This window comes from Rhea pennata, chromosome 10 (genome assembly GCF_028389875.1).
Source record: "Rhea pennata isolate bPtePen1 chromosome 10, bPtePen1.pri, whole genome shotgun sequence".
Classification (NCBI taxonomy): domain Eukaryota; kingdom Metazoa; phylum Chordata; class Aves; order Rheiformes; family Rheidae; genus Rhea; species Rhea pennata.
The window spans coordinates 4064332-4121405 of NC_084672.1; the positions used below are offsets into that span (position 1 = coordinate 4064332).

The window sequence follows — 57074 nt, forward strand, 5'->3', positions numbered from 1 at the left end:
CATAATAAAAAGGTAACAGCACCGATGGGACATTCCTTGGAAGCTCTCCAGCCTGCCCCCGCTGCTGAAGAACGGGAGGGATTACCCACAGCTCTCACAGCTTACACCAGACACTGCAGGCGCGAGGGAAAGGGAAGAGGGATCGAAATCACCTCGTTCTCAGTTGCAAGGGATAACTTTAGTTTGAGCCCCGCAGATTCATATACTCGGTACGAGGAAACGGAGCTTTGACACGCTGGTCAACATGCTTCCTGTCCTCTTTTTTTGCCAGAAGCCACAAACATTGTTAATCTCTTCCAGTTCTGGCTAGAGTGGCTGGTTCTTCCATGCAGGCAGTAAAGGCTCAACGTTTGCAGCTACTGAGGTCACTAAATCAAGACAGTGGCTGACACAGAAAACAACTCAATAGTTTCTAAAACTGGTCTATTCTTTGGCTGTTGTGACTTAGTTTTATTTGCAACAGAGAAAAAAAAAAGTCTTCATAATACAGAGAAGATCCTTGTGAAATCTGCGCAGCTGATAGCATCTCAGATCTCTCCCGTCTCAGACTCGAGAGCAGACAGGATCCCATCCAAAGCTCCTGGTGCCAACGGGAGACTTACCAGGCTCCGGCATAAAGCCCCAGCACGGGAGCATGAAGGGGGCTGAAATCTGGAAAGCTTGGAGAGAGGCACCAGGTTCCAGAACACCGCACATCTTGTCCAGGGTTTTTCTATTTGCATACAAACACGATTTGTTTGCTCGTTTCTTCATTTGTCGCTCCTCAGTCTTTTTAACGCACCCTTTAAATCTGCTATTACAAAAAGAGGGGGCACGAATAACTGCCCAGAGCAGACCTAGGCAGGCAACAACTCATTAACTGCTACGCCTCTATTCCAAAGCTGCTAGAAAGCGTCAATAAAAAATTGAGGAGGTCGTTTGAGGGGAAAACCCTGAGAATTCAAGTGACCGCTGTAAATACACGGCCCTAAGTTACAGGAGCTGGACGGCAGCGTTGAACATGCAAGCGACCAAATTAAACCAGGCTGCTCACTAAGAGCCTGCTTTATTTCGGGGATTATGCAGCTTTAAATGCTCCTACCAGGCATGGACGTTTTTATCCTCCTTGCAGACGAAGCAGCAAATTTCAGTGAGTCGGGCACAGCCTGAGCCCACTCATCCCTCGTCCTCCCTGCCCCTCTCAGCCGCTAAATTCATCCTCCCCCGCTCTCCGGCTTTTTAACGAAACGGAGTGTTTTCGGGAGTAGGGGGGTCGCGTCTGGGGCCGCGTAAGCAAGCTACTGCGAGTGTTCGGATTTGAGAAGTCCGACTGGCATAAAGTTAGGAGCAAGTACAAAAGTTCCTTATCAGTTTTTAGCTGTAGAGAAAAAAAAAATCAACACTGACGTAAAAAAGTAAGCATTCATGAAGCTGTAGCCTCATTTTATTTTCATTATCTGCCTTCCTATCTCCACTTGTTATTCTGAGAACCATTAAAATTCAAAAAATACACAACCAAGTACTATGCGATACGAAGTAGACCTATTCAGCATGACTATCTCTCGAATATTAAGAACATATTTTTAAAAAGTCTACAGTTCAATAGATGCACAGCTACCATGAAAACTTGATTTACCAAAGTGACTCAACAGCCTGACCTCTGAGGGGTTTTCGAAACTTCAGAGAATTAACTTGCTGTTGAAAATTGGGTCTCAGGCCCCTATAACTCATGTCCAAAATAAAGCAGACCTCTTTTACGGCCACATTAGGTTGTTCTTTAAAACTTCTCTTTCAAGACAGCAAGGCAATCAATCAAGACAGACAAAATAAAGACCCGCCAGGTCTGTCGTGAGTTGTGTTACCTGAACAGGAGGCGTTGCTACCAGCTAGAGTTCAGCAGAGTGACTTAGGGGGAACCAAGTTGGAGTAACTAGTGCAAGAGCGCGCAGTCAGGCAGCCCGCCCGGCGCGGCGCGGCGCGGCGCCCGAAAGCGGCCGAACCAGGGGCAGGAAGCAGAAGCAGCTTTTCATCTCCAGCCCTTCCGACGAAGGGTTTGTCGGGGGGACGGGAAGGGTGAGGAAAGCGGGGCTCCTCCACGCGAGGTCTGCGGCGTGCAGGGCCTTTGCGCTCGCACCGGTACACGCGCGAGCGGCGAGCGGCGCTGCTCAGCTTGCAGCCACCCGATTCGAGTTAAAGCCTCATGTTAAGGACAACAAAGATTTTTCAGCTCAAGGAAGCACTACCTTCCCTGTACATCCTTTCTTTACCTCCACCGCCTCGAAGAAGAACAGCAGTATTTCTGAACACACATGATTACTACCTAACACGCTGCCAAAAATGAAGGCTGAGTACAGAAATTTTTACTTACAACATCAGAAATTTTGTAAAAGGAGAGGGAAATAAGTGAGCACATTCAGCCTCTTCTCCTCCTACCTCCAAATACAGCAAAGGAAACTTCTGCTGGCATTTTTTTTTTAATTAACTAACAGTAATTGTATGGTACATATTCTTAGCATTAAGACTATCAAGGACTCGGATCACACAGCACACCCCCAAGACCGAGTAATGGTCTCATTTCAAGAGCCAAGGGTAAGTCACTGATATTCAGGAATATTTCAACTGGACTTTTAGTTTTGTCTTCTGTTCTTGTTAAAGGCCAGTGTTGAAAGCCTCCAAAAAGAAAAAAAAACAAACAAAAAAACCCATGGGTTTTCAAAGTTCAATAGAAATTCAAACGAACTTGCTTCCTTTGTGATGGATTTCTGAGTCAAATTTTCCAAAGGATGGGAAGGAAAATATAATCAGGAAAGAGAGTTATTCCTTCCAAAAGGGGGAGCAGATTCACACTAGTCATCCTTTATCTTGGCATCTTCCTGACCTCAGTGCTGCGAAAAGCCCACAAGCAGAAATAGCATAGAACCCCCGGGAAGTAACGTGTTCTTCATACCATAGAATCATAGAATCAGTAAGGTTGGAAGGGACCTCTGGAGACCATCTAGTCCAACCTCCCTGCTCAGCAGGGTCACCTAGAGCGTGTTAGACAGGGTTGCGTCCAGGCAGGCCTTGACTATCTCCAGAGAAGGAGACTCACAAGCTCTCTGGGCAACCTGGTCCAGTGCTCCATCACCCTCACAGGGAAGAAATTCCCCCTCACGGTCTGGCGGAACTTCCTGTGCTTCAATTTCTGCCCATTGCCTCTTGCCCTGTCCCATGGGACAACTGAAAAGAGTTTGTCCCCATCCCCGTGACACCCTCCCTTCAGGTACTTGTACACATTGATCAGATCCCCCCTCAGTCTTCTCTTCCCCAGGCTGAAGAGGCCCAGCTCTTGCAGCCGTTCCTCACAGGGCAGGTGCTCCAGCCCTCTGATCATCTTTGTAGCCATACGCTGGACTCTCTCCAGTAGCTCCATGTCTCTGTTGTCCTGGGGAGCCCAGAACTGGACACAGTACTCGAGATGAGGCCTCCCCAGGGCTGAGGAGAGGGGCAGGATCACCTCCCTTGACTTGCTAGCAACACTCTTCCTAATGCACCCCATGTATCGGTAAAACCTGTCAGGAGGAGGAAGGGAAACTGCAGTGTCTTTCACCCCTGCCTTCATTAGTCACACCACACCTTCTGGAAGAGGCAGTACACAAAACTTACACAAAAGCAAGTAATTCCCCGTAGGTTGGGCAAAAGTATTTATGCTAAGGCAGAAAACGTTCCTCTTGGTGTCTTCTTGTTGACTGACCTGACAAAACCAGAATGTCTCACAAGACCGTGGCTGTCCTATAATGGGAGAAACGTATGGTGCAGTCCTGCTCCCCTCTCCCTTAAGCGTTTTCGTTGGGGTACAGCACAGCAGATCCCAAGACCAAAACGTCGGATGCACAGGAAGAGTCCTGGGTCCTACCATCTTGTCATTGGCACACAGCTTGGGTGAAGTCATGACGCGTTTTGGGCGACACATCAAAGAGGGCATTTACTCTACAGTCTAGGAGCAGCAGGAGTGAGGTGGGCTAGGGTTTCGGAAAAGGTTGGTGGAAAGAGCTTTTCGGGGGGAGGGGAGAGTTATAAACTTTGGAAGTTACCAACGGCATATATGTTGAGCCTGATGATAGAAAATAAAGACCATATGTATCTTAGGGACTTCCTAAAATATTAAATTGTTAATAGTTCAAGCAAAGAGGAAAAGTTATTGCAAGAAAACTTTGATGCATAGACAAATGGCACAGAAGCAAACATCTATTTAGATACATTTGCCTATTCCAGTTCTTTTTTGTACAGAGAGGACAAAACACCCCCTTCAAGCCTTTTCTGGAGCTCCAAAACTCTTTGGTGCCACTCTATAGCAGGTAATGATGATGTTCTGCACTGAAACCTTATAGATAGGTATTGCTCTGAAGGCTTTTTAAGTCTTTCCTTTAAGAAACCTTTTGGAAATCTAGTAGGATCTGGCTATCATGGTACTAAATATTGGAAAAATATAGTGCTTTCTAATAAAAGTTAAATAATAAAAATGAAAAAGTCTGTCAGTTAATTACTGAAAGGAAGATTAATTTGAATTTCTAGTCTAGACTTATTTCAGCCACAAAGTAAATGAAACAGTATTTAGATGCAAGAGTGTCAAGCAATATGAATCATCTTTAAAGCACTGTGTTTAATTAGGCCAGGACAAAGAGGTTTAAACAATGTCACTGAAATCTAATTCTCTGTATTAACCTCTGTCATAAAGCAGAAGAGTGAAATCAGTAAAAGTGAAAAAGTGATGGTTTAGCTAAGCTTATTTGTTACAGCCACTGCTCTTGAACAAAGTGATTTTTATGACTATGAACCTCCATAAGAGCAGAAGTCAAGGTCACGATAGCAATACATCATTCTGGGGAAGAACCGTACTGTAACCTCACATCTGTGCACTGCAAGAATAAAAGGCAGCTGCAACTAGCTACTTTGAGAATAAATGCTACTTAAAATAATAAGTATCTATGCTGCATTATGTTCTGGTAAGACAGATGAGTCAACAAGAGGCCACACTAAACAGAGAACCATAACAGGCTGTGCAGTCGTATCTGGACTTCATTTACACTCTGTAATAAAAATCTAAGTTTCTTAAGAGTATACAGAACAAATATACATAAGATGTCAATTCGAAGTAGCTTTTTTGCGGTAGAATAGTTGATTGTGTGTAAAAAAAAATTCGAGCTGAACTAAAAATTAAAACAATTTGTGTGCGTCTCTTGGTCTTCAAGTACTCTGCAGCAAGTAGCAAACATAACTGTTAGCTGTAACATATTTTGGAAACAGAGGTAGAGGAGGAAAGAGATAAGGACAGGAAACAAGATTAGGCTCCGAAAATGAGCTGTGCCTTTTCGTCTGTGTGGATTAAGACGGTACTTACATGTGAGGTAAATTTTGGTCCACCTACGTACTTTGGTGACACCGTTTCTTCCAACACCAACTCTAAGTGTGGCTCTTATACAAGGAAAAACAATTTTAGGAATGAGTAATTAGGGCAACTTCCATGCCTCCAGTCCACAGGAGCGCTCTGCTAGCTCAACAGAACCTCAAGGGCTCCAAGTAAGATAAGCTGGAGAAAACAACCAAGCAAACAAACCCCAAACCCCACCAAACCGCCACTCTCTTCTCTGGGCAGCCAATTGACATCGCTGCTTCATTGCTTCACAAGCAGGAGAATCCTGCAAGGAAGGCTCGCTTTTACTGAAGCCCTGTTCAGAATCAGACAGCTTCAGTAAAGATTTGGTAGGTCTGCGCAACGCAAGTGTTTGCTGAAGAGCATGTGGGAAAACTTGACAGCATCAAAAACAACACAGGGAGTGGAAGAGAATCTCTTTAAGCCTCATTCTACTTATAAAGTGGAAGTCTGAATAGTAATTATTTACTACCCCAGTGATTATACATGAAAGCGATATCATGAATGAGATGAAAAGGCTTCAGAAATGCAGCAACATTTGTTACTTCCCAGCTGAAATGAGAAAGATTCAGATGGAAACAAAGACTTCGACGTCTCAGCAGTAGGGCGATTAAACAGAAGTAGCTGAACAGTAGAGAGTTTTGATTTGCCATCATAAGGACCTTTAAGGTACATTCAAGCTTCTTCCTGAAGATACGGTTTCATCCAGTTGTTGAGATAAATTATTTGGCTTAGGTAGATGGGAGCTGAAGTCTGAATTTACCTTCTGATCTCCCATGACCCACTGCAATAATAAAGATCTGTCCCACTGAGCTCAACTCTTCTAAGACACTTTTGGCTCTCTCTTAAGAGTCAAGACCATGTTAGCTTCTGTTCTGAAGAATATCCTTCTCTATTCAAGCCGCTAGCCTGTCTTACCTGCCATGCTCACCTCTGCAATTCCCACCTAAGAGGCCAGCCTGCTGTTGTGCCAGCAGAGCAAGGAATAGCAGGATGTGGAATAAACAATCGATATCCTAAGCCAGACAGCCCTGGAGCAGGACCGACTGTAAAAGGAACAGAGAAAACAAACGAACAAAAAAGACTATCCACCCATGTAAGAGCCAGTAACGCCGTCAAGATACGAATTCCAAGGCAAGCACCACTTAAGACACAGGAGCGAGGCACAGGCTAGAGGGTTGCTTGTGTCTTCAACAACGTCTGTCCCTCGGCCAGGCAGTTTAGCTGCATCTTTGGAGTTTTAGAACAGGGTTCCTGCCTACGCAACAGTTCTGTCCATAGCAGAAAGGCTTGAGAATTTTAAACACGGCACTCTTGCCGGAGGAAGTAACTACTCCAACTTGCAGGTGAGGTATGCTTTCTGACGCCAAGCCACACGCAGGCAAAGAGTGTTTATAATGCGGAGTACAAATGCAGTACAACGTGGTATACAGTCCACGTGTGGCTCAGCAGTGACAACCAAATTCTCACTGAGGAATATAGTTTTGCATAGCATAATTCACTACAATGGAAAACTATGCAAGTCAAAAGAAAAAAAAAAGTATAATCTAATTTTTTTGGCTTCCCAGGACGGAGGAAGAGAGAAATTAAAAGCAAACAATGCTGTGTTCCTCGATAAGGAATCCTACAATATAAGAACTGCAATTTAAAGCACTGCAAAAAATGAATGGCAATTTTCGGTAGATACAGCACTAATATATATTAGTGTTTCTGACAAGCCAAGAATGTCAGCTTCTAAGCACAGTATGAATCACATTAGAATTAAGAACAGCTGAGCCTGCATAACAGATTATATAAGCGTTTATAAAGCACAGGAAATACATTCTTATATACAGCTGAACTTGCTGGCCTTGAGTAACTAATAACTGTTTTGCTGTATGCATCTGATAAAAAAAGTCACTTTATTGACAAGATAACTACAATTTAATGAAGTACTAGAGATAAGACACTGAACAGCTGGGCAGAGTGTAGTGGCTATTAAAAATGCCCTATAAAACAAGGGGTCCGCTCTCATTAGAAGTTGTCCTTCTAACAGGACAGAAGGAAGACCAATGAGCTGTGAAAGCAATTCAAATTCAGCAAAATGTTTCTTTGTTCAAAAATGGTAGACTTTTCCCTCAAACAACTTTAGGAAATTCTGGCAAAATAATCAGTGTTGGTCCTCATGCTTGAGAAGGAAAAATAACAAGGAAACCCAAAGACTCTATTACCAGCAGAGGTTATCTGAATCCATTTATCAGATGCAACTGATAGTGCCCATATCTAGATCATCTTTCCAAGAAATCTTACTTGGGATTGTTCAATGCAAAGTGTTTTCTAAAATTAATTGATAACAACTGATGAGACTCGTAAAATAGTGAATTTCATTGCTGTGGATAAGAACAAATTAAAAGCAGAAGATATAGTACTAATACTGCAGATACGTCACTGCAAGATTTCGTTGTGCTCTTAGTCAGTCTGATCCATTAAAACAGTAACTGGCTGTGACAAGAAGCAAGTTGTTAAATGTGTTCATAGCAGAAGATAATTCAGCGATCTGGCATTCCACTGGGCTGGAACATTGGCACCAAAGTCAACAAAAATGCAGAGTAAGATATTTTGGGTTTATATATTAAGAAGTATGAATTCTTCAGCCAGGCAATCAGATTAAAATAAAAATCAAAGCATGTAAAAGCCATTAGCAGTATCATGAAAACTAGAACCATGTAAGACTTTTCACTTACGCTAACATTAGATCAATAGCAAACCTCGTTGTGCATTGACAAAGCTGTGACTTTTCCACCAACCACCAGTTTAGGTGCAAATTACAATTAATCACTGCCACCTTAATTATCATCCTTACGGTCTTCTCTTCCTCACCACCTTTTCTTTTCAAGCTACTCTCACTTCAGGTTGTGAGGAAATGGCTCAGAACAGGCCGACAGAGTAGGAAGCTAATGTCCTGGAGGTGAGCGAAGGATGGAGGGGACAGCACTAAGACTGACACAGTGCATCCACAGCATCCCCGAGTTGTGGCAACGACACATTCCTTTGATGCAGAAAAGGTGGGTGCAGTTGCCAGACAACAATTTCTAACGTTTTTAAGAGACTACACTACTTCCCCTTCACAGTCCTGCTCTACAAATCACAAATAGCATTTGTTTTGTACTTGCTTTCACTGCATCCTTTTCTTCTGATCATATAGTCTTCATCCATGAACTTCACTCTTCCAGCTGCCTGCACGGATTATTCCTTCCAAAAAGGGAACCAATTGTGGAGCCGCAAGGAACAGAGGGAATCATTCCCAGCAGCTTCCCCAGAAGTGATGGCTGACAACAGAGCACCAGCATGTCCTTCGTGGATCTGAGCACTACCAAGCTCTAGGCGTGGTACCTTCTGAGTGTCACCATATGATCCCGAAAATTCAATCCACTTGCTAGGCTGGTCTCCTTCTGACAGAGGGAGGCCTTGTTCCCTGTCCTCTTCAGTGAACTAGCGTGGAGGTGAGGTTGTGAAGAGGAAGAGGTGGTCAGCAATGATATCAAAGGCTACAGCTGGAGGCAGGTGGGTGCTCATGAATACAAATACCACCAGAGCTTGAGGTAAAATGCTCATGGCACCAGAAAAGGCTTGAATGATCATCTTCTCCAGGTAGAAGAGAGGTAAGCAGGGACAAAGCCAGTCCTTTGTTCACATAGGCAAAAGACATGAGGGCGAGCTCCACCCAGTAGGGTAGACTCTGAAGCAGACTCTGAAAAGTCATTCAGAGTAGCTGTATGAGGGCTGGAGGTTCCCCCCCCCCCCCCCTTCCTTTCTTTCTCACACATACACACCTTTAAACCCCTGTAATCACAGCACTGAAAGGTGGGAACATTAGTTCAAATCCCTAGCCTTAATTACTTTGCTTGATAGAGAGCAGGAACCTGAAACTAAAGCCCCCACTCATCAGGAGGGTGCTTGAACCATCAGAAAATAGAATGATTTTTTTCTGTCTCACTGACCATTAAATAGCTCACAAATTAGCGAAGGATCACTCAAGCACTCACACAGATCATTCTATATTAAGGACATTCAGACTTCTTAGCCCAACAAACCACATACCAAATAGTTCTCTAAAAGCAACAGATCCTCTCTTTCATCTTAACTTCTTTCTCCTACTAAACATCTGCATCATTCTATTTTCATACCGATCGCTATCTGAAAACTATTTGTTTTTACTTCCTGAGAACAGTTTGCCGTTATAGGATGAGCAATATCCAGATAGCCAGAGGATGGATCTGTAGTTGAATTGCTCAGGGCAGGTATGGCTCGCCAGGCGCATTTCAGTACCCCTTGCCTAGCAGCTGGGCTCTCTCCAAGTTTAAAGGCAAGCACAGGAGGGAACTGAACCTAAACCTCCACAAGCCATGGAAACACTATAGTCAGATAATAACAGACAAGGGAACCTAAAACACACAAAGCTAAGCATGTATTCAGCAACAGGCAGAAGACCCTGATGTTACACTGAAGAATTTAGCAGTTGAATGGACAAAAACCCCTCAAAACAAAAATTCCACATATCATAATCTGTAATGGTTTAAAATTAATGAGGTTTTAAAAATAAAATTAGTTTACATTTTGCTTCAGACCTACTTTAACTAATCTGCTGTATTGTAAAATAAGCAAATCTATTAAGTTTATCAAAATACAGAACAAACAAAATTGAAAGTTTGTTATCAACTCAAAGGATTTAAGCAGCAACTCTATCACATTACAAAAACAGGCCACGGTTATAGAAAAAAAAATTTACCTATTTCTAGCTTACAAATATGACCTAACTACAGAACATCTCATAGGGCTCCTTCACAAAGGGTTTTGTGAATACTTTTACAAAATACTTTCCTTATTAGGCCATAAAGCAAGAAGCCAGACTGAAAGCTCCTTATATTAATAATTTGCTCTTTCATACTAGATTAAATGGTGAATAACAACCAGTTTCAGTGAAGTTACAATGGTATAAGTCAAGAACGAGCACATAATTTAGTGCTATACAGATAACTAGGAGTTAATGAAAGTAATGGAACTGGAGGTGATCTTTTGATATACCTGGTGAACACTAAGACTGCAAATGAATACTATTTTTTTCAAGCCAGAACAGAGGAGTTATGGTCAGTTCTGTGGCCTGTAAATAAAGAAGAAAACTGCTTAAAAAAATAACAAAGAGATGCTCTTTGCTGTTTATCGGTAGTTTTCAGGCTTTTTCTCTTAAAAGCACATATTCTTGTATAACCTACTGGATATAAACTTGTTTTTCATTTACCTTTCCCAGACCTTCTAGAAATATTTCATGGACCCAGTGGGATCTCCAGAACACTGCAACAGATCAAGTCAAAAAAACTGGGAAATACTCTCTGTAGCACTTGTAGCTCTCAAGGACACTTGCTGTAAGACTACACAGACTCCATTACAAGGAAAAAGTGGGCAAATTAAGAGAAGGCACAGCAATACTTCCTCCCGTACACTTGTAAAAGTACCTACAGAAGCAGATGTTTCAAATGTCCCTCTTGCAAACATGAGGACAAGCCCTGACTGTAACAGTGTTCAAAACTTACCTGAGACCTCACAAACAGCACTCAGCAGCACTGGGGATCCCAGATGCAGAGGAAACAGCTGGAGTTCAGATTTCTTCATGAGACAGCTGGAGATTTCCCAATAAAAGTCAATGCAGCTTTCGATCTCAACTTTTCTGCTGTTCCAGCTGCACGTTGTGGATCCCTGGGGAACGTACTGCCTGAGCAACTCGTGGTAGCATGGTTTCCATGCAGTAGTGTATATGGCTGGTTTGTTTCTTATTTTCATGACATTAAATTACATGTTGAATTTTACTTTGGTTAACATGATAGGTCAACAAGTAGAATTATGAAGAAAAGATTCAAATATGCTAATAATACGGAAAAAGAATAAACTTCAGCCTTTCAATACTTTAGTTTCAAAGAAAAGTATAAAAGCCTTTGAGATTGCGGCAGTTGCAAAAAAAAAAAAGAAAAAAACAAGGAAAGAGAGAGACAGACAGGTACACACACTACAGCAAAAAAGTTAAATGCTTCAGCCCAGGCTGTTTGGGAAAACATGCGACATAGGTAGAGCAGAACTCAGCTCCACGGTCATAGCGCATTCTCATTGGCTCCACTGCTTTTGCCTTCGAAGTTTAAAAAATGGTTTAAAAAAAGTAATGTATTATATAGAGTAAGTACACTTTCTTACACTTATATTAATATACGGAAATACCGTATATTCTATATATAATCTCATTTGTCAACAGTTTGTAAATCAGTTTTTTTAAGTAAGAACATCAGCCATTAATTGTTTTAAACTTAACAAGTGAACACGCAAGCAGGAAATATGATACATAAACAGGAACAACGTCTTTCACACAGCATTTAGTAAATACACTAGTCAAAGCCTGGTCAGTCTGTTAGTAACTATGATCAACAGTTCTAAACACAACTGTTGTCTCGTACAACTTACGTATACCCAACGATGCTTGAATTCTTTGCTCCTGGGCAACAGAAAACATCTTTTTCACTACCTTTTAGCAGCAAGTCAAGTCTTTATTCCAGTTTCCTTCCTCTCCAACTTTTGGAGGTGCAAAAACTTATTGCAATTTTTGCTTGTACATTGCTCTCAAGACTGAAAACGCTTGCTTCCAGATCCCACTTGTGTGCCAGGAATATTCAGATATATCCCCTCCTTATTCCACTTTAGCATTAGTAAATGGACACAAAGCAGACTTATCTACAATATCTGACCTCTATTTGGTCCACTTTTGCTATTTCATTCAGCATAGGAACTTGAGAAGGAAGAGTATACCTTTCAGACCTTACAGGGGCTGTACTGGAACCCAAACAGGGAAAAAAAAACTATTCACAGCAAAAGACTAGTTTGTTCCCTCCCTTCTGCAGGCCAGCTCTAAGATGGAGTTTTATTCCCTGATGCACTGGTACAAATCCCGTTCCAATTCACGAGACAAAATCCTATGCAGGGTGGAAAATTTGTGTACCGACTGTGTTACCAGAGTCAAAGCACTGGAGAAGGGAGAAGGAGTAGAAGAGACAGACAAACGTTGAGAGAAAGTGTGTAAAGTGGTATTATGTTATTAAAACATCACATCAGAAATAAACAGAATGTAAACCAAAAAAAAGGTTTTAACCAGATTTAACTTTTTTTTTCTTTAAGTTTCAAATTGACCCAAAGCAAAAACTTACATTACAAAGGAAGAACAAAATACAGTATGATATTGATAACAGAGTTGCGTGGAAGCGAGATTTGTGGGCAGGTTGTAAATTGTTCTTGTTGCAATTGCATTCTAGGCTCTGGACAGATTTTACTGAGAGAGTTGGGATCCAAAATTATTCATCTAGTCCGGGTCCACCCTGGTGACATGCTACATATTCTCTTTGCTTCAGGGCACACGTCCGACAAGCCTGTCCAGATGTGGTCTCCTACTATTGCCAACTAGAGCCAGAAAACTAAATTTTCCACATGATCCCAAGGAAGTCAGAGTTATTCCAAGCATGGGTGATAATGAATTTAAAAAAAATCCCAAAAAACAAAAAACACTCAAGAGCTTTTCAAACTAACAAGTATTATCTATAATGTAAATAGTTTAGAAATATGGTAATTAAATAATCTAAAAAACACTCTTACTCTGCTGTACATTTATAAACATAAATATTTACAAAAACTTTCTGCTTTGTTTTAAAGGATGAGGTTTGCAGTTTGTTAATGATCAGAGTCTTTTACTCATATTGTTTCTTTGGTGTATTTGCCAATTTTTAAGGTTTATTACAAGTATCCAACTGTGAATTTTAAGGTAATGGAACTAGGCTACATAACAAATTTATATTATGCACTTATCATTCTACATTCTCGTCCAAACAAAAAAAAGTTCAGTTTGTTTTCCAAAGTATTTGTGCACGATTTTTAAAACAAAGAAAACGACCAAATTCCCCATTACTGAAGTTCGGGTAGGATTAATGATGAATACGCTCTTGCACTTCACTCCCTCGAGCACGCGGGTAACTCAGAACAGCCAACAGTTCAGAGCTACACGCGTGCTGTAGTGCTTTGCTGAATCAAGGTTGGAGAAACCAACTACAAGAGATGGTTTAGCTTCGTAAGAAAGGATGAGGGCTTCCCCCCGCCTTAGGGAAGGGAAAAGAGAACGGGATAAAAATGAATTTAAAAGAACAGCGTTTTACTGGCCTGAAATCTGTGTGTGCTCCCTTTAGATGTCAGTCACTCAAAAGAAATATCCAAAAAACAAACCTCAAACAATAAATAATGGAATTACACTTTTCTTCGTTAAATAGTATTTTTGTTACCAACAAGGTCTTCCATAATTTTCTTCAGTCACAGCAACAGACAGAACAAATAATTTTCCTTAATATAGGTTGCAACTAAAATATACTCTAGATTACCTTAGAAAATATTACTGTAAAAATTCAGTGGGGATGGACATTGGTTTAGACCAACTTACAAATGTAGTGAACAATAAGCAAAAAAAAAAAAAAAAAAAAAAAAAAACCCACAACGTTAAGGTTCTGATTTCATTTCACCAAACTGAAGACTCAGGCTTAAAACTTGCCAGTCAATTCTTCACTTTTGTCATCATGCCTCAGTACTGTCGAGGTTCAAAGATCTTAAAGGTTGATCCTTCCTGCTTCTACAAAAGCTGACAGATACCATCAAGCACGCATGCTCTCACACACCCTACCCACGCTCTGTTTGCTGCCTCTACGGTGCCACCACCGCACGTACAGTCTGGAGGAAGCACTGTAGAGACGGGCGCTCTGCTGCCCAGGGGTGGCCAACGCACGGGCTGTACAGCTTTAGGAGCGGACGTATTGGCTTCCTGCGTGCTGCTGTGACATTAACTTCTGGTCACTGCTGAAGCAGGCTGGACTTGAACCAATATGGGTTGGAAATAAAAAGGTTCAACATCCCATTACCAATCCTCTGAGCCATAAATCTCCAAAATCACTATTGTTTGGAAACCTGATGCAACGTCAGGCACTATAGTAAGAGCGAATCCTCCTTGCTTGCCACAGCTCCAGTGCATCCATTATTCGTGGTAAGATTTGTGTTTGAGGAACTGCAATATAGGGTTGTAGAAAATTAAAAGGAACTAGGAAAGTTAAATAATACAAGTATTCTTGCTTCCCCTTTTCATATTCTAATATTAAATATTTTGAAAGTGACAGTGTTAAAACTAAAAGCCACTACTATTCCTTTCATCTCCCCACTGCCATTGATACAATTGGTACAAAAGCACTCTTGATACTAGAGAGGCTCTTTACGAGCCAGCAGGATGGCAAAACAAATGTAGAAGACACTGGCAAGAACCTTATGATCAATCAACAATTCCTTAAGAATTAGGAGAATGAAACAATTGCAGATTTTGGCCCACTTTTTTTTTTTATGGCAAGAGTAGTGTTTTTTTCATTGCAAACAAAACTCTTTAACAGGTCTTTTTAATACCTATTACGAAAAACACATTTAGTAGCCAAATTCCGGTACTGCTTGCAGTTGCTGCTTTCAGATTAATAGAAAGCCACTTAATGTTTACAAAACTTAAAATTTTAATAGGAATGGGACTTTTCTTGTTAGTGCACATAAAAGATGCAAATTAGTAAGTTACATGCACTTCCCACCCTTTGAGCTGAAGCAAATTGAACTTTTGCAGGAAAAAAATCATCACTGCCTTTAAAGTAAAAGGGGTTAGACCAATTTTTTTTTTCTTTCTTTTTTTTTCTATTTTCTTTTTTTTTTCTTTAAATGGACACAATTTATCCGAGAACCCGTAGATAAATTTCAACTGAAAGTGAAATAAAGCAGGTTATACATTCATGAAATTTGGGATTAATAATGAACAGCAATTGCTGCATCATTATAGCAATATCATATCAACACTACAGTGAGGCAGCAGTTCCTATTCTTACAAATAATGTACTCAGACTAAATGAGGAATAGTGTGTGTGGGGAAAATCACACATAAAGGGAAAATACATCAGAAAGATTATTGCACAGGAGGCACTGCATGAGAAACAAAATACATTGGCTTCAAAAATCCAGATCTGTGTACTCTGAAGTTAATGTGAAAAATACAAAGGCTATGCCTCTGTGTAGTGTACTGTCACTGTTAAAAACAGACTTACAAACAGCCACCCATTTTACAGGGAATGTCAGGAAAGCAGAGGGCCCGAATTTTATCAGCATCCAAACTACAGTAATTTGGAAGAGAATAATACAGAAGGAGTCAATGCTTACACCTATGAATTGAATAGGTTACCTGAATCTTTTTTAGATTTCCAAATGATATTTCAGTGGTACTTCAGGACATGCTGATTACCAACTCTACCCTCTATCCTGCAAAAACATACAGCCAGGCAGAGACTTACAGCTACAAGTCTCAACACGCAACATGGCCCTGAAGATCTTCCTATAGGTATCCTTTTGTAGGACTGGTGCCTTGGTTTCCAAACTTTCAGTTTAATAATTGCTCAGCATGTCAATTCGAACCAATCACTTCCCTTGAAAGGCTATTTTCCACCTCCACTGCAAGTCTGCACACTTAATTTGAAAACAAACAGAAAAACCAACAGCAATTTTTAAAATGTAATATTGTATAGAAAGCTTGGACCTTGTAAACTTGGACCAAGAAACCAAAAATTAAGACCTTCTAGCATGTGGTATAAAAAACCCAAGGAAGTGTATACCTGCCTTCTGACTTCACAGAAAAATCAGAACTTGCATAGGATATACTTTGTGCAAGGCAACAAGCCTCTTAATCTTGCTCAGAGTTCTTCTCTTCATGGATATCAGATATCATCAAATTTGTGTTTTAAGTAGTCTTTCATGACCTTGGCAATGGGTAGTTCATCAAGTAGTTTTAGGTTTTGAAGGCCTATACACTGACGAATTTTAATTCGGCATAGATCTTGCAAGTTTCTGGGCTGTCCTGAAAAGACAAAAGGAACACACAAAAGTAAAATGATCACATTTAAAACATAATTCAAGAGAGCATCTACTTATTCAAATCACAGATGTTTTTTGCTTTCTTGGAGGAAGAGGGCAAGGGCACAGGCAGAGGAAAGGGAAAAACTAAAAAAATCAGGTACAACTTAGTAACTTAATAACCAACAATAATTCAAAAAAATCAAGTGATGAATCCTAAAAATGTTGACACTTATATGCAAAGAATTTTACTAACATCAATGTAAAGTGACATTATGCATGTAAGGAGTTACGTTCATTACATTCACAGGAGGAAGCAACACGTATTTTCCTATCCCTTTATCACCTTGTGAGAAAAAACAAACTCAGTCTTGCCTTTTAAAGCATTAAGGCAAAAATTTCTACAATCAATTGTAAGAGGAATAGGCGGTGTCCCTTGAGAGCAAGGCTCACCAGAGTCATCTGAGGATCACGTGGCAGAGTTAAAGATTACGTTAATTTTCTCTTTCCCTGTCCCCTCTTTCTAATGAAAAAACCAGGACTCTGGATGCAGCCACAACCTTGTCGAACTCGAGAAATTCTGGCAAGCGTTTCTCAAAATAACCAGGCCCCTTTCAAGCTCTTGAAGAGGAAACTGTTAAGAAGCCAAACACTTTCAAAAATGGTCCCCCATGCAACATAGCATAATAAAGGCTAATCTAGCCTCGTCTCAAAAAGCAGCCAGTAATGGATCCCAAGGAAGGAAGAGGGGAAAAAGAAAGAAAAAAAGAGAAGGAAAAACAAAACCCTCACGAACAACAGATATTGAGAAATCCTGTCTCAATACACCCTCCTTGCTTTCAGCACCAGCGGCTTTGGGCCTCCCTCGGCCAGCGATTGCATGCAGATCAATGTCTTTAATGGCATGTCCTCCGTAAATCTGCCCGATGGTCTTTGCACCCATTCATACTTTCAGTATCCAAAACATCCTGTGGCAACAAATTTCACAATATAATGAGGCGTTGGCTGGAAAACTACCAAGTATCAGTATTTATTTTAGATCTCCTTCCTGATGGCTTCACCAAGTGCCTCGCATTCTTCTGAGTTACGAGGCCTAATTAATAACCGTTCTCATGCCAGTCACGGCTTTACAGACCTTTACAGTGTTCTCCTTCTGCCACGCATGCCTGGTACCTCTTTTCAAAGCTGAAGACTTCAGTCTATCTAATCTCATCCTATGGAAGCCACTCCAAAAGTGGGACCAAGCTAGCTGCCTGCCTTCAAGCATGAGGTACCGCAGGATACCTCATCCTACGGTATCTTTATGAAGGCGACACTGATAACACACGGCGCATATGCTACTCAGTATTTTGATCACTGACTTACATGTGTCAAGGTCTAAACCTGAAAAATGGGCCTGAACAATCACGTCACCAGGTGACTGCGCGAGCGGATGAACGATGCAGGTGCTTTGGCTGGTATCAATAAAACCCGTGTCCGACGGACCACGTTGCTGCAATCGATTATCCGTGCAATTAAAGGCAAAAGACAGCGCTTGCTTTTGCAAAGGAAGGCACAGAGATTTTACTGAGCTGACTGTTCAAATCCAGCACTTTCTTGAAAAAGGTGGGCGAAACACACGTAAATTTAAGTAACTCAGGTGGCCGCTTCCAGCGCGATTTCCCGAGCTGCAACAGGGAACGGCTTCGCCGCCGCGCACAGGGTTCACGGCGAGGAGCCCGGCGCTCTCGGCTCGGCGGGCGGCAGAGCGACGAGGGGAGGGCTGCCCGCGGCGCCCGCCCGCCCGGCCCCGGCGAGCCGCCCCGCCGGCTCCGAGCTGCCCGCGGGAAGCCGCTGCCCTTCTACCACCGAAGGCGACGGCGACACGACGAGCTGATTAGGCGATCCTGGTTAGGGCGAAGAGATTACGAAATTGCTTCCCGTTTTCTACTTTGGGCGCTCGGTCGTGGTTTCAGATGCCCTCTATGCTGAGTTCCCTTTTTCTCTTGTGTGGGTTTTCCTACAGAAATGGATGGACAGACCTGTATATACTTGCATTTATCCTGAACACTATAATTATCTGCAGTAAGTTGGCAAAGGTAACGCATGAGATTAGATTTGAAATTAAACAGCACAAAAAATTGAGTTTCCTTCATATCAGCTTATAATACTTTGATAATATTTAATCACTAGGGTATCTAAATGTCAAATTCTTTTAAAATATATTCTTCCACCATGATATTGTGACTTTGAATACTGATGATAAATTACTTAGTCCACTGCTGTTTTTTTCTCACCAAAATTGTTTCACGGGAAGGAATGAACCTTTACAGTTCAGAAGTTTCAGTTCAAGTCTCAGCTGCAGAACAGAGCAGCTACAGCTACCATTTCTTTTGGTAAGAAATCAAACAGAGGAATCTTACGATGACAAAGAAATAGTTCTGACACTTCCAAATGTGAATGGAAACAAGGTTCATAGGGAAACACCTTTTCAAAGGTAATTGCAAATGACAGCGTTAGAGGTTACAGAGGACTATAAATCTGCATGTATATTTTATGTACTAGAATACACCGTAACACAGCTATGAGGCAATGATTTCTGGTTTCACAAATGAATGCCTTTCAATTAACAGCCTATGTTTTGTGTGGGAGTAAAACAGAACACACAACTTAAAATACCCAGAAGAAATTGGTCATCGGTTAATTCAAAAAGACCCGATCATCAAATGTATGACATTTTCCCCTGATAAGCCTAAAAATATTTCCTGGGAATGTGCTAACAATGGACATTTCCAATGTTAAGCACCAGTTGCTACATCTAGTGGCTGTTAGTGTCTTAGGTCATGCCTTGCAAATTCCAGGGTTATTAATGCATTTGTGATTTATTAGAAACGGTGTCTAGAGCACTTACTCATTCTTGGTTGCATCTGAATGAAAAAGAAAAAAAAATGAAGGATTACAGACCAATGTCAGTGAACCTTAGTTTGGCAAATGAAAAATGTTATTAGTAACTTGGCAAAGTAAGCCAAGTTAAGTGATGAATAAAGTTCTGTCTAAAAACGATTAGGAAATAACAACTTTGGGTTATATCCTGCATCACAAGTTTGGAAAGGTGTTTAAGCAAATAAGCTACAGAAGAAAGAAATTAAAAAAAAAAAAAGCACAAAAGGCAAGATTGAGCAAATTACCACCATTGTGCAACACAGCAACATAAAAATAGTTCTAGTACTGAACACCTTTAAAAAAAATCTCTTATCTAATATCAAAGGGACACCCAAATTACTGCAAAGCTCTTATTCTGGAGCAGTTAGTTTACTGTCAGATTTTTATATAACTCTAGTTACTAATACAACAGCAAATACTTGCAGTTGCTGTAAAGCTGCAGGCTAGCTAACGTGTTCACATGAACAAGTTAGATGTTTTAGTATATTTATTTTGCAAGCTTTATAGCAATAATCAAAAAAATTAGAAGTACTAATTACAGGAACAGAAAAGGAGATCTCTATATTTCATTTTTGTCTTCCACAGCTTTGGCATGTGCCATAATGGCACACTTTTTGCATAGTTTCCCAAATGTGACAGAAAAGTTTCTTCCTTACAGAAGAAATTATTGGAGGAAAAAAAATTATAAAATAAAGAGGACTATTGCTTTTCAATTTTATTCTCCCTACAAGCAGCAGACTTAAATATTTATGAAAACTAACATTTTCCTAACAGTTCTTCAATTGATCACAAAACAATTTCCCAGACTTCTTTCCTTAAATAATCTTAAATAATTTAAAGCAATTATTTCGTTAAAAAACAAAGTAAACTTTTCACCTATTATTTTTAACAGATTGGCCTTCTCTTCTAAAACAAGGAGAAATATGTGTTTTAACCGCAAGAAATTGCTACAGTTAACCTTGCATTTCCATTCACTACTTTATCCCTTCCCCTTTTTCAATTTTAAGAGTTTCTGCGATCTTATTTGGCAGTTTGTTGTTCTACCCCAAAGACAGACAGGCTGTTTCAAGCAGAGCTAGTCTCTGTTTAAGCCCCAGGTTCAGTTTCAGAAGTTAGAAGCCACGGTACTGTTCATTACATCCTACAATAATTTACTAGGCTCAATTTTAATATAGTTAAAAAAAAAAGCCTCAGTTTAAATACAGCACAAAATTTCACTAACATCTGTACGCATTAGTTACACGAGTTGGGAAGGGACAAGGTAAACAGTAAGCTTTAAAGCTCTTAAGAAAAAAAAAAGAAAGAAAGAAAGAAAAAGAAATCACAGAGTAAAATATTCCTGATTTTTGCTGTAGAACATTGCAGTAATTTATTTCCAGTCATCCTACACAATAAACCAGCCAAGTTTTTCTTTTAAAATGTGCACGTAAGAGCTGTAAAGGCAGGAACACTGACAGCTTTGTAGAGGGGACGCTTACAAAACAAGGCAAGTCCAGTTTGCACAGAACGCGATCACTGCGAGTTTTTATTTTTGTGAATGCCGTACCATTACGTTTCATCTCCGCTGAACACTAATTAGATGGATGCAATTGGAATCTCCCTCTGGCATATTATTTATTCATCAGGAGCGCAGTCTTTAGGAGATTTTTTTTTCCTAGTGATCAAGATCTGAGGAAATCACGTCTCAGGCTTCAGGCCAAACAGACTGATGAGAACCGAGGGGAATACTCGGTGCAAAAGGATATGCCGTTCAGAGCATTTTCGATTAAAACTTGAAAAACACTAGGCTTCTTTAACAAACGCTAATAATTCTTGCCACGCATTTGTGTCGTTTGCACTTACCAGAGACCTTTTGGATGGAACACGCCGTTTTTCTACACAGGGCACACTACTGAACAGGGACACGCGCACGTGGGAATACTCGCACAACTCCTCCACGGGCACGACCCCCAAGAGCACCACACTCGAGCTCACCCAACAAGTTTATCTTTAAGGATCATTAAGGCCTAATATTAGAGCTAGTCCCTCTGCAAACGAAGATGCTTAAGGATGGCCTCAGCCTGCCTAAGGAAAAGGGACCCAAATCAGCGGGGGAAACCCCCAACCGCTGTCTTCCACCAGGAGACACGAGGACATCTGCACAAGTAAAGAAATCATGAGCTAACCTGTTCTGCTACCCAAGAGAAAGCGTAAGAGCAACTAGAATTAATGCATTTGTAGGCTGTTAGATAATCCTCTCCCCAGTGTTTTCTTCCACCTACTTAAAAAAAAAAAAAATCTTATAAAAGCTAACAAGCAGCGTCATTGGATTCACATGAACAGGCAACTTCTGAAAAAGTTATAAAATAAAAAAAAGAAATGTCAGTTTTACATTTGGGATGCTGCCCACAGTTTTCTTTGCAATATTAACACATTTCTTTAGAAACAGCTTACAGCGGTATTTCTCAAATTGAGCTTGATTCCTCTGGGAATTGTGAAAAGCTGAAAACAGCATCAAGAAAGCATTTAGTACCTTCTTTTCAGCTACAAAGGAAATTTAAAAATAGAAGTTTTGTGGAACATGAAAAACAACTGAAACCAGGCTGACTTACAGCTGGCGACAGCTCAGTTCCTCCAGAGCATGGACATAAATGTTTCCTCTGCAGCTAACTATGAATCCAGTTTAATTCTAGAACCATGAGGGAACTGAGCTGCTGCCAGCAACCGAAGTTAGTTAAGAATTCGCTGGTTTTGGGGGTAAAAAGGGTCACGGAGATGAGAGACGTTCAAGAAGGGGTCGTAACTTCACACGCACACACGATGTAAAGAATTAACTTATCGACTGGAAATTCGGAAAGCCGACAGCACGGGCTAACGTGCCGCGAAACACGCGGAGGCCGTTACGCGACCCAGCAGGGTCCTGCCGGAAGGCTGCAAGCTCCGAGGCCGCCGCCGCGCCGAACTGCAGCGCGACTCGGGCGGCGGCTCAGCCGCACGCCGACCGGGGCGCTTCGACGGCGGCGGCTTCTCGTACCATACGAGCTGTTTTCACAGTTCTGGCTTAATTTTGTGTTCAGTATGTTTCTGCTAGAATACTTCAAATCGTTCTTCATTGCTCTTCGAAAAAATAATTCTCCGGAATTTAACTCTTAAATTTCCATTTCTGGCACAGAAAATATGCACCAACAAGGAGTGGTTTTTGGGCTGAAAATTTACATACGGAAAAGCAGAATGCCAGTAAAGCACAACGTTGGGTATAATAGGTGTATTCGGCAATTAAATTAAGATCTAAGTATGATAAACTACATGCCTGCATCAGATTTTAATATTTCACAACTTATCTATAAATTTGGTCTCCGTTGAATTCACACAGCAGTTTTAGAGAGAGCTTCAATAGCATAATGCTTACCTACTTTTACGAGATAGGTAGTAAAGTGGCTGAACTGGTAGGCAGATGTAAAGAAAGGCTTAAGTCACATTGTGTTACACTACTTTCACACTGTAACAGAGTACAGCCCAAACGTGTAAATAGTGCCTTTCCCCTGGGGGGAACACCATACCTGACACATAATAATATAAAATTTATTTTAGATAGGCCTCTTGAAGTGACTATTCTACACATCTAGAAAAAGGATTCAACACAGTCAGCTGCAGTTTGCTTTGCTAGCTACCTTTAAGCATCACATTCGGTTTAGCCAGGCAATTCTGACTCAGTCACAGTCAGACAAGCTTTGAAAGTTATCTTCCCTTTTTCTTGAAAGAAAAGAATCGGGAAGTCAGTTCCCTAAACAGAGAATTCGAACCAACTTATTTTGTAAGGTATCAAAAACTACACTGGTCTTTAAAAAAAATAGTTACCTGAAATCAACAGAAAGTAATCATGATTTAAGCAACATTTGTGCATCACTGATTGAGATAAAATGAAATTTATAAAATAACTGTTTTTCACTAATTCCCTGCATACCACTGGATGACAAAGCAGATCACATTTATCAGTGCAATATTTCCAGCAGCACCAAAGGAAACAATCAAAACTTCTAATTCCACTAAATTTCTTCTATAGTATAGTATAGCAAATATGAAGACACTGTTTTCTCAGTAATTATCCAGAGTGAATTAAACAGATTGCTACATATTTTGTTATGACATTTCTGTATTCTTAAACTATTCTTAAACTTTTTAAAATGCTCTTCCAGTAAAGAAATCCTAGTGAAAAGTTATCCTTATTTAGCACAAACAACAAGACAAAGAAAGTGTATGTGTTTCCATACTGGACTTTTGTCTATTTTTTTCTGCACTTTGATAGTACTTTATAAGTGTTCTAAACATAAATTAAAATCTCTTCTCAAAGCCAATGATTTGCCCCATGGAAAATACAAAACTGAATGCAGATGAAATATCTGCATTTCATTTATCTACTCATTTGGTGACCTTCAGATCTCATTCCAGATCTATAGTTAGTTGTCTCTGATGCCTGCTAACATGCACGCCGTATTACACTACCGTGGCCGTATCCATTTACTTTGTTATCTGCCTCTGCACAGAGGAGCACCTTGCACAGCCAGTTATAGGCTCTCTTCTCAGCTAAGTTACCTGAACAGTGATTAAATTAAATGAAGCTATGGGGAGGGATTCAAGGGTTCAAGATTCTTCAAGATCACAATTGGATTTTTAATATGTTAAAGTTTTTAAATTTAAGTATTTTCCTAATACTTAACATTTTTACTACCTACAATATTCTCTTTATTATTATAATAGTCTCAAATCCTGTTTAAACTCAACTTAAACCATTCCATCCAGGACTGTAATCATAAATACAATTCTTTAGACATATTAATTACCAAACAAAGTATATGTGTGAGTGTTATGTATATATAAATATATTCACACATATACGTGCATCTGTATTTTAATTTTATATTAATTTATTCCTAGCTTAACTCACTCACACCCCAGAAGAGGCAAGTCTACATCCCGTGTCTTAAGCCTCTGACAGCCCAGGCAGCAAGTGAATTGCCGCTGCTTCTTTGCACGACTGAAATGTCACACGGAAGGGCTCCAAAATGACTCTTCATTAGACGATTTCAGCTACTGTAGTGGTTATCAATACGTGTCTTTTGAGTGGGAAAGCATAAGCCATATCACATGAAAGGGAAAAGGAAGATGATTAATAAAATCATTAAGCATTTATCTTCAATATTGCTATTTCATGGAGAAACAGTACTCATTTTTTGTGTTGGGGGGGAGGCAGATGAGAGCGACTGCCTCGCACTGAGTCAACAGCAGACTCACGATTAAAAATTTCCAACTTCATGCTTTAATACTGAGAGGCAGCTACACACTAACTTCATTCCTTTCCCTCGGAGTCAAAGAACAAAATCTCCAACGTGCCAATCTTCTTACAGACTTACGGAGTCAGTATTAAGCATTTCTGAGAGTTTGGTTTCTTGCCTGTTCTGAAGAACGTGGGACTTGGCTAAGATTGCGGTTATTGCCCATTACAGCATCTACCAGGGAGTCAAATGCTTTAAAGCAAAACACTCCCTATATGCTGGCTTTTGTGGACTTGAAACTGTGCAAATACGTTATTTGAGGATAAAAATAACAGTAACTTTATCTTACATATTTAGACTGCTAAATATTATCTCTTTTACCTGAAGCACATAACTGCTTTCTTTTGAGTATTTATCAGTTTGATACCTTTCCTAACTTACATACGTTAAGCCTAAAAAATTGAAAATACTGCAAGTAAATACTGGTTTCTGTTTTACTATCAAAGATACCTTTTCTAAGCTCTGAATGCGTATATAAAAACTTACAGCTACAGATTTCTACATTAAGCATTTAAGCTAATGCTCAAATAAACAAAGTAAAAACTCCCTTTCTAGCCCTAAAACCAGGGCACTGTTACGAACCACAAGAGATAATTCCAGTGCGACAACCACTAGAAAAGTGTTGTAAAAGTTTTTTCAGTAAATACACATTGCAATAGACTCAGAAATATCTTTCTCCCCTAGAGCGCCACAGTATAAGATTTCAAAGCTCCTCTGCATATCATCTGAGCTAGCTGGGAACTCCGCTATGAGAATTCCAGCCGATTCTTCCCTCGTGTCCTTTCTCCTACATTGTCTTATTGGAAAGATTAATTATGAAAACAGTGGAAGACAGTATTTGGAGATTTATACTAAGGGCAGGCTGTTTATAGCCGTTGTAAATTGTATATGAATATTAATTTTGCTCAGAATCGCAAAGCAAAAGTGTTTTTGTCAGCGTTAGACATTCCTCCTTTCCCACTTCTCCCTCCTTTCACACACAGAAATATAAGCCTTCGGCACAAAATCAGGACAGTTCCAAGATTATAATATGGGCCACAAATTTAATCTACAAAAGAAGTTTCTGTAGATCTAGCAGAATTTACTTATTACTTCAGTGAAATCATAACTTTAAACCCTTAAAATATGGAATCCATGATCTAAAAATAAGTCAGAATACCAACTTTCTGAATTAGTCTTTAGATACTGCAGAAAATCTCTGAAGCAATCTAACTCTTCAGCTTTACAGATAAGTTTTAAGACCGAAATATTAAAGTCTTGATATTAGATCATTGACCAATAACCTTGACTTTGCTATTATATATGAAGCTCTCAAAAGAAAAGTGGGAAGAAATATGTTTGAATAAGAAGGTGTAGGGGAAATTATATAAAACCAATTAGTTGCTTGTATTTCCTACTGTTTCCCCTGTTAAAAAATTCTCTTTGGATTTCAGATATATGCAGAAATAACAACACAAGGCAGGAAGACAAGAATCAAATTCCAAATACTTATTTGTGTCAGCTACTGCCAGATCTCAGTCCGTCCCTCCACCCCCCTTCATTAAATTTCACTTTCTTTGTAGAATATATAGGGTACTTACCACATTAAAAAAAACAGTAATAATAATAAAAAAGGATGGGGGAAGAGGGGAAGCACGTACCAAATACCCTGTTCTTTTCTAAAATTCAAAGATAATTCTAGTTGGATGATACATTATCGGGCCAGTTTAATATGCCTGAATTAGCAAACTCCTAACTGCTAATCAACAAGTCCTAAATGCTTTGAGTAATACTATAACTATGAAGCACTTTATTATAGCATTGCATATGCAATGAAAGAGTAGGAAAAAAACTTTCAGTAGTCCTAATATAGCAGAAAGTGACAATCAAAACTGAACATTAACAGCCTATATTCCCCCAGCTGTTTAAATATCAGAAGTAAAGACAAGTTCAACTCTCTCTCGTATCAGAGATATAAACAAAAATAAAATCAAAGCTACACAGCCTATGAACCCACAACAAGTTGTGCAAATAAAAAATGCCCATTTTGTTGTCTGGATTGAGGGAAAAGAAGGTGAGAATGTGGGAGTATATAAAGCAGCAAAAGGTCTTTTTTGCTCTAGTCAGAGTGCCAGACGAAATAGCCACCAACTGCAAAGTACTGGCATGGCACTAACAAGGAAAAGACCCTTAAACCACCCCCCCCCCAACACCACAAACTCTTGTGCTAGGACTATTAATAAAACTAGATTTTACACTCCATTTTTTTTTGTTTAAATGACTGCTTTCTGTAGATATTTAAACAAAACAAATTTAAACGAGATATACTTAACATTAGCACCTTTGCTGAGCAGGATAGCAAGAGATTCCCGGTACCACTATCCCTTCGCTTTCCCAGTAACTTTCTAGTGCATTTAAAAAGCCTCAAGGGGCAAAGAGAAAACATTTTTTCTGGGACTAAGCTCAAAGAAGGCTTTAAGAGGACATTGTGTCCTGTGATTAACTTTTCTTACATACATACTTGTCACTTCTTGTAAGAAATCCAGACAGGGTCGGCTACTTCCAGAAATACTTATTGAAACAGCCAGTGGGGTTTGTCCTTCATAGTTCCTTGTGTTAGTGTCTGCTCCATAATTATACAACATTTGTGCACAAAGCACATCATCTCTAAGAGCAGACAAGTGTAAGGGCGTCTGTCCATCTTCCAAGCGACCCAAGTTTGTATCCGCCCCTCTCTGAAGGAACATTCGGCAGTAAGAGTGATTGCTTTTGATCACAGCGTATCGTAACAGGAAACCATTTTGAATGTCGATGTTGGCATTATGATCCAGAAGGATTTTCACGCAGCTTGACCTCTCTCGGATAATGGCCAGCTGAAGCGGTGTAGTACCTTTATCACTGAGCGGATCAACCTCAGCCTTGAACTCCAACAGGAGCCTGACAAATGAGTCTCTGCCGTAGTGAGCTGCTACATGGAGGGGAGTCCAACCATCGTTGCTTTTCGCATTAATAATGTCACTTCTATATTCAGACTCCAACATCAAGCGCGCAATCCTTGCTCGGCCATGCATGGCTGCGTAATGCAAAGCAGTGAAGCCTCCAATTAAGTCCTTAACAGTGGGATCAGCTAAAGTTAAGATGAAATAAATAATTAAAAAAAATTAGAAGACATTACTGTAATCTGGTTCTGCCAAAAAAAAAAAAAAAAAAAAAAACCCAAAAACAAAAAACGAAGGGTTTAATGTTATTGTTTCCAGGCATAACATTACCTTTTTTTTTTTTTTTTTTTTAATACTTCAAACAAATTCTTACTTTCACGAACAAAAACACTTTTAAGGAAAGTTAAATTGCACTTAAGAAATAATTACACAAAAATGCTTTCCCCCCCCCCCCTTTTTTAATGAATTTGACTAATAGTCTTCCACATCTTTTTAGCGCTCTTTGGTTAACTACTCAAACCTCCCTGTCCATCCAGTTTTCCTTCAGTTCTATAATATTATATTTCTTTCTCAGCGTTAAACTTTTTGTTTTATTTTCCCTTGTGCTGCTTCTTGATCTTAAAAAGAAGCATGTGTAGCAACATCTGCAATCCCAAATAGCGGATGTTTTGTGGTCTGGCAGGATTGTATTGTTTTTAGGGTGTAATACTGTATTAGGTAAAATGTTTCTCTGTGGTCTGCAGGATTTCCAAAGCATGGAGGATATATGTTATTTTAGATTATCTTGATAAAGTCTGTTTTTATAGATGACAAATCTGTTCTGAATTTATAGTTTTATAAAAATTTAAGATTTTACAAGAATGTAAGCATCCCGTTACGGAAAGAGTCAGGAGACATTGGTACAGAATACAAGTGATTACACAGATTTTGTTTTCCAAAACAGCACACAAACTCAGTGAGCTTTGAGTTTAAAAAATAAAATAGCAAAGCCAATTTATTTAATTCAATTCACTCAGGACACTCGGATTTCTAAAGCTAATGATTGTTCACACTTGCCACATTAACTACCAAAGGAAAGGTGCCTGCCTCATTACCATTTTTCAGCTATAGAGCAAGCCAGGCCAAAAGGTTTCTCTTTCCACTGCATGCAGATATCGCCTGTGGGATGGTAAAACGGGAGCATGCTACAGTTTGGATGTTTGAGGCACTTTCCTAACTTACATCTACCAGCTGGTAAAGAGAGATATTACCTACACAAGAGACTAGCCTGAAGTCCACACACGTTCCGTGTGCCAGTATACCCATCGGAAAAACTGGTGAGGTCTGTCCTCCATCATTCCTTGTGCAAGTGTCTGATGTATAGGCATACAACATGTGTGCTCAAAGCACATCACCTCCAAGGGCAGACAAGCTTAACCCTGTCTGTCCATCTTTCCCGACCTTGAAAGTCCTGTCCTTGCATTCTGGCAATCAATTCCCTCTTCTATACCTACTGCATTTTAAAGAAAACTAAGGACGGTCGGGGAAGCATGGGACATTGAGACTACTCAGGTTTACTTAGCTGAAGGCTACAAACACTGAGTGATCAGATACATCACTTGAGAGGAACCCTTGGTCTGCTCTTCCATAGAGAAAGGGCAGAATTCTTTGTTCAGTTGCCAACATATTTCCAAAGTGCAGGGGCAGACCTATTCCCATCTTAAAATTCCAGCCTGCAGTGAATTAACTTCACAGTATAGTATTAATTGCAAGCTAGTTTAGTCTAAATGTCTGAATATGTAAAAATTATTACAGGAGAATAACAAAGAACTTCCCAGTATGGATCTACTGCAACCATATCTGGAAAATGCACTGAGATAGAGACCTTACCAAAATAAAAGGACAGGCAAGAAAGTTCTAAGTACAGTTGCAGAAGTTATCCAGCAACCTTCAGGATTTCTTAAAATTTTAAATAAAGACTAGGAAAAAAAAAAAAACAGAAAACCAAACAAAACTAAAGCAGCCTGGCTACACAATTAAAACATCAAAGAAATAAAATCAGAGAACTGCCTCTAGTAAATAAATAGCATAGGTACCTAGAAGTAACGACAGAAAAAATAAGGAAAGTTTAGACCCCTAGTGGCAACAGTCTTCCTATCTTCTATGAAAGGCAGCAGAAGTTTCAGCACTCTGCAAAGTTACATCTCAACTGAGTGAAAATAATTGCTGAAGCATCCGCAGGTTGGTAGGAAGATGAAGTCAGTGACCGAAAAGCTGGTTCCTGAGCTGCAACTATGACAAGGTCCAAAACACAGCAGAAAATCAGTATAATCGACAAAGTCATTGAAAACTAAGGGGAGTATTTCAAAGGGATGATAGCTGCTCTCAGGGTCTGTTTCTTCCCACTGCTCAGACTACTGTAGATTGTTTCCTGATTGGCGATACATAACCTTAAGGGAGAAGCAAAAACATGAAAATTAAGATGCATAGGGGTGATGCATTCTGGACACTAGAATTAGGGAGAAAGGGGACATAATGGAAAGGAGATAGCATCAGTGAGGGCCATTTTCCACCCCAAAAATGTTTCAAGTTTTGACAACCACTGTTTCATGCTGTGTCTTCTCTCTTCTATGCTGCACAGGGCATGCACATCCATCATTTCTATTCTCCGACTGAAGTACAGGTCACTGTTGCTATCTTGTTTGGCCTATGCCATTTTCAAATTGAATTAGATACGGTCCAACATTTGCATGCATATATTTTTGATAAAAATTTTTGTATTTTAGCTCACAAAACGGAGATGCCCTTTCCCTAAGGTTCAAAATAGCTTTCTGTCTTCCCTCCACAAAATCTGCTTTTGATGACAAAGGTCAATGAAGAAAAAAACCAAATCACATAAATGTCAAGAAGAACAGGAAAAAAAAATCTTCAGTTGGTGGGGGGGAAAGCAACACTAATAACAAAACTTCCAAAAGCAAGTTTGGAAACAAAATCTCATCAAAAAATATTGCAATTTCTGTTAACATTATGGATTTTAGTGAACTGACTGGTACCATTCATCTCCTCAATTAGGTAAGTAATTTAAACAAGACCAAAACATTGTCCATTACTGTTCAGTAAATGTTTTGCTGCCATCTCCTGGACAAACTATTATTAAGTGCACAGGTACTTCCAGCCAAAGTTGGACCTGCATTATGTTCATTATGCTGCATACGATTTCCATCTTTTCAGTTCCTACGATATTACTAAAAGTACGCTACACAGCTGATACTGCCTTAAGAACTTAGGATTTTTTTCTTGACTTCAGCATTTGCTCGCTATCATGAAATAACTCTCTACCCCTGGAACACAAGCAAGGTAGAAACAAATTTGGAAAAATATCTCTTGCTTACCTTCCAGAATCTGCGGGGGGAGTGGGGAATGTAGCTGTTACTAGTATGTTTAACTAGGAAAGTAGGAAGCCAGTAGTTGTCAGTATTTCTTTATCTTGCCTTTAGCCTGACTATAAAGCAATTATAGTTATTCCTTCTCAAGCTTCCCATTAATTTGGGGATGACAAAATCTAGAAATATGAACAACTGCATTTCTTCACTTCTAATATTCTTAAAGATTAGGTATAGTAAAGTGACATAAACCTTGAACTGCTGCATCAGTTATCAAAGACACCAAATAATTGCTATTGATCTCAAACGAGACAGAATTTGCAACTTTGAATGATACTCAGGTTTATCTCATTCCATGTTAAAGTCAGGCATCTAAGTTAGCCATTTAAACTCAACTGTTACTGAGAACGAGACTCTTCTTAATCCTCTAATCTGGAGGATATATAGATTCCTGGACTTCAGTCCAAAATGTTAGAGTTTTAATTTACTGTTCAGTGGGACAGACTCTCCCTTCTTCCATGCTACCTTTGCTAGGTCATTTTATCCTAGTCTCATTTGTGAAGCCAAGAAAGCAATGCTTCTATCTCTATAAAAGTATGTCTATTATGTCAAGCTTTCTCCTCCATTAGGGTTTAATTATGACCTCAAGGTTTAGATACAAGGCAACATATGCTTCTTGTTTTGAATCTTCTAGGACAAAGCTGATACGAAAGACCTCCGGGAAAGCGTTACTGCTCAGGCATAAAAACACTTCATAAGCTGGCTTAGAGAGAGAAGCATTTCCCATTCTCTAGTTTCTCCTGGATTCTGCACGATCTTGCTAAAATTAGATACCTTGCAGTTAAGACTAAAAATAAATACAAACCTCTATTTGGATACTTCCTTCTCTTTCTTCAATTTCTAGGAGCTTTTGTGAATTATTCCTTCATTTTAATACAAGTAACTGGAAACTGTCCTGTTCCGATAGTGTTAAGATGATTTTACCAAAAGACAAGCAACAGCTACACACTTCCAAGCCTCTAGTTGGTCCTAACCTTAATAGTGATGGCAATGGTGTGGATTAATGAAATGTATTTTTTTGTCCAGCATTGGGCTAACTCCATAAGTGATTTTAAAAGCAAAAAGTATATCGGGGGGAGAAAAAAAAAAGCTTGTTAGGCCAGAATTACAGATTTCTCAAAACTATGTGCCTATTTTTGCGCTGTTCTCCTAAACTTGAGTTTTGTGACACTAGATATTCTTGTGGAGGGGAAGTACTAAATTCATAGAATTGTTACTTTATTAAAATGAGACATATTCAAAAAATCTAATTTACTCTTTCCTATGAAAATTAAGTTTCTCCATGATTCTGTTTAAGTTTCTGCATTTCAACACTTGCTAAGGAGTACTTCTTACCTGATCTATTATCTCTATATCTGGTTGTTGTTTTCTGCTTGCTCCATCCTTAAATCTGGACCAGCTATATTACGCATTTTCCACATCTATCTGTGTCTCCCTCTTATTTAATGGATAATAAAAAGCTTGCTCCTGTTCTATCCTCTCTAGTCAGTCAAGTCAGCCTGCATGCACAAGTCCATCCCACGGTTCTTCCTTCACTGGTGAGCAATAATAGAAGAGTGAAAGAAAAACCAGGGAGCAGCCTGGTCCTAATTCCTCATAAAAAGCTACCTTTTATTTCTCAGATCCTTTCTCAGCCTACATTCATCAAGCTCCATCTCAACTCCACTATCATTCAAGATTCTAGGTCAAGAGTGTTCATGTCCCAGACCTTAGGCACAGCACCTTCCCCTCACCTACAGCCCCGCATGAGTTTCTCACTCCTGTACCACGAAAACATTTCCAGCTATGCTAAACTTCATCACCACTCTAGGTGGCCACAACCATCACGAGTCTCCATCCTTCCCACTAACACTTCAGTCTCCTCTTCTTCAGTGCTTCATCCACTCCCTCTCACTATCTCTTTTATTATAAACTTACACAGCCAGTCCAGGACTCTGTCTACCATAAGATTCACACCAGAAAATGACTTTGTCCTTCACCACAATATCATTTTAGTCTGCATGGATTAGCACCCAATATCAAACTAATCCATTTCCTGAGTGGGAGGAAGGTGAAAAATTGTGTTAAGAAAGGTAGAGACAGACCTCTCAGTAATGAGGCAGGAATGATTAAGTTTGCCTTTAACAGTCAGCTCATTCACTGTTTAACAGCTCATTTGTGTCATTATTATTTTTTAAATATTCATTATCTTTTATGTCTCTGTTTTAAGGGAAAACAAGGCAAAACACAAAACAGCGCCAACTTTCTGAAGCAAGGCTCAGCTAAAGAAAAGCCGCTGTAGATGACTAATCCTCACACTACTTGTTACTCAACTTTCTAGTCCTGGTGATTAAATTCCCCTGTTCTGGAAGCAACATGATGTTTCACTACAAACATTTCTCACCAAGCATCAGATCCAGTCAGTGTTTCATTTAGCAGAGAGAGTAACAACAACAAAAATAGAAACAAAACAAAAACGCTAAGCCAACAGCTATCCAATATCAAAACCTATTCAATGAAAAACATTTGAGATTTACTCTTTTTTTGAGATCACCTTCAAGTTTATAGAGTTAAAAAACAACTTATTTCCAGATTTACAGCCTAAAAATGTAAAATTATGAAACTGAAGACTTGGGACCTACATATATGACATTTAAAAAAGTAAAATTTAAAGTTATTTATTTATTTGTGCAGTCTAGTAGCTTCTTCTCCCTCACCCCCACCCAATGACAAGGGGTGGTTGCTAGTTTAATATAGTTAGAAAACTGTAGTAGGTTTATGAACAGAGCCCAGTTGTTCAGGCTATATTTCACTACTAATCTGAAGTAACATACCACTAACGGTACAAATACAACAGCCTACTAGTGCCACCCAGCTTTAAGTATGATTTATACATATAACAAATAATGAAATACAAATGAGGGGCTGTATAGCCTCAAGTATAAATAAAGCATCAAAAAGAGAACTCAGATAAGTCTGCTTGTGACTGAAAACATCTTAATTCATTATTTATCAATTTAGCTGACAAGAACAGTGCTACACTACAAAATGCTGTTCCGTTAAGACCTCTACTCAGAATGTGGAGAGCCCTTCCTAATTTTTGTTTTCCACTCCTAGTGTTAGATTAAAAGTTTAAGACTACCAACTTCCAAAACTTTAGGTGGTCTAGTAATAAAGCTATAGCAAAAAGCAACTTCGACTCTACCATTTGAGGGGGAATAACCATCAGCTGAAGGACTATACCACTTAAACTGTCAAAATTCAATCAGTTCTTCAAACAAAGCTTCACTGTTCCTGAAGGATGCAGGAGAGACAAACTCAACTGGACTAGCTGACACTAAAATCCTAGCACAAAGAGTATTGTCTTCAAAGTTTAGCAGACTGTGTTAAAGCCTATGCGAAAGCTTAGCCTTTAATTTGACTTGTTAACTTGCTTGAAAATTATGAAACAATCTTCCCGAGGATTTCAACTCAAACACTTGCCTTCTTCTAATAATCCCCCTAACAGAGAAGGAAGGCCTATAGATGCACTCACAGCACTCACTAAGTTCATAATGAGCTTTTCTGTCCTACTTTTATAATGCTTATTCATCCTTACAACAGTTCCTAGCCAATAAAAAAAAAAAAAAAAGGTATTTAGATACAAAGCTCATCTACTACCTCATTTACAGAGCATGCATCAGATGGAGATAGAAATGAAGCATCATTCCAAAGAAAGAAAAGAGGAAAAAAAATTATCAGAAGTAGTCTGACACTTAACTGGTCCTGGAAAGGCATACAATAGAAACTGAGCTAGAAAGTTGCAAAATGAGAATCAAAATTTTTCTCTAGTTAGCTTACCCCCATGTTCAAGAAAAACACGGACACATCTCTCTTTCCCTCTTGCTGCAGAGAAATGAAGCAAGGTCCAACCATTGGCATCTCGTCCATTTGGAGAATAACCTTGCTCCAGCATCTTGCGCACAGTGTGAACATCGCCAGCAGCAACTGCAGCCTGAATCTGCAACTCTTCCTGTAGTTCAGGGTTTCTCCGACAGTGATGGTGTAACATCCTAGCTGAATCTGACTTTTACAGAAGCGTCATGAGGTCATACTAGTCACCTTGAATCAATATAAAACATGAATAAATTAGCACAGGGACAAAGAAAAGAGGTATCTAGAAAGAATCAGTACTAGTGAAAAGCAATGCTAGGATTTACTCTCCACATGCAGAACATCTTATGTGTAAGATAAGAATTACAGACTATCTTACTACTGCTAGCAAAAACATAGCATATGGTTCAAATCACTGAACTGCAACAAAAAGGGACACTTGCACATTATAAATAAAAAACACTTTCTTCAGAAATGACAGCATCAAAAAACAGTCCACTGTTAAAGTAACCTGAGTAATAAGCAAAATGAAAAATCCCCACAACGCAACTTTCATTTAAGATCACAGCATGGCTATTATCACCAACTCCAGAGATACCAGTTGAATAGATTACCTAAACTGTCGCATGAAACAATGCTGCCTTACTAGAGCAACTGGACGATGATATTTTCTAGTTTTTTCTGGAAATATATAACCTCTAAGCTAAATTGAAAACATTTTTGTCTGATTAATTTAACTTTTTCTTGAGACGCACTGTAAAGGAACATTAGTAAAACTAACATTCAAACTAAAAACTTTATTCTAAGTCACAGTCTACTGCCTGTATTTTGCCTCGTGGAATTCTTTATTGGTACAAAAACACTGTTAAGGACATTTATAATCCAAGGATCAGACACAAAGACGATCATATATGAGACCTGAGGAAACAGGTGCAGTTAATACAGCCCTCTCAAACACCACGAGTACATATACTCGAACAATTCAATTTATAATTACCTTGACACAGTATATGAGAGAGCTGGGCCAAAAGGCTATCTAAAATAGCCATTGTAAAAGAGCCTATACACCAGCGTATATTGGAAAAGAAATAAGTACTATATTCCATGCTCTGTTTGAAAAGTATTCATCTTCAGTTCTATTTGCTACCCGGCTGCAGACAAGAAAAAAAATACAGATATTTAGGGACTCTTTCACAGTATATAAAGTCTGTTAAACACTTGCATTTTCACATACATTATGTATCACATCCCATTAACAGGTATTCCTAGAATGGAAAGAGGATCAGAAGAAAATGGACAAACACGAGATATTAGAAAGGGAATGCTGAACAGCAGAAGTCTCAGAAAATATTCAGAAACTGTTGGAACGGATATTAACATACAACTTCAAGATAAAGTTTAGAAAAGACTCCTGTAAAGTTAATTAAGTTACTCTTACTCATACAAGGAGAAATTCTAAAGACAAATATGAATTTTAAACTATCTTTAAAATTTACAGCAACCCTATTTTATTAGGATGCCAATCTATGCCATCATCTAACCCTTCATTTACATAAATATAAGGATTTCCAGATCCTCATGATTCATAGGTCATTCAAAAGACATTGCAATCAACTCCTCATATCCCACTGGGCACTTGTTTTCCTCTGATTCAGATAAACATGCAGACAAGAGAAAAGTGAAAACATCAATCAATGTCATGCTTCCAGATAAAGGCTTGGACACCTAGTCACTCTTACAACCTATTTGGGCCCATGGCAAAGTTATTTATGTGCTACATGCAGAGATACAAACTCTGAAGTAACAGGTAGCTACAACGACTATTTATTTATACAGTGAACATGGAAATTACATACACAAAATGCCTGATTTTGACATTTATAAATGCTTCAAGATACCATGTATGGCAACAATCACCATTTCAGCATGTGGTTATGAAACATTTTCTAACTCAATAGGTTATATACAGCTTAGGACCTGGCTTTGTTTTGTTTCATAATATTGATTCCATTATCTGGTACTAGAAGAAAAGAGGCTTTGCAAAAGCAGCACCTGCTCACTCAATAGTTCAGCTTTTGCAGCATATCCAAAAAATCAAACTTGATTAATCAGATGACAATGGAAGTATTTTTATTGACTCTAATAAGCTTTTGCTAAGCCTTTTCTAAACTCCACTTAGCACTTTAGAACATGGTCACCTGTGAGAGTGAGCTGCATTTTGTCTGGATCACACTGGTAATGGTAGTATTAATGAAATTCCAACCATATAGCCAAGATCTTCCTTCGGATTTACAGGCGAAGACTGATAGTAAAACCTGTCCGATAATAAGTATGAGCCATGAGAAGATCCCTCAAAAAACAGAGCATGGCTCTTTGGCCCTACTTTCTGAATGCGTAGAAAAGCAAGATATGAAAACTTTTCCCTCAAATTGAGAGCATCTGATAAAAATGAAATATTATTTGTAAAGGAGTAACACTTGCAGGATCTCATATCATCTTGAAAGTGAGGATCAAACTAGTCACTGAAAATCTGAGAAGAGACTGGATGACTGAACAGATCAGGAGAGAAGAAGTGGTATTTCTCATTTAGGGGCCAGCAGCATCCCCCCAAGTATCTATGAAGACAGTTGGTTAAGGGAAAGCAAAGCTCTTTATATCATACTTCTCAGCTGGTGGATATATTTGTAATGCAGCATTATAAAAAGCTGGCATTGGCCCCGTATGTTGCACGCAACTAGCAGAATTTATTCAAATTAGCTAGTACTGAAGTATGTAAGTACAAAAACATACAAAACAGAAGACAAAGTCAGGCATAAGAAGCTCCTTTTATCAGTTGTGGAGTTTCTCAAAATAGCAATTTTATCTCACCTCCATTGCAAGCAATGAAATTCAAATTACATGAATACTAAAGTGTAATGTTGAAGGTTTCAGGATAGTTCTAGACACATACCAGCTTTGAAAACATTTTTGCTTCCACTCCATAATTCATTTAAAATTCCCATTTAAAGATTCCCCATTTACAGCATCAATCTTTGGAGACTGAAAGGACTACTGGAAGTCATTAGCCATTTGGCACTTAACAGTTACTGTTTTACAACTATAATCAGTCTCATTCAGAACACAGTATGTGTTTCGATGACTACATTTTGGCTTTCTCCATACAAGTAAAAAAAAATAAAATAAAGACAGGAAAAATGTACTTAGACATTCTTGGTTATAATGACAGTAGCACCATGAAAATAGAGGACAACTACTGAACTGATTTTGCAAGTATAACAAAATAAATTCAATGCTTTCCTGCATTACCTTATAGGAGGTTGTCACTTTGTGATGTATGTCCCACTCTTCACTGTCTTCATTATTCATAATCTTGTGTGGCCATGTGTGTCAAACAACCTGCTACCCCTTAAAAAGAATAATATTTCTTATTAGGTACAAAGACTGAAAGTGAGAGGTCTAGCTAGTTTTATCCTGAACCTATGCTACAATTCTATGTTATAATGCAGTTATGCCAGAAAAGACTCTAAAGTGTGTTTTCTTTCATTATTAGGCAGTTCTCCAGAGGCCGGGGGTGGGGAGGATGCTACCGACAGACAAGGCTGCAGAGAATACTTAATGGAAAAAAAAAGAGAAACTAGAGATGTGCTGTATCACTGAAGTAAACCTAAAAGAATCCTTCTTTCAGGTTTTCACGTATCTGTTCCTGCCATGGAACAAGAATGGATGCAAAGGTTACAGTACACATTTCTGCCTGACTGCTTAACATCTCCATGTAGGAGCCAGACTCCAGGAAAAACATAGACAACCCGTACAGTTCCTCCCAAACCATTTTTGTTTCTCTATCATATCTATGTTTCTTCATCTAAAAAATAAAACCTGACAATACAGATCATTGTCTTCCCTGACCTCTGACGGGACTTCTCTAGGGCTACCATACAATCTTCACTCCCTCACACAAGAAATCAGCCTAACACACACCATATCTTACAAACAGGCAAACATACTTTCACAAAACAAGCAATAGCTTCAGCTCAAAAATCTTCACCCCTTTCTTCATATGTAACACTTTCCCTTTTATCCCTAAGTTTAGTAAACGGCGGTTACAATCCCTATCCAGCCTCTTCCTTCAGATAAGGAGAGCTAATCCTCTTTCCCTGTCATCTATAGTTAACAGTATCAGCCCCACAGTCAAACCACTCCTCACAGTACTTTTGAGAGCCTATGCTAATTAATATCATTCATTAATTCTTTGTATACCTCTTCTATCTGGCCTTTCTTTCACTTTGACTGCAAGCTCTTTGGGACAAGATCACTTTTGAGCGTGTGTGTACAATGCTGAACACAACGGGAACTTAGACTATGACTAGGCATTGCAATAATATAACAAATAATAACAGTATTAATTACTTCATCATATAGCAGATCATACAAGAACAACCCTGACTTGTTTCTGCTGTAAATGAATTGTACCAGAATAGTTGCAAGAACTACGCAGCTTTTAGCTTAAGTGAAAATTTCTGTCACTTAACACAACATAAAATCTTGCCTTCCTGATGATAGCTTAGAGAAGATGAAAAAAGCACTCTTCATCCCTCTCATGCACGTTTTCAAGAGCTTTGCTTCCCAAGAAAAAAAAACATACAAGGTCTGCAGATATGCTCACAGCCCTGCACAAAACTGCACTGCCATGACCTCATTTGATCACATTTCTAGCCTTGTTTTTTGCATAGACGATCGGTCGTTAGTTCACTCTTTTTTTTTTTTTTATTTTTGCATGATTTTCACTTAAAAGCCCACACATTTTTTATTAGCTAATGCAAATTAGAATTGCACTGACTTCACAGACTACAGACAAGGTAACAGATTGCTCCACTAAAAAAGTAACAAGCTTTTTTTCCCCCCAAAGGAAAATTAGCTGCATATGGCAAGAGTAAGATCTGCAACTTTAATAAAAAGAAGTTATATTTTTAGTGAAAGTAAAGTCACTTACTGAACAACTAGACAAAGTTTGCTTAAAATACTAATAATTGTAGTAGAAGTAGCACATCAACTAAAAAAATAAGACAAACATCTTCATTACCTATGCATAAGTCTCATGTTGTCAAAGAGATCTGAGACTTTTCTACATCAATGCGCTCCTTCATTAAACAAATCACTCCAAATATGATGTGGAAAATTAATTCTGACATATCTATATTTTTACTTTAAAGATGGCTCAAAGTTGGCACTAAAAGTAAGACCTTATAATATAGTATTTTGTTCATTCAGATGGCCTTATAGACCTCCAACCAGGGCCACAAGGTCACACATTCAAGAGCAGAATAAGGTTAACTGATGTCAACGTAACGCTATACAACAGTAAAAGTGTACTACTACACAGGACATTTATCATTATTACATTAATTACATTATTACATTTATCATTATTACATTCATAGCTAGCATAGACCTCATCAATGTAAATCCTAATTGTCTCTGGTTGAAATGAAGTATTCTAAGATTGTGGAGGGGGGGGGGAAGCCCTTTGAACTAAGGATAATCACATTAGTGTTCGTCATCCCCACAACCCACTTATCTCACCCAATTCAAAATTCAAACAAGCTGAATGTGTTCTCACTCAAAAGGCATTTTAAAAACGGTCAGTGTGTGTTCAACAAGAAGTCTAAATACAACTATCACCTTCCTATTTGCAAAGCTCTTCAGACAACAGAGTAAAGCAACACATCGCATTATTATTTGTGTTCCCATGTCACAATAATAAAGTTTGCAGATAGCATGTGAAATAGCAGAATTTCACAGCTTATAACCCTGAATATATTTTCTGCTGAGTGCTCAACACTACATCTCAGACAGGTATCAAGCAAAGTATACCTTATCTATCCACTTGACTGAGATGAAGATTATCAAGCAACACCTGTGTACTGCTGGGTCTGAAAGCAATGAGTTAAGAGTGCATGAATCCCCCAAAATATCATAGAGGAACTTAGATTTCAAAGGAAAGAAACCATCACTAAGAAGTCATTAAAAGATACACACACACTCACACACACACACAATTCTCGTGACAGCATCTCTAATGCCATCTTGCAGCTGGGACAAATTTAACTTAAAATAAGTATAATCTAACACTACTACATTAACAGCAGTTTTTTTATGGTACTGTAGGATGCTATCTAGCGTTGTTATATACTAATAAGCAGCTTCTCTTACATTCTGCAGGTGGCTGCAACTCAAGTCTAGAGGTATCACTTTACCAACTATTATCCATTTCACATCGATGTTGTGAGGTCTGATGTTTTGGGCCTGATGCAGAAAGTGAAATTACACAGCTCATATAACTTCAGGTCTGCAAACTGGAGAACAGTAGAACAGTCCCTGCCGTCGGAAAGTGCTAGTTATGCATCGGCTATTAACCACTCTCAAAAATTTCAACCCATACACTAACAATCTGAACTGCAAGTAGAGCCCAGTAAAGGAAATACTGCAAGTCCTTTCAAACCAAGGACTTCAATGTAGTGCTAAAGCAAGGTCCTATGGATCTTTTTCAGTAAAAAACACAGCAACTGGTTTGCAGAGCTACGACTTTCCTTCCTCAAAGTCTATACCCACAAACTGTACAGAGTTTGCAGTCTACAGCATGATCCTCGAGATCCTCACATACCAAGCAGAAGACAAGCTCTCTTAAGTTACAGTGGTGCTGTTATTAAGTTTCAAAGAATGATGCAGTATAAATAAGATGAAAATTTTGCTTTAAGAGCATGTTACAATTCAGAGCAAGTGCTAATATATAGGATTTCTATAATTTAACACTGCTACAAGCATACAAGCACTAACACGTCATTGATCAACAGAAGCAGGAAATGGCTAGTTCAAACCTTGCTAAAGCAATCACTTCAGTTCTAATATTCGCAACACAACCGATGAACAAATGAATGCTGTTTATAAAGCTCATTTCATTCAACAATCTGCAGAAGACTTAAATTTGCTCCATATTTTTTTTTAATATCCTAAAAGAGTCTGAAAGGACAGAATTCATTAAATGACTTCAGTGGATAAAGCAACAGTTTTTCACCCTGATAGTATCATTCTGTAAGCAAATCCTAGAACAACATAAAGCAGTATCTCAGTCAGCATATTTTCTTTAAGGGTTTAGAATTCACTGTAAAAAAAAATAAATAAAATGAGCATATACACAAAAGATCATAAAGTCTGACTGTGCAACTTTATCTAATGGGACAGCTATAGTTGCAACACGCTACATTTCTTCCAGAGAAGAGCAGGCCTTCAGCACATTGTTTACCTTTGTTTCTTGTTTTGGCCATGTGTAAATTTCTGCCAAAAGGTAATTCTCCCATTTCTGTCAACTCAGTTTCAGCCTCTGCATCTGGATCAAACTTCACTGCACTGGCATTTCACATTAAGGAGCTTCAAAAAAATCAAATGAGCAGTTGCAATTCATTCTGTGAATAAATCCTAACCATCCAAGGACTTATCAGCACTAGAGGTGTCCTGTTTGAGTAGCTACATTAATGCAAGCCCCTATGTTAGGTGCACTGGATGGGCTGTAAAAAAGGTGTTTATAATAAACCAACTTCATATGAAACAGGTGTGGCATAATTACACTGAAAAGTTTGTACTAGTGCACATCCATCTTGTCTCCTGCACTGTTACCAAAAACCCCTCCTGCAATTACACTGGACATGTTCACATGTTCCAGTGTTACATATGTTTTTATAGTAAGCTATCAAAATAATTCGAGTATTTCTTCATTGTATTTTTAAAATGCATCTCAAAGTTTGCTGCACTGGGGAATGTTCTATTTAGTCTTTGAAGTTTAACAGCTACTCTTCGCCATACGCCAGAGATGCCTATATTAGAAAAATGATCCATCCTTGACCAAGGTTGTTGGCAACAGGTACTGCTCTTCCCCTGCATCTAATGCTAAAAAATAATTTATTGCTGACAATGAAATACGTTATGCTACAGTCAATGACATCTCTGAAAACATGACAAAGACAGCAAGATGCATATCGAGGATATATTTGCCAAAATAACACAGGCCCATCCACATCTGAAATGGATTAAAATGGGTTCAGTACAGACTTTACACAAAAATAATGAGTAGAAATTCCATTATTCAGAGCATACTAACAGTAGGATGCAGAAAAAGCCTGATAGACATCTTTCCTCCCCCTCTTGCTCTCTTTCCTTCTAAAGCCCATCTCTGTATCTTCTTGCCACACAGAACAGGCAATTCACCCTATGAATCTTTCTTCCCCTGAAACCTAACCTTTCTCCTTTTAGCAGTAGCATTCAATTTTTGATGCCATGTTTCATATTTTTCCTCAAGTATCTAACAATATTATCTTCTCCTGTGATTTCAACGGAAAAAGTTAGCACATCTAAGCAGACACCCACCCAATTAAATGAGTTTCAATTTTTGCAACTTGGTTACAACACAACGCAAAAAGCTTGACACATGCAAAAATTAGATATACCTAAACCAACATAATGCAATTACCATGATCTACCCCAATAATAATTTTAGAATCTGAGCAGCTACTAGAAGTCATGTGTTGTACCCATAAGTCAGTGAGAAGGCTTTAAGAAAAGATGCTTTTAACTACCCAGAATGAAGTCATTTTAAATTACATTCCTCAAACGAAGAGCCAAAAAAAAAAAATTACGTAGCAGATCACAGTGAAAATGTTTGCAGATAAAATTTAGAAAATGAACACAACAAGAAGAGAGAGGAATAGAACTTCAGCTGGGCTTTAATGCTTTTCAACTTTTAAACCTACTTGCTATTATGCTTTAAGAGAACAAAGAAATCTAATACTATCTATTCAAATCTATCAAAAACATAAAAACATTCACAACACGAGGCCCCAAATCCAGCCAAACCACACATCTAGGATGATTTTGGAGACTGTATATAAATTATCACCTTCTCTTTTTTTTGAGCACTGCTTTCTCTCTTTCTTTCTTCTGTCTTATTTTGTTCTTTGGAGTCAGAATTTTTAATTCTCCTTTAAGGCAGCTTAAACCTAAAGAAAAGGAAAGAAGAAAGGTGCACTGAGCCACATAATGACATTAAGAGAGAGAAACGGAGAACAAAAACAGTTAATACCAAAGCAATAACAGGCTGGAAAGGGGCAATTCTTCAAAATTTAGGAAGCAGAGGGTTATTTACCCAAACTGGGACCTCAGCATGGAAAGAGGAGCGCTCCCTCAGGAAACCGAGGAGTTGGAGGGACCTCAGCGGCAGGACTGCCAGCCCTGTCAAGCGCAAGTCTCAGGGGAATTGAAGTACGAGGCAAGCGCTACAGAATGGGACAGGAAGTGACCCGCAAAGCGCGGCTGCCGGGAAACGCCATCGCTCCCTCGCCACAGCCAGTGCCCCGGGAGGCGGCCAGCGCGCGGAAGGAGCCGGGCAAAGCCCCAGCGCGGCGCTCCGCGGCCTGGCGGGCGGGGAGCCGAGCCCGGCGGGGGCCGGAGGGGCCCGCGGCTCCCCCCGGCCCGGCCCGGCCCGGCCCGGCGGAAGGGGGGGGGGCGGCCCGGCGGGGCAGGCCCCGGCGGGGGGGTGTGTGTGGAGGGGGGGGCAGCCCAGCCGCCCCCCGCCGCGGCCGCAGCGGGGCAGGGGGCTGAGCGCCCCCCCCCCCCATCCCGCGCGAGGGGGCGGCGCGGGCGAGGCTGCCGCGGCGGGGAGCGGAGCCGGGGCCCCCCCGGAGCGGCGAGGCCAAGGGGTCGCGGCCCCCCCCCCCACACCCCCCTCCCGCCGCCGCCCCGCCGGCGGGGACGCTCGGGGCTCTGCCCCCCCCCCCCGCCGCGGCCGTTACCTGTGTGCCGCCGGGGGGGGAGGGGAGGGGCCCGCAGCCGCCCCCCGCGCTGGCGGCGGCGGCGGCGGGGCGGGGGGAGCGGCGGAGCCGGGCGCCGAGGGGGCCGAGCCGTGTGGGGACACTTTGCACCGAGCCACCCCCCCCCCCCCCCCCGCCCCGCCGCTCGCGGCGGGGTCAGCGGGCGGGGACTGACCTCCGCCGCGGCCAATCGGACGCCGCCGCGCCGGGCCCGCCCCCGGCCGTGCGTCGCCGCCGCGCCGGATTGGGTGCCGGGCTGACGGCGGCTCCGCCTACTTCCCCTCCCCTTTGCCGTAAAGGCGCCGGGGAGGGAGAGGGTTTTGCGACAGGGAGAAAGAGGAGGGGCGGTGGGGGAAGGAGGAGCGGGCTGTGGCGGCGCCGGCGTTTAGGCGGAGGAGATTTGGGCCTTGCCGCGCCCTGTCCCCAGGGGGCGGGTGACTCGGAGCGGTTGCTTAGCAGCGGGGGAGAAGGGGCAGGGGCGACCCGTATGCGCGGCGGCTCGCGGTGACTAAGCGGGGCCGCGCGCTGCCAGGTGAGGGGCGGGGCGGGGCGGGGCGGGAGGCGGCCGCACGCTCGGGGGCGGCGCCGGGCCGGGCCGGGCCGAGGGGGGGCCGGGCCGGGCCGGGCCGGGCCGGGCCGGGCCGGGCCGGGCCGAGGGGGCGCGAGGCGGGGCCGGGCCGCGCCGGGCCGGGCCGGGCCGGGCCGAGGGGGCGCGAGGCGGGGCCGGGCCGCGCCGGGCCGGGCCGGGCCGGGCCGAGGGGGCGCGAGGCGGGGCCGGGCCGCGCCGGGCCGGGCCGGGCCGGGCCGAGGGGGCGCGAGGCGGGGCCGGGCCGCGCCGGGCCGGGCCGGGCCGAGGGGGCGCGAGGCGGGGCCGCGCCGCGCCGGGCCGGGCCGAGCCGAGGGGGCGCGAGGCGGGGCCGCGCCGCGCCGGGCCGAGGGGGCGCGAGGCGGGGCCGCGCCGGGCCGCGCCGGGCCGAGGGGGCGCGAGGCGGGGCCGGGCCGGGCCGAGCCGGGCCGAGGGGGCGCGAGGCGGGGCCGGGCCGGGCCGGGCCGCGCCGGGCCGAGGGGGCGCGAGGCGGGGCGGCCGCGGGGGAGCTCGCAGCTCACGGTGGAGGTTACTCGCAACCTCTGGAAGCAAATCACATTTTAGAGGCGGTTACGGTGTTTCAGTAGGCTGAGGTGTAGTGAGAGATGAACCTGCAAAGCCGCGGCCGGTCCGAGCCGGTCCGAGCGTGTTTTCGCTGTTCCTCACGCTCTGCCTCGCAGGAGAGCCACGGCCGCCGAGCTCGTGCCCGTGAAGTCACGCACCGAGACATCTTATTCTGTGACAAGAGTTCTTCTCCCAGTTGCCTTTTATGTGATATCATTTAATAGTGTGAACTGCAGGGAAAGGCTAAAGCAGGGTAGGGATTGACGAGAGTTTCCTCTGCTACTGGCTGTTCTTCACCGATATCGTTGGGTAATCGCAGTGCGTTGCTGTAAGCCAATTATGTTAGTAAAAAAATAAAAAAGTAAATGGAATAGTAGCAAGATATTTCAAAGCTTTTTTTATTTTTTTTCAGTCAAACCAATGATTTCTGTGACTTCACGCTAAATTAAGCATCCTACCCTGGAGAAATACACTGACTTTGTAATTCTGTTTTAGGATATTCTGGGGGCAGTTGCAGCCACTTAAACTTGTGTCAATCCTTAAACATTGTAAGCTTCAGCTGTCATCTAAGGTTTCACTTCTGTTCCTTTATTTCCTTTTTTTTTTAATCGAATTTATTCTCTTCTTCCTCTGTCTGCAGCTCCTTGTGACTTTGTTTTTGATTTTAAAGCTTAACTAAGATAGCCATGGAAATAATATATAACAGAATATTTATTCTGTTTCTTACTGTATGATTATCCTCCCTGCCTGATCTGTCTGTATCTGAGCTCTTCATAACTTCCTTGGTGTTTATGGCTGTGTCTAGCGCTGTGGGCCTTACCTTAATTGCTTTTTAGATACTGTCATGAATAACACAAATAAACAATACAAGTAAGGGTTGGAGTTTGTCATTTCTTGTTTATGGATATGATTGCTTTTTTTACTCTTTAGCTTTGTACTTTTCACTGAGCTCTCTCTTACTATGGAGCGAATTTAGTCATCTGACATTTCCCCCCTCCCTTTCAAATAAATGTCTTTAATTAGTAAATTTTTTAATAAAATCCTATAAACAAAACAACCCCTACTCCCAACTTGGAGTAGATAAAGATAATGCCCTTTTTATTTTTTTTATTAAAAGGATGCTGAGTAGGTAACTTTCCTGAAAAGACTGATATTACAGGCTAGCATTACTCATAATACAGTTGAAAAAGAAACCTTTGTAATCTTAGGAATATTATTTTTGTCTTCTGGTGAGATCCGATATCTGTCTAGCCACTTTTATAATGATTGGAAATTTGTAGGTACTTAGGTACTCACACTTGAAAGTAAAGAGATTTGAATTCTTAATAGCTTTTCATTTTAAGCTATCCTGAGTTCTCATGCTGTTGAAAAGAGTTCCATTGACTTTGTGATCAGAAAGAGTTTGATTGTTGTGTTTTTTTTTTTTTTTTATGTGGTTAAATATTTTTACTGGCTTCCAACACGTTGTTTTTTTTTTTTTTTTTTTTTTTTTTTTTGTATTTTCTAACTTTAAATTTCTCAGTCACTCACCCCTTGAGCCTAATCCCATGACATTGTTGATCTTCTGCTTATCTAAAAATCTATTCTGGATTACAAGATTTAGGGGCTCAGAATGAGAGTTCTGCAGGTGTAGATGTAAAGGAATTCTGTTAGGTGTTCTTCAGTGCTCCTTCTTAAATTAAGAACTCAGTTCTTCCCTGCAGTGTATTCATGTCGCTAACCTTGTATGTCTGTGTGCAGCAGAAAACAAGATTTACTCTTTAGTCTCAATTTGGTTTTTTTTGAATTGTGTCACCTTACCCAATCTTAGTGGAGCAATTAGCATTGCATGTTAAATTAACAGTTTTCTGTTCAATTTCCAGCTTTCCATGCTTCTTTTCTTTTCTTTTGGAATCACACAAAGGAAATGAGGTTGAGGAAGTTGTAGCTATGTAAAGGTACAGAAAGTTCTGATCAAATTCTGATCAAAATTCTCGTAGAATATTTCAGATTAAGTCCCTAATTGTAGACACTCTTGTTTGCATTAGGTTCAGCAAATCAGTTTTGGTTTCAGAAGTATTGTACTTGGAACTATAAACTCTTTTACTACATGGTCATTCTTGTAAAGTTAAGTCATTTAAATGTCCTATTGGGACAAAATTTTATGCGACTGTTAGTTTATCACTCTTGCTGTTTAAAAACATAGTGAATGTATATTCAAATTTTGTTTAATAAGGGTAGTGTTAACTCTAAAAATGTGTGGTTTTGTTTTTTATCTTCCTGCTTATCTGTTAAGTTCAGTAACAGTGGAATGTTTATTTCTAGGTAACTTAGAAGAGAAATGCCGGGTAGTGCTTCTGTTTCTCTTATGGATAAAAATAACTTCAAAACAAATTTGCAGTGATCAGAAATAATCAGTGAAGACATAAGACATTCTCCAGAATATTTATTGTTCGCATAATGAAGATCTCTCTGTTACAGCAGATGTATAAAGATGTATTGGCAGGCATTCCGCTAGCAAAGGAGAGCCATCATTATACCTCCTTCCTCAATCTGTGTATTGAGCAGTCACCAGAAAGAGATGAATCATGTAATCGGATGCATCTGTCATCTGTTAACAGTGGTATTAGCAGCCATCAGAACCCTGGTATTTCAGATGCTGTTGTCCCCATAGCAGATGATGCATCTAATAACTTTGCAAACACGAACTCCTCATTGTGTCCACGAGAAGTGATGCTGCTTCAGTTAACTTTGATCAAGATGATGGTGGCAAAAGTACAGTCCCAGGAAACTGAATTCAGTACAAGACAGAAGTACTGTGATATCTTTGTCCTTCTTGTGAAGGAGACACAAATTGACTCAAAACTGGTAAGCTTTTACAAACTTCTGGGAGGTTTTTATGAAAAGAAGAAGGAGTATAACATACTTTTTTTTTTCTTCCCATGTCTGCAGATATGTCTGCTCAGTAGTTCTGATCAGCTGTTATCTCACATGGCATCAAAAAGTTTAGCATCTCTTGTGTATTTCCAGCTGAAGGAAGAGGTGAGTATGATGTAACCTTCCTTGGCTTAGAAACAATGAGTTAGTGAATGTGTGCCTTCCAGTTGTTCCATTTGACTCGAGGCAGCTTTTTGTAGTACTTATACGGTGCAAAAGCAGAGACTACGTGACTACACGTATCTATAGGCTTGAGATGTGCATTCTGCAATTAGACATGAAGCAACAGCAGGACTGCTGCTTTCCTGCATGTGTTGCCCTCGTGTCTGTTGTGCTCCAACTTTCTGTAAGGCAGATCTACACTCTGCTGGTGTTCAGCGAGTTTGCTCAAAATGTCATGCAGTTTCATTAAGCTGTCTTTCGACCCAACATCAGGAACAAGGTGAAAGCTATACAAGATAATACTATATGGTAATCTTCCCTTAAAGAGTATTTTTAGTGGGGTTGAAATGATTGATAGGAAGGATATATAATAAATATTCCAAGAGACTTTTTCAAGCGTCTTAGGAGATGCAGAAAGTTCAGAAAATGTGTGGAAAGAAGGAAGGTTGGATGTATAATGGGAATAAAGTTTAGAACGTTTTTCTATATAAAGATCTGGAGTTTATGAAACTACTTTAAGAAGAAAAGCATGTCTGAGGTGCAAAAAAAACCCCATTCTTTTTAAGCTTACAATATGGATATTGCCAAAAAACAATCAGCTATATAATCAATACAGTTACAGTTAATTGAGCTGTTAGATGATGCAATTAGAACAATATACAATAACCTATTGGAAGTTAATCAAATACTTTTCTGTATTTTGTTGTCTGAATATTCCAGTTCTTTATTGTTTTTTCTACTTGTATATTTGATGGATATGTATTGTAGGTACCATAGTACCTTCTCTGAACAGAGATTTCTTTCAGAAGCATGTTTGTAATATTTCTTGCAAAGTTATGAGGGACTATGTGTCTTTACAGTACTATCAGATTTTGCAGCATGTCACGTGACATTAGCAGGTTTGTAGTTTTTTTTTTTTTTTTCTGGAAGATATAAATTCTATTACATGGTTATTTGACTTCACGTCTGTAAACAGAGGCCTACACTTGTAAGTATGAGGAGATCTTTTTCCACCTGTTTCACTCTATGCCTATGCTTGCATCTTTTAAAATCTACAATTTTAGATCATTGTATTGTGATTGAATTTAATTTGCACAGTTGTAAAACATACATGATTGTTTTGAACTTATTTTTTTTTAGAATACATTAAATGTCACCTGGCTCACCTTTAGTTTGAAGATTCTGTCAGAATTCCCTACAAATACTCAAGTAGCAGAATGTCTGTGGACACTTACAGCTATTATCAGGGATACTTTGAAAGATAAAGATTTACCTAAAGCAGGTACTGTAGCAAATTTATGATGCCATCAATATATATGAGTGCCCACTAGGGGGAGAAATATTACTTATAATCTCCAGAGCAGGTTAGCTGAAAATACCAATGGCACTGGGTTATTTTCTTGATTGAAAAGAGGTGGGGGGCAAAGTACTGTTAAAAATGTTGTGTTTTTAACATGCTTAAAAACACCAGCTGATTGTGATTATTTTCAGCTGTTTATCTGATGAGGCTATTTTAAGTGATACAGCTGACTGTTGTACTTCAGCAAGTTTAACTCTCTGTAATGTTCTTGTTGCTGTAGGTGTCTTGAAGAAGTTGCTGGCTCCTCTCGATGCTGTGCTTGAAGGATTTTATAATTCCATTTTGTGCCATCATTTTGACAGTCTCCACTATACTTCACCTTATTCTGAAGCTGCAAACAACTTGATCAGTTTCATAGATCTGCTTGAAGCTCTTTTGGTTTCCAGAGTTGAGTTAGAATTACCACTGAGATGCCAGAGAGTATTATTTTTGAAAGTTTCTTATGTCCTGAATGTCATTAGCTCATCAGTTCATTATTTGTTCAAGAAGTTGTTCATTATGCTCCTCAAAAAATGTGTCCTTTACAAATCTAGAGAAGACTCTGTAAGCGGATCACCATTCTTACAAAAGCCGTATTTGTACGAGGATATGCTTGCACTGAGTAATGGTGTTCTGCAAGGTGTGAATTTGACTTGGCTTAATCAGATCCCTCTCAGTGAAAAAGCAAGCTACTTTGGAGGCAGTGAACCTCATCCTGAAGATAATACTCACGGTGGTGTTGATCAAACCCTTCTCAGAGCCCTAAGTCTAGTTGTGCTTAAAGCACTGGAATTCAAGTTTCTGAACTCTACTACAGAAGCTGAAGTCAAAGGTAATAGTCTTTGTTTTGTTCATCAAGCAAGAAGCCTTAAAGCTTTCAGATTTCTGGTTGCAGCTCATTAAGACTGTAAATAGAATTAAGCTGAATTAGAAGTTATTAGTATGAAGAAAATGATTTTCTTAAAATTAAATGAATGGAATGTTAGAGAGTATGGGGGGAGGAGGGAACCCAGTAGAAAACCTGCTACCAGTGTCACTTTGTGTCCTGATTATTAGTTGTCTCCTTGCCTTTGATCCTAGCCTTAGCATAGGGATATGGGGAGTTGAAACAGCTGCATTTGGGGTTGAAAACCTTTCTTTTTGAGAACATTGGCAAATACGTGAAGTAGATGAGCCAGCTTGAGGAAATCAGACTCCTCTCCAGCTGAGAAAGAGGAAAGCCCGTAGAATAAAAATCTACTCTATTTGTGGATGGAGAGCTACAGGAAGGGCAGGAAACAGTCTCCTGGTTTCTAATGTGGAGGCAGACCTTTAAAGTACCGTTATGCCTTTATCCTGATTGAGTGTACTAGACACTACTACTGTCAGACAAATAATGCAATAGGGCAGAAAATAACAATGGTGGAAAAGAGAAAAATAACAAACCTGTAAAGTAAAAGGCAGGAAAACTATGGGAGTTTTTAGAGGATAGTGTTGTTCTTTACCCTTACTTATAATAGGCCTAGTCCTATGGATTAGTAGGTGCTAGGCATACTTTTCCTACTTGCTCAACCTGAGTGTGTTTGTTCCACTGAATAGGTGAGTTAGATTATTAGAAGAGCAGATTAATCTCTTGTACTAGAGGTATAACAAGGCAGGTGGTGGGAGGGCAGGGGATGCTGTGTGATTTGCATTCCTGACCGGAGAGAAAGCATTGCTGTGTCACTGTAGCCGGGTTGTAGTCAGCCTTCTCATATGCTGTAACGGAGTGCTATGGTGAGACTGACCTCTTCTGCCTTGAGATACTTCTGGAGTGGTGTCTTCTCACCTATCTTTTTACCTCTCAGAAGCATACGATATGCATCTTCTGACTCTAAGCCATGTGGATGTGCAAATCGTATGAACAGAGCAACTTGCTGTCCCTGGATTACAGACTTTATGGCAAAAATGGAAAGGGGGCTCTGAAACAATGTTTCTAGTCAAATGCAAGTGAGAATGTGTGTACCTTAGTGTCAACCAGTCAGGCAAAGTTTACTGTATATATATGTATTTTGGTACTGATGAAATTTGACAGTATTGTAAAAATGCCCCAATATATTCACAAGTCCTAGATGTAAATATTTCTGCCTTTTATGTTTCTACATTCTGTACAAAGCATAAAATCCTTTTTTTTTTCCTCTGGCTGTGCAAAAGAGCTACAGAATCCTGCAAGACAGCTTCTGATGCCTTTTCCAGATTTTGTCATAGTTGTGATTCCAGTAGCGTTCTTAGAGTTTTTAGGTATTTGTAGGGAGGATTTTTCTTACAGTCCACCTTCTCAAAATATATAGAGACTCTGAGATCCTCCAAGAACAAGTGAATAGAATAAACATAGCCTAAAACTATTTTTGATACCTATATAAAAGAATCTTTCTTAAAGAAAATCTTTTTTTTTCCAGACTTATGCCACAAATATTTTTCTTTTTAATTGGATTCAGATATCGTAACCATCACAAGGAATTTCATGTTGAAAGTAATGATGCTTCTGTTTTATTGACATTAAATAAAGTGGTTAGAACAAGCACCAAAATGCTTAATATGCTAACTTCCCTTCCAGGAAGGTTGATCCTGTCTTTTTTTTTTTTTTTTTTGTTAATATGAATTAAAGTGGCTTGACTTTAATTCATTTCAATTTTGAGAGTAACTTCCAGATAGCTTTGATATACAGGGAAGAATTTCAGCCTGAATAGTAACTATTAATAACTAAGATAATTTGCTGTTTATATGTCTTTGCTAACAGGAAAAGCAAATCTTAAAGTCAAACATTCAGGCAAGCCATATAATGCTGATTTTGTAAGTAAAATTGATTCCCATGTTGCAGGAAGTCTTGTAAAAGCATTAATCACTGTTTATATGAACTATGCAGCTTTGCTGTTCAAGCCGTGGTGTCCTTCAGCACCATGAGAATTCTTATCTAAGGTGTACATTCTGGGTAAAGATGTATGTTACTCTCTTTTTTTGCCTGTCTTCTAAATGTTGACTATATGCTACAATACATGAAAAACTTAGGTAAGTTCAGACATGCAGAATCTTTTTCACAGTGTACCACTAGTACTGAGGAGGTAAGTTTCTTGATTTATGGGGAACAGTCTGTCTCAACTGTATGGTTTAACTTTAGTGCAGTGGTTTACTCTTGAAAGTGGTGTAAGTTTTGAGGTGTCTTTTGCATTCAGGAGTGCAATGTTTAGAGTGTGGGAAATCTGCACTGAAGACTTGAATGAAAAACAATGCATATATTACCTTGAGTTCAGTAAATTCAGTACTTCTAGCAAGGCTCTTGTACCATCACATGAATGTACCTTTACTCCAAGCTAACATGTACTTGAGAAATGTACATGACTTGATGTCATTCATGAAGATTTTATTTTATAAAGAATAAGTTTGGTTATGAGTATGTTACAAGCTTGATACCTTGTTTTGTTGGAGGAATGACAGTTTGTTCCCAGAGACTAGAAATTGCTGCAGCTGACTATCTACAGTGTAACACACAGTAGGGGTTTTAGCTTCAACCCCATTAAAATGTTGAAATTGTATTCTTCTTTCGTGTGGGAAGGACTGACACGAAATCTCACCAAAATGCTCATATTGGATCATTAAATCTGTGGCTTTGACTGTATTACAATTCACTTGTCTTTAGTTGCCATGTGCTAAAAAAAGAAATTTAACAAAACTTAGTTACTTTTTTTTCTCCTTTCTTGTTTTCAGGAGAGTTTCAGAGTTCCATGTCCCAGCTGTTGACATTCTGGAGGGGTCATCTGACATCTTCCTCGTGTTCTCACCCAGTTGTACATAACTGTGAATGGCTTTCCTTGATTTTCATAGAGCAAGATGATGATATGTGGGAAGCTGCTAAAGCATTGTTACTCATTTATTTAAAAAGTGATAGGTTAGTATATATTTTATTTGACAGAACTAGGAAGATAATTCAGTAAGGTTGTTGTGAAATACATAATGACATTGTTATTGATGACTTTGCATAAGGAAGGTATATTTTTAATAATTTTAAGACTCAAAACTATGTAGGAATATGTGATGTAAGAGCTGTTAACTTTTCTGATAATTAGATTAAGTGTTTTGGATTGAAGTGAGAGTTGTGCAACAGTTTCCTGTCAAATACTTGTTCTGGATTACAAGGTACGATTAATTGATTTTTTGCAGATCTAAAATGGTGATTATACACAGGTAAAAGGCAAGACTGATTTCTTTCAACGTAGAGAGATTGAGAAGAATGCAATATTATAACTAAACTCCAAGAAATCAGGGGCTTGTGGCATAGTTGCCCTCTGAGGATTGGGCCTGTGTTAATTCCAGATACTTCTTCTTTTTTTTTTTTTTTTTTTTTAATACAACTGTCATTACTAACACCTGAAGTATGCTGTTTATGAATTTGTCATGGACAGTCACTGCTTCATTGCTGTTTAAATTCTTATACAAGATATTATCCAAATTTATAAGAGCTCAAAGTCTTATTTCCCAACTTTCAAATTTAAAGATACTGCAAATAGTATCTTAGATATCTAAAATTCTTTTTAGGCACATAAATCCAAGTAGGCCACTTTTTCCAGTAGGCTTAGCATCCTGAAAGCTAGTCTATGTTTAGGTGTACAAGAACATTGAACAATTCATATGTTGTAAGTAACTTTGCTCATTCCAGAATGCGTCCTGAGGAGAAGGACAATTCAAGGAAGCCTGCTTTAAGTGCTCTAGCTTCCTAAATTCTCTGATCACGCACCTGCCTGAATTCTTACTCATCCTAGCATCAAAACTTTATTTTCTTTTTGATGTTTACTTTTCAGCAAAATCAGATGTGCCTGGTGGATTATTGGATTTCAGGCTGTTACGTACCGTAGGCAGGAACAAACTTCAAAACTGTAGGCTTGCATAGAAGGCCCTTCTGGCCTAAACAAGTTCTTCCGTTTTGGTTCCAGTAGGTGCTTTTCTGCAGATTTTGTTGACTTAAAATATTTCTCTGGAAATGTATCACTGTAAAGGCAGTTAATTGCAGCAGGATCTGGTACGCATGCTTTTAAAATCTGTATTTGAGAAAACCAAAAGAGATCAACAGTAATGTTTTCCAAAAATACCTATTTTTAAACACCTCTAGACTTCTATTAAATTTAACCTATTTCACTAAATACTTTTCAGGTTACGACATGATGCTGTTGATGGCATAAGCCTAGAAGAGGCGGAAACTTGGAACTTCTTTACACATGCAAATGGCTATAATCCCCACTGTGTCTTTTTATTTTTCCTAAAAAATATTGCATTTGATTCCACAGTTCTTCTAGATTTTTTGATTTCATCAGAAACTTGTTTTCTGGAGTATCTAGTAAGGTATTTAAAACTTCTTAGAGAAGACTGGCACCATTTTGTCAACATCTGTAACCATTTTGATACAAAACATGACATTTTTCAAGCTATTTCCTCTGACAAGTCACCTCATCAAGGAAAACAAAACTGTATGACTGATGTGAGCTTGCAAAATACTTGTTGTGAACCAGGTCCGCAGGTTCTATCTTTGGCTTCTTCTCGCAATTACTTGGCATTTACAACAGAGCAAGGTGATAATGAAGTTGCAGAGTCTAACCAGTCTAACTCACTGCTATGCACTGATAGCACATTTCTGCCAGGTTCTCTTCAAAGCCTTGTTAATTATGACAGCTCAGAAGATTCTGAATCGGAGTCAGTTGGAGAAGAGTGTTTGGCAAACACAGAGCAGATGCCTTTAAGTTATGAGGCAAAGATAAGGGAAGCTGTTTCCAGCTGCAGAGATGATAAACAAAATACACTCAAATCTGAAGTGTTACCTCTGAAACAAAAGGGATCTAATACTTCATCCGTTCTGGCTTCTGCAGTGTCTTCAGATAATATCATTCCGCTAAGAGTAATGCTTTACAAATCAACAGCGTGTTTGGAAGAATTGCAAATAGCTATTTCGAGGTTGCAGAGGAGAAATCTTTTCCCATATAATCCATCTGCATTGTTAAAACTTCTAAGTCATGTTGAGAAGATCAGTAAGAACATGAATCCACAGTAAGACAAAGAAGTGTTCTCGTGATTTCTCACTAGTATACAAGGGAATATTTACGTAAGATAAATTCTAAAACTCATGCATTTTGCACCTATTGTGTATTTGAATTCAATAGGCTAAATTTGTTTTTGTTGACACCTTAAAAAGATCTTAAAATCTGCAGTTGCATTCAGTGACCTGACCCTGTTACCTTAGAGTCCTAGGCTTATTCATGGTATGTATGTCACTGTACTGTACATATAGAGGGATTGTTAGGTATTAAAAATCTGATAATAAATGATTAATCCGAACGACTATCAGCAGTATATGGTATTTAAAGTGATATCAGTTATACCTAGTGTCTTTCTAATGTAAGAAGTCACTGCCAGATTGGTAGTGATTTATGTACTCCAGTGTGGTGTTACTGCAACTCTTAAGTGTTTTGAGGCTGAGCCAAATAAAACCTTTTAGTCAGGGACAGTTCTTTGTTTTGTGTTTATGCTGTATGTTCTGCATCGGTGGTCTGGCCTGAATGGACACACTGGGTTACTCTCACAGCTGCAAAAAACAGGTCTCTCTTCTTGGCTGAAATGCTTAATTGATGCCTAGGATGCATATTTTAGCTTTTACTGTTTACTTGAGTTAATCAGCAGTGTTACCATTTCACTGAAAGTTGGATTTAGTGTTTCTTAGATATTTTATAGTACATTCCTTTAATTAAAAAGAAAGGTTAACCTGTTTATATTAAAAAGAAAGGCTAGCCTATCTATAGGCATTGTGTTGCCTGTCTCTAGAGCATTGTAATGCAGCATGAAATCTAAAATCAAGTT

The 57074-nt window shown here is 39.8% G+C and overlaps 2 protein-coding genes across 9 annotated transcripts; one reads left to right on the forward strand and one right to left on the reverse strand.

Moving 5' to 3' along the window:
- Nucleotides 1-12549: 12549 nt before the first annotated feature.
- ASB7 (ankyrin repeat and SOCS box containing 7) lies at nucleotides 12550-44660 on the reverse strand. Of its 4 annotated transcripts, XR_009959496.1 has the most exons (8): nucleotides 43986-44180; nucleotides 43740-43839; nucleotides 42093-42217; nucleotides 38099-38197; nucleotides 34760-35020; nucleotides 27101-27706; nucleotides 15702-16370; nucleotides 12550-14504 (listed from the first exon to the last, which is right to left on the reverse strand). XR_009959496.1 is itself a non-coding variant. In XM_062584108.1 (7 exons), the coding sequence occupies exons 5-7, from the start codon at nucleotides 34968-34970 to the stop codon at nucleotides 16231-16233; spliced, it is 957 nt and encodes a 318-aa protein (XP_062440092.1). In that variant the 5' UTR covers nucleotides 34971-35020; nucleotides 38099-38197; nucleotides 42093-42217; nucleotides 43740-43839; nucleotides 44632-44660; the 3' UTR covers nucleotides 12550-16230. The 4 variants fall into 4 exon arrangements, 3 of the variants coding, with proteins under 3 accessions (XP_062440092.1, XP_062440090.1, XP_062440091.1); XM_062584108.1 differs by lacking the exon at nucleotides 43986-44180 and adding an exon at nucleotides 44632-44660 and having other exon boundaries at nucleotides 12550-16370; XM_062584106.1 differs by having other exon boundaries at nucleotides 12550-16370.
- Nucleotides 44661-45116: 456 nt separating this feature from the next.
- LINS1 (lines homolog 1) lies at nucleotides 45117-56724 on the forward strand. Of its 5 annotated transcripts, XM_062584058.1 has the most exons (8): nucleotides 45719-46052; nucleotides 47662-47736; nucleotides 48104-48646; nucleotides 48731-48820; nucleotides 50018-50159; nucleotides 50458-51048; nucleotides 53940-54120; nucleotides 55380-56724. In XM_062584058.1, exons 3-8 carry the CDS (start codon nucleotides 48239-48241, stop codon nucleotides 56269-56271), a joined length of 2304 nt encoding a protein of 767 aa, XP_062440042.1. In that variant the 5' UTR covers nucleotides 45719-46052; nucleotides 47662-47736; nucleotides 48104-48238; the 3' UTR covers nucleotides 56272-56724. The 5 variants fall into 5 exon arrangements, with proteins under 5 accessions (XP_062440044.1, XP_062440042.1, XP_062440041.1 ...); XM_062584060.1 differs by lacking the exons at nucleotides 45719-46052; nucleotides 47662-47736 and adding an exon at nucleotides 45117-45181; XM_062584057.1 differs by lacking the exon at nucleotides 47662-47736 and having other exon boundaries at nucleotides 45719-46127.
- Nucleotides 56725-57074: the final 350 nt, after the last annotated feature.

What these genes read in the sequence shown, in the direction of transcription:
- LINS1 (XM_062584060.1), top strand. Translation starts at nt 48,239, where the DNA reads ATGAAGATCTCTCTGTTACAGCAGATGTATAAAGATGTATTGGCAGGC. An exon ending in ATTTCCAGCTGAAGGAAGAG is followed by an intron (nt 48,821 to 50,017) that starts GTGAGTATGATG and finishes ATTTTTTTTTAG; the next exon opens with AATACATTAAATGTCACCTG. An exon ending in ATTTATTTAAAAAGTGATAG is followed by an intron (nt 54,121 to 55,379) that starts GTTAGTATATAT and finishes AATACTTTTCAG; the next exon opens with GTTACGACATGATGCTGTTG.
- ASB7 (XM_062584108.1), bottom strand. Translation starts at nt 34,970, where the DNA reads ATGTTACACCATCACTGTCGGAGAAACCCTGAACTACAGGAAGAGTTG. An exon ending in TGTTTTTCTTGAACATGGGG is followed by an intron (nt 27,707 to 34,759) that starts GTAAGCTAACTA and finishes TCTTAACTTTAG; the next exon opens with CTGATCCCACTGTTAAGGAC. An exon ending in TTTCTTACAAGAAGTGACAA is followed by an intron (nt 16,371 to 27,100) that starts GTATGTATGTAA and finishes TTGTCTTTTCAG; the next exon opens with GACAGCCCAGAAACTTGCAA.